This window comes from Mesocricetus auratus, unplaced genomic scaffold (genome assembly GCF_017639785.1).
Source record: "Mesocricetus auratus isolate SY011 unplaced genomic scaffold, BCM_Maur_2.0 Super-Scaffold_2245, whole genome shotgun sequence".
NCBI lineage: Eukaryota > Metazoa > Chordata > Mammalia > Rodentia > Cricetidae > Mesocricetus > Mesocricetus auratus.
Genome location: NW_024429180.1, coordinates 20,072,569 through 20,143,530, shown reverse-complemented (window position 1 = coordinate 20,143,530; position 70,962 = coordinate 20,072,569). Strand labels below are relative to the sequence as shown.

Below are 70,962 nucleotides of genomic sequence, written 5' to 3'. Positions count from 1 at the left end.
AAAAAATATTCTTTATAGCCCTGAATTCATTTGGTGGTTCCTATTCTTCACTTCATAACCCAGGAACTCAGTTCTTTTCTTCAGGATTATAAAATCCCACCCAAGTTTTAATAAGTTGGTAAAGAATGCAGAAATAGTGTATGTACGTGCAAAGTAAACAAAGACTCATGAGTTAGCAATGGAAATTATAATTTAAAGTAAATTCATCTTAATATTCTTTTCTGAACATTTTCCTCCACACGAGCACACACACCTGGGCATGTGCAACCCATGAACATGTGTGCACACATAGGACTCATTTCTACTGGAAATGAAGGACACTAGATTCTATTCATGCTACCGTGATTGACTTCGAGAAAGCATCAGACCTGCAGGGATTCATTCATCTTCATTTGTTACCTTCTTTGTTAAAGTCTGGCTCTCTTTTCTTCCCTAAAGGCTGTGGAGAACAGGGCCAGAAAAGTGGCACAGAGAGAGACCCATGACCACCGATGTTTGAGGACACCCAAACATGAATCTCCCTACTTTCATCATCTTCAAAAATATTTTCAAAGCGACTATGCACCAAGTGAACAACAAGTAAATAATCTGGGAGATGAAGGGTGATTGGGCTTCTCTTAAAATGTCAACTTACTATAAAGTGAAACAGTCGTCAGCACCCTGGTGTTGACTCATGGGATTTGCTCAAGAGCATCCCAGGAAAGAAGGGAGAGTCAGAGAAGGGAAACCAAATGCAAACGCTCTGCCCCAAGTCAGCTCTTCTGATCGTCTACAAAATTAAACAAATGTCTTTTTCAGTGATGGCCTGAGTACAACATATCTCCCTCCCTGTTATGAGTAGCTCTTCTCAAGTCAGTAATAGGTGTTCCTAGAACATCTGGGACAGTCTTCCTCCACATAGCCCTCGGCCGGCAAGAGAGATCATTTCTTTAAACAGCTGCCCTTCCCGAGTCTCAGTCTTGCTGGTGTTTGAGAGGGAACTTAGCACTGACTCCATATTCTCTAGTCTTCAGATTCTCATCCTGACAGTGCCCAAGAGCTCCTCTGGGTCTGCAGTTTATCCTGCTTATCCCAGGATCTGTTAGCCTCCAAGGAGTTGTGAAAAATCCATGGTAATGAATAGATAATGAATAGATTCTCTCTCTCTCTCTCTCTCTCTCTCTCTCTCTCTCTCTCTCTCTCTGTGTGTGTGTGTGTGTGTGTCTGTCTGTCTGTCTGTCTGTCTCCCCCCACCTTCCTCCTTGCCCTCCTACACACACACACACACACACACACACACACACACACACACACACATCCAATTCTGTCCCTATGAAGAACTCTATCTAACACACTCCACACTCTGAAATAGTTTCCAAGGACCAGACAACTTGGAGCCCCTGAGCCACATGGCTCTGCATGGAGGCCATTCATGGGGATCACAGTGGCTCTGGAGATGTGCCAGCACTAGCTATAGGCAGGCAGTTTCCATTCCACTCTGTGGGTCCCCACACAGCTGTACCCAACACTGTTTGGTCTAGGGGGATGACCAACATGATTTTCCTGGAAAACAGGAGCTCTGAGCTCTAAAAGAACAAAGTCACGACATTTATCAAACCTTTAAAATGTTGTGACAGTATTCATGATTGGTGTATAAAGACACAAAATGGTACACACGGTGGGATAGTGATGTTTTGACATGTGCGTTCACGTGCAATGTTGAAATTAGTTAAATAGATCCATCTCTGCAAACACAGACCACTTCTTTTTTGTAGACGTGTGTCCCTGTGTGGGTATGTATGTGTGGGGGTGCATGCATAGGTGTCCTCATACACATAAAGGCAAGAGACTGACTTTGAATATCTTTCTTCAGTTGTCCTTAACCTTATGGTTTGAGACAAGCTTTCTCTGAACCTGCTATAGCTCTCTGATTGGCTACATAAGCTGTCCAGCAAGCCCTGGGGATCCTCCCCTCTCCATCCCTCCAGAGGTGGGGTTACAGGCCAGCACCACCATACTCTGACTTTTATATAGGTGTTGGGAATCCAAACTCAGGTCCTTCTGCTTTACTAGTTAAGTGGTTTCCAATAACATCATTTATCATTATGGTGAAAACATTTTAAATCCTTTCTCTGGGCTTTTGAAATGTATAATCTACTGCTATTACCTATAGTCACCCTACTGTTCAACAGCAGACCAAAACTTCTGTTTGTGGGAATAGTTTATTTCGTCGCTCGCTTGCTTGCTTGGGCTTCCTGTTGTGGATTTTGTTGGTGTAGTTAGTTTTCTTTTACACCAGAACTCTTTTGTACCTTTTAACTAATTGCATGCCCACTGATCACCTCTCCCCATCCCGCCTGTCTCTTAATCTCCCCAGCTTCTGGCAACCACCATTTCACTCTCAGACCCAATGAGATCGGCTCTCACTATTCCCCAGATAATTGAGGTCATGCAGTATTTGTCCTGCTGGGTCTTTCTCATTTCACAAAACACAACCTGTGAGAGGAGTGCATTCTTTGTGTCTGGACAGCACTGCTCTTTGTGTATGACCCGTCCCTTCTGCGCATTTATCGCTTGATGGACATAGGTTGTTTCCACCTCTTGGCTACTGTGAATAGTGATACAATGAACATGGGAGTTCAGACAGCTCTTTTAATGGGCCAGTGTTATTTCTTTGGTTATCAACCCTCTCGTGAGTTTGGTGAATGAAACAGTAATTCAACTTTCATGCCCCCATCCTGTTTCTCATGATTGGTATATGAATTTACCTTTCTATCAACCACGTGCAAGTTCTCCTTTGCCCCACACCCTCAACCAGCACTTCCTATCCGTATTATTCTTAACAATGGCTGCCCTGGGGTGAAGTGGGTATCACATTGTGTTCTCAATGTGTATTTGCTGGGGTCGGGCATCCTTTCATAAACCAGTAGGCCATTGTTCAGTCTCCCTTGGCAATAGCCACATCTCCATGGATCTAATTTGTGGGAGCTGTTTCATGAAAAGACTCCCCTTCCTCTAGTGTATGCCTCTCGCTTCATGCATTTATAAAGCGTGTCTGTGGTGAGAGAACTAAGACCATCTTAGTAACTTCCTCATTTTCATGGAAAGTCAGTTGCAAATACCTTCTCCAAACCTCACTGCTTTTGTTTCATCATCTCTGTTGCAATAAAACACCCTGATCAAAAGCATCTTGGGGGGGAGGGCTTATTCGATTTGTAAACCCACTTTACAGTCAATCATTTCTTGTAAGTTAAGTCAGGAACACAAGCAACTGTGTTGTATTCATATCCACAAGTCAAAAGCAAAGCAAGAATAAACTCGTGCTTGGGTGCTTGCTGACTAGCTTGCTTAGAAACCAGCTTGCCCCCCTTCCTCTTACCCAGTCCAGGGTAGTCCGTGAAATGGTGCAACCCACAATTGGGAGGATCATCCCATCTCAATAACAGTCAATTTGACCACTGCTGACATGTCCACAGGCTAACATGATCTAAATGACTCTCTCTCTCTCTCTCTCTCTCTCTCTCTCTCTCTCTCTCTCTCTCTCTCTCTCTCTCTCTCTCTCTCTCTCTCTCCCTCTCTCTCTCTAGGTCGTGTCAAGTTGAGAGTTAAAACTAACCACCACAAAAAAAACTCTAATTTCTTTATCACTCAGAGTTTTGGCTTTCTCCTATTCAATGTGAGAGCCCAACATGGTGGCACTCATTTTTAACTCCAGGACTGAGAAAGCTAAGACAGAGAGACTGTGAGTTTGAGGATAGTCTAGGTTATAAAGCAAGACCCTATCTCAAAAATCAACAAAAAATATTGATAGTAATAATGGTGACAACACTCACAGAGTTTCTTTAGTGTATGCAAATACGTTGAGCAAATATGGATATTCGAGCTAGAAAACAATAGAATTTCAAAATGAAAGAATTTTTCCTTAATGATTCTTATTCTAATTAAAGTTTAACTACAGCTTTCCCCTTTTCCTTTTGTCCCTCCTGCCCCACCTGTTTTTAATCTGCTGTGAAAGCTGAAAGTGGAGAGACGACTTCTAGGTAACGGCACTTGCTGCTGCGCCTGACAACTTGAGTTTGATATCAGGTACCCACATGGTGGAGGGAAGGAAAGAATCAGCTCCCAAAAGTTGTTCTCTAACCTCCACACAAGACCATGGGTCTGTATGTGCCCACACACATACACACACAGACACATGCACACAAACAAAAGCAATGTGAAAGACAGATGCCTATTTATTTTCAATGCACTAAGCTCATTCAAAACACCAGTTACATAGACTATCCAACAGTAAGCTGTAAAATCATAGAGTATATGATCTACACAATGATGCCAAAATACACCCACTGCTCACAGCCACCCAAATACTTATTTCTTTTTGAAAATAAGGACCTACCTTTCCCCTGGAAGTTGTCTATGGAGTCCATCTATATTACACAAATCCCACCTGAGATGATTCCTTGGTATACACAGCCATTGGTGCAAAAATTGAACCTCTATCTGGGCTTCCTCAATCTGGACCATGGTTTGGAATGCCAGTTCAGGCTTACAAACAATATCTAAACATGACTGGGTCCTCAACATGAGTTCCTGTTCTCCATAGCAAACAAGTAGGACTGACTATGACCACACCTCTTTTTCTTTGAATCTTCATTAACTACTTAGGATAACCAGAATAACTACTCTTCCCTCATTGTCCCCTAATAGGCTGCTTTCTCTTGCACATTTTATTTATGTATGTGGAGGCATTAGGATGAAAACCAAGAATGTGCTTGGCACAGTGCTGTGATTTTCACAGCCTTTGAGAAGTGACCAAGAAGGGGGGTGTGAATGTTACAGTCCCTGGTCTTCTGCAGCTTCAGGATGCCTAGCCCAGAGGTTTCAAATGTTACAGCCCTGTCTTCTCAGAAGGTGTCAGGGTGACAGCAACGTGATTATTGAAAATTATTATAGCTTGAAAGCTCTCAGAAGTCTTCAGGATGCCATCTAAGAACAGTTCTTGTCAGAGAAATTCTGAGAAAAAAAGTATTGCCAATGATGGTAGCAAGAATGTGAGTCTCCCATCTCTGAAATGTCTTGGAGGTTGGAGTTGTAGGGCTCTGGAGAAACGTGTATCAAGGTCTGGAGCTACATATTTCTAAAGTGGTGAGTCTTAGAAGCTGGAAGCAGCACTGGGGATGTACTCTCCCCTCGGGTTTACTCCTGAGGGCTGGTTGAGCAAGTTCTCTGCCTGAGGCAGAAACTTATTAACAATGAGTCTTGAAGGCAGCCTTCCTTCTCCAAAGACCATCTGAGAGACAAGCCCTTGGCAAGGAGCTAGTTATGATGCAGACTCCATCCTCAGACTTCTTCACTCAAGGAATGATCTGGAAGGGTGATTCTCCCCCCTCCTCTCTCCACTGTGTAGACCCTAAGTGGAACTGATCAGGAAAAACCTGTCAAACCCGGGAATGGGAGGAAGAGGCCTGAGTCCACCAAGATACTGCTTTCTGGGAAGGCAATGGGTACTCAGCTGCCCAAAGGACTTTCTGTAGCTTCTGGTGCTACAGAGACTCCCCCATCACATCTGCACCCAGATTGTTCCTAGGATCTCTATAGAAGTCACCCCGTGCTTCAGTCCTTTGTGCATTGTAGTCTATTTCCCTGACGTCAGTGTGCTTGGGCAATCGCTGTCCGTTCATGACCAGTGGGAATTTCTGGTTCCCAGAAGCCACTTCACTGACAGCTAGGACAACAAGGTATCCTGGCAAATGATAGTCTACTGCCAATATCAGCTTGTCCTCAGGGTTCCGGGACCCTTTAAACCCCTCCAATTCCCTTCTACAGAAGTTATCTTAGCCGGGCGTTGGTGGCGCATGCCTTTAATACCAGCACTTGGGAGGCAGAGGCAGGCGGATCTCTGTGAGTTTGAGGCCAGCCTGGTCTACAAGAGCTGGTTCCAGGACAGCCTCCAAAGCCACAGAGAAACCCTGTCTCGAAAAACCAAAAAAAAAAAAAAAAAAAAAAAAAAAGAAGTTATCCTATCTGCTGTTAGGACAAGAATGATGATGGCTCTGGCTACTTCTGCTAAAAAGAGGCAGGGGCAAGGGGCATGAGTCAGGGCTCTTCCAAACATTCCCCGGTACCGCTTCAATCTTGGGCTATCTAGGCAATAAGAGATGAATTTTTAAGAAGCTCAGTAAACAGAGTTCAAATAATAGGGTCAAGAAGATTATTACTAAGGACTATTTACAAGAGGCCTGTGGGGGAAGGAACACAGAATGTGCGTTGCCATATCTTGAACCATGAACCCTATGGTTCTTCTAGTTGTTGGTAGATCTAGGAAGCATGCTCTGTCAATCTTCATACTACATCCTTAACTATTCTTGATTGATTTACACAGACAGTTCTGGGGGAAGGGTTTTCCTGAGAAATCCTACGTGAAGCTTGCCTTTACAAATCAAACACTCACCCAACCTGTAGTCAAGCAAGTGTGCCTTGAAATTATGTACTCATCCTTCTTATGTACCATAAATTCTGCCCATTCAGAATTAACTAACCTATAAGACAGTCTGACTATACTTTCTATTTCCAGTGTAAGTAATTCCTTCATGCTCAGCTGAATGTTCACCTTCTATTGCGCCTGTCCCCCCTTTCTCCTTTGTGAGTCATTCATGCCTCTGATTCAGAACAATGTATGTATGTGAGAGGTATGGTGACCACATCTAAGACCATTTGTTGAAAGCAACAAAGCTCTGAAGCTGCGCCCCCCACCCCGCCCTGCCACACACAGAATATGATGGAAGCAACATACAGAATGGTACCTGATTGGGGCTCTGTGTGCTTTGCTCAGTCAACAGGGCCAGAGAAACAATTCCTGTAAAAGATTAGTTAAGACAAAAGTTCCTCATTCCTTTATGTTACCATATTTGCTATGCAGTTCAATAAAGAGGAAGGACTTCGTTCAGGATAATGCAAGCTATTTCAGATTACAACTAGATTAGAACACCAGAGACCAAAACTCCTCAGTAATCAGGCCCACTGTTGGGTAAATGACACCAATCATTAATCTTCCTTTATGTATCTCACCACACTCTTCTAGAAGGAAGCATAGTCCCCTTCTCAGCTGCGAGAGGGTCTAGTTTCCTTCCTTTCCTTCCATTTCAAAGGGCTACCACTGACAAAGAATCTATCTGGCCTTGTGGTTCAACCATATTTTTACAATCTGGTCCAGGCTGCCAGGGAAACTCCTAGACAAGTTCTGATATTGGGAAGTGGGTGACGAGTTCTCCCACATCAAGCTCAATCCCAGTGCCACAAGAAGAGTGATATCCAGCTTGGCCCTGATGTCTGCTCTAAAGGAGTAGTCAAGCTGGGTGGTGGTGGTACATGCCTTCAATCCCAGCAGAGGCAGGTAGACTTCTGTGAGTTCCAGACCAACTTGGTCTACAGAGCAAGTTCCAGGATGGGATCCAAAGTCATAAAGAAACCCTGTTTCGAAAAACCAAAAAAAAAAAAGTAGTCAAATGTGTGTTGATGACTTCTGAGAAAGGAAGAATTAGTCTTCCCCAGACATGATCCTTCTAGATGTTTATCCAAGAAGAACTACCAAGTGGTTGATCCTAAAAACATACTTACAAGCAACCATAAACACACTCAGCAGGTTGTATTGATGCATTTATTCTTCTGTGTGTATGTGTAACAATAATAATTGAAGAAAGAGGCCATAAATCTGAGAGGGAGTGGAGAATGCATGGGAGGGGCTAAAGGAAAAAGATGCAATTAAATTTTTAATTTAAGACTCGTTAATAAAAGTGGGTTATTAAGAACTATGTCAATTTTAGGGAAGAGATGAAAAGATCACACCCAACATCCCCAAATGGGAGTCTTTCTGAAGTGAATAAAGTCATCACTCTCCTTGTCACATAAGTCAATTTTCTGATTTCTAGGGTCAAAATAACAGTGACTGAAGCTATCTATCATAGGCAATCTGTTGATCTTTTGTTCACCAAGTTCTTGCTTTACCCTGTTGGCAGCTAGACAAGCGCTCCTGGCCCAAGTTAGACACCTAAAGCACCAGTGAACACATGGACAGCCCTAGAAAAGTCAGAGACCCAGGTTGGGGCTGCAGCCTGTTCCTTACATTCATTTAACATCTTTAAGACCAGTTGTCCCTCCTCTACATCAAGAGAAAAGGAAACTTTTTTAAGTTAGAGCCCCCTTCAGTCATCTGATAAAGTCAAAGAACTTCTCCTCAAGGCTCTGTTCTATCTTGTGTTGTCTGTAAGAAACCACCCAGTTAAGATTTCCATACATTAGTACACAGTTTGTGGTTTCAGAGTTAGAAGAATCCTCCTTGGTAAACATGCTCATACAAACCAGAGGCTCAAATTCCTTTCCAATCATTTTGTTATTTACCTATACTTTCATGGTGGGTGTTTAAGACAATAGAGATGGTCAAGAATTAATATGTTTGATACTAAAACAAATAAAAAATCAAATAAGAGTGCCTTACCCAAGTACACCATCTGCTGGGATGGGTCAGGGTCTTCTATGTGACTTCCTTTAGAAGCACGGGGAACATTCTTTTCCCTTGACTTTCCTCTCTGCAGGATGCACACTGGTTAGAGTCTAGTCTTGGGTTTCTTCATGACCTCTCTGATCAAAAGGACAGTTGGTTTATCAGAATAGGGGTCTTTCAAAAGGTTCCCATCAGTCCCTGACTCCCAGTCTTGAAGGGCGAGGACCAAGTAACGGCTGTCATTTTAGCCCCTCTGTCCCTTCAGTCTTCCAAACTTTGGTAGTTAAATACCCAAAAAGACAGTTTCACCAGTCTTTTAGTCTTAACTTTTGCGCAACATTTAAAGAAAGCCTGGATAAAAACAAATTCTGGTTTACTTAAGGTTCAGTTTCACAAGTAGTTAAGAGACTGGGTTTTGTTGTGGAACAGCTTATTGTGTGTGAGGGGACCATATCTCTTAGTTAGAAGGGAAGGTTGAGAGGAACATATTAATCTCCTGGAGGAGTTGACAGTGAAGACACCAGAGGGATGTGTTGCTCACTGTTCTACCAGGAGAAAATGCCTTCCTGTAGAATCCCTCCTAGGATCACTGGAAACGTCATTGACCAGTTGATGACACCCTGAGGAAACACCACTAAGACCCGACTCCAATGCGCACGTAGGCTCGACCATTTGTTCACCGCTGTACAACAATCCCCCAGGAGAACCTACAACACTCACCTGAAGCACATTTTCAGAGAAAATATCACAAAGAATCCTGAGAGTCACCAAATTCAAGTCACCAAATTCCACCCAAGTTAATTATGAAAAACAATCAACAAACACTTTAGATATTTGAGAAATGAAACCAAAGAAGAGCAATGAAAAAATGTTACAGTCCCTTGGGAGTTTGAAGTTTGTCAATTCTTGTTAGGGCTCCCGACCAACCCATCCCCACAATGGGACAATCAATGATTCTGGTCCCTAAAGAAGGCACTTAAGACCATGTACCCACCCAACTCCTTTCCTTCATTGTCTTCATGGTCTCAAATTGCATAGAACAACACTGTGAATCCAGCCCTGATACCCCTGAAGGGAATGCCTCCTACCTCTCTCAAGAAAACAGGATGGTTTTACACCACCACTCTGTCCCACAGCAATCCTGCTGTGAAATCCTGTCCCAAACTTACAACGGGCTTCTGTCTTCCAGCAGACCCTCCAGCTTGCAAAAGGAAGCCCCTTCCAGGTGTGCAGCTTATAACTTCCCCATTCCCTAGTGCCTTCTGCATCGAAGTGACCACGGCACACCTGTTGGGTATTGATCACAACTTAGCAACTTATAGGGCTCTTGGCATGATGACTGCTTATCGTGAGACATCCAGCAATCAAGAGGCCCACATGACAAAGTCTTTGGTCAAGTGCCATCTGAAGAAAGATGGAAGAAAACAAAGTGTACATCTCTACCCTGAGCACCTTGGCGGGTCAGGCCGGGTTTGGTCAGGGTACCTTCTAATAACGTCCTGGTGTCACTCCTGCCAGAAACCTGCAATTTCTTCAGAACCTCACCTCAGCCCTTCATGATGGGCAGCAGATTTCCATGAAAAGAAACTAAAGGGAAACAAGACCAACACTCCTAGCAGGTGAATGATTGAGTTCACTTCAGCAAGCCTGACCTCTGACACTGAAGACGGACGGCTATGCTAGTCACTTTGAAGTGGTTCTCAGCATTCTGGGTTTTTGCTCTAAAGAACTACCCTGACGTATAGATGCGCCAAACAACAGAGGCGTGGTAAAGCCCACCTCTCTCAGCTGTCCAGAAATGATCTGTTGATTGCACCGATTCCTGTTGACTTCCCACAGGTTCCCACATTGGGTTTTTGTTGAATTCCCAGACCAGCTGAGAGGTGAATTCTCCAGCCACGGGTTTTTGACTTGTGCGTCCTCCAAGAATGCAATAGATAGATTGCAAAGAGGACAGTAGGAGACTTTATTTGCCATGTTGGAACAACTCAAAGAGGAAAATAAAAACTCAAGTAGAAAAGAAGAAGCTCTAAGATTCTTGGTAGCAGCGGAATGCCAAACAAGATTCGATGTGATCACTACAGCTCTATGCTCTTGGCGAGCTTCAGGAGCCTAGCCCAGAAGTTACAAATATTACAGCCTTTGGCTCCCAACGTTCCTCAGAGCGACAGCCAAGACTGTTGGGGAGTATTACAGTTCGAAAGCTCTTGGAGGGCTTCTGGCTGGTAGCCAACATCAATCCCTGGCAGAACAACTCTGCACGGTGGTCATTTGCAGGGGTAACAGAAGTAGCACATCTTCTGTCCCTGGCGGGTCTTGAAGGCTGGAGTCGCACATTTCCACAGGTCTGAAGCTGCGTGTCTTAGAGGTTGGAAATAGCTGCAGGGATGGATTCCCTTCTGTGGCCAAAACATGGAGCCTTGGAGGCTGAGGGAGGAATGAGTCCCCCAACCCAACCTGCAGCTGGTTTTTGCAAGCAAGCTTCCTGCCTGGGGCAGAAGCCTCCAGTTTGGCCAGTCTGGCTCCTCTCCAGCAGTCCTTAAAGGCAGTCTGGGAGCCAAGCTTCTGGCCAGCTGGGGAGCCAGCTGGGAGCAGGATTCCATCTTCAGGGTTCTTTTTCTCCTACAAAGAGGAGGAACATCTGAGGGCCAGGCCACAGGTCAGATCAAGGAGACTGCAGAGAGCCCAGAATCCAGCCTGGCTGAGAACCTGGTGCCAAAGTCTTCCTCCTCCTCCTCCTCCTCCCCCTCCTCCGAGGAACATCTGTGGAGACTGGGTTTCCAGAGTTCTCCTCCACTACGGTGACCAGGTGGCCCCTGAGTGACCAAATGTGTATGCAAAATAAATAAATAAATAAATAAATAAATAAATAAATAAATAAATAAATAAGACACAAAACGGGGTCAGTCTGGAAAGAGCTGTCAAACCTAGGAGTTAGGAGAAGGCTGAGCCCACAGAAAGTTCCTGGTCAGGACTCTCGCTCCATTTCCTGCTGTTGCTCTTCCTGTAAGACTTTGCACCATTGGGATTGGTTGGTTTGCTTATTTGGTGTATGTTGGAGAGGGGTAGTTTTGTGTTTTGAGAATTTCTGTATTTACATCGTTTCCACCCCTTCTCTCTCCCTTTCCTACTCTGGCCACAATTCCTCACTGATGGGGGAAGTCCTATGTACATGTCAATAAAGCACTGTTGGGCCAATAGGGAACCAAGATAGGTGGGACTAGGAGTCCAGGAGAACTCTGGGTAGGAGAACCACAGAGAGTCAAGATGTAACGCCATGGGGGTAGGAAGCCCGGAAACCTCTCCGGTAAGAGAAATACTTAGATTAGCAATTATGGGATAAATACTTATGTAAGAGCTAGCCAGTAAGAAACAAGCAAGGCTAACAGCTTCATAATTAATATAGCCTCCTGTGTGTTTATTTGGGACTGATACGGCTCTAGAACCAGGCTGGCGGGAAGGCTTCTCTCAAGGAAAAGGTTTCTCTTTACACCTCACAAATTCCTCACCTCTTCTTTAGTTATTATTGATACACATGGTGGTGGTTTAGGAGAAAATGGCCCCCATAGACACTATTAAGAGATGTGGTATTCCGAGGTCTCAGAAGCTCAAGCCTGGCTAGTCTGTAGCAGTCACTTGATTCTGCCTGCATATGTAGATCTAGAACTCTCAGCTACCTTTCCAGTACCAGATCTGCCTACATGCCACCATGCTTCCAGCCATGATGATAATGGACTGAACTGCTGCCATCCCCAAATAAATGTTTTCTTTTATAAGAGTTGCTGTGGTCATGGTGTCTCTACACAGCAATAAAACACTAAGTCTCTCTCTCTCTCTCTCTCTCTCTCTCACACACACACACACACACACACATACACACAGTATATATATTTATATATCACATATATTTACATAAATCCTAACAAATCCATTTAGTGTTGCTTATACGTTCGTGTCTTCAGGGTTGGCTGCTTCTGGTTGGGTAACATCAGGAAGCTCATTCCTGGAGAAAACCAATACTCCTTCTCTCAGAAGCCGTTGATTGCCTATAACTCTTCATTTGGGGAGAATCTTGGGAAACTTCCCCATCTGTGACAGCATGTCAACTGGTGTTATTAGTATGCAGGTCTTGTTTGGGCAAACACACAGTTGATATCTCATGGATGCAGCTGCATCCCATCCCGGTCCTCTGACTTTTATATTATTTCCACCTCCTTTTTCACAATTGTCCCTGAGCCTCAGGGGTTCTGTCGTACGAACACCAATTAAGGCTGGGCATCCCACGTTCATTTATCCTTTGCATCTTGACTGACTGTGAATCTCTTCAATAGTTTCCATGTGCTGCAAAAAGAGGCGTCTCTGATGTGGGCTGAGAGCTACACTGATCTGTGGGCATAAGGACAAGTATTTAGAATGTTGCTAGAAGTTACGTCAGTTTAGAAAAATGGCAGTAGTGGGTTCTCTTCTGGGTTTATGACCTCACCAGCCACTGGTTAGTGACTACATTTACAGTACCAGGCAAAAGTTCCTTTCTGTCAATCAGGTTCTAAGTCCAATAAGACAAAGCCAGGATTCTTTTTTTTGCATTGTTCCCAGAAGCTGGCTCACTGACTGCTGGATGGTAACAGTGGGCTGTCAATGAGCAGGACATTGTAAGGGACTCCTTGCCCTTGGGGTATTGGAGCCATTTCTACCTTTGTCATATTTGTGCTTATTTCCTTATGATACACTTCAGGAGTGGGGTACCTAGTAAAGAGAGTGTGTGCTCTTCTGATATGATATATGACCTCTAGTATATGCGGAGAGTCCATCCCTTTGCAGCCACAAATATATACGCACCTATATTTATATCTGTGGGGAAATCATAAGATCCTGACTGCTATGCAGCTACAGCATCGTTACAAAAGAACTTTAAGTGAAGTCATTTGGGAAGTGTTGAAATGATGGAAATTCCAAGGTTGAAACAAAAGTGAAAGGGAAGAACGTGGAGGGAAGGGCTGGGTATAAAGGCACACAGTGAGTACAGGCGCACAGCCAGCTGTGCTTGCCCAGCTCACTCCTGAGCCAGACTTCCCCTCCAGAGCAGCGCGATGCTCAAGGTATTGTCACTTTTGCTCCGGCTTGCCTAGATTGCTTGCCTTGCTTGACTCTTCCTTTCTCCATCGGTTGGCCTTTTCAAAGCTACCTGCTCTGCTGCAGAAGTGATGGCATTTTAACTTTCCTCAGCCTCTGGGCTGCCTAATGAGCTGGCTGCATGTCAGCTCTCCTCGGCGTCTGACAAATGAGAGATGATCCCATTGCTTACTCCTAGCTAGAAAGTGTGTCGTTGTAAGTTCGCTGAATCTCGACCTCTTGGTGTTACATGTGCCCTCTGTGTGATGCATACAGGTTGACTCTCTAATTATCTGTTTGCTGTCATGCTCCCTGTCATCATCTCCTGGTAGACTTGTTGAGTCAAAAAGCCTCACTTGCTGGTTTGGCAGTTTAGAGAGTTGTGCATCATGAGTGCACAAGGGTTCCTGACATTTGCTGCTAAATGACTCCATGCTCTGCTTAAATCTATACGTTAGTCACGGTGTTCACCAGAAAGATAGGCAAATGCCGCTAGAAAGCCAAGGGCACCAGAAAGGCATTTGACACACAGGTGAAGTGTGACTCAGAGATCAGAGCAGTAGTGATAATTCTCCTTCCGGTCTCTCCCCTCAAGGTCGGGGAGTGTGGTTTGATCTTTGGCTCACTACATATTCAGCACCACTGGGGAAGCCCACTGGTCTCAGCAACGTAAGTTACATGAGCATGGCCTTCTAACGCTATCCCACATCTTGGGTCCTGTGCTGGTGCCCCTCACCTGCTATTCAGCCATCCAGTGTTCAACTGGTACTTGGGAATTACGTCAGCAGATTATTAAGTCCATTCTCTCCCCCTCCTTCCCTCTCTCTTCTGCATGTGAAATGTTTATCGAAATATTGGCCAGGATGAAAGGCAGTGTTGTGGTTTTCCTCTAACCAGAAACATCCACTGCAGGATCGTTTGCTCTCCCGCTGTCTCCTGGCTTTCTCCTACCCCAGGCTCCCTTCACTTCCTATCAAAGCTTTAAAGATGCAACAAATGCTCTATTCTTTTGAAAATGACAGTTTTCATCTGAACAATAAATCTGAAGACTCTAAGAATGGGGTTAGGGTTGAAGCAGGAGGATTGTCACAAGTTCAAGGCCAACCTGAGCTAGACAGTGAGTGCAGACTGGCCAGGGCCACCTTGAAAGACCTTGCATCAGAAGAAAAGAAAAAAGAAAGGAAAAAACTCGTGGGTAGCAAAGGTAAAATATCTCCATGTAGGCACTGGCTCTATTTCTGTGACTCTACTGTGACAGTGGGCCCCGTGTGAGGGACCTTAGGCACTAGGATTTCTTAACCTGCTGAGTCCTCCATCTACCATTTGTAAACAAAGAATTTCACAGTCAGGGATGGGAAGGAAGTTAGGCAATAAGGTGATCATCAGACAAGGAAAGGAAAACTGCTGAGTAGTTTATTACAAGAACTCAGTGCTGAGATACCCTCCTAGTGGATGTGGTGAGATACCCTCCTAGTGGATGTTTTTAAGTTATAGTCTCCTGTGAAGGCATATAGAAGCAAAAGTGTTCCTTGGGCATTGAAGGGCTTGACAGTTAAAGGAATTGCAAAGTCCTCTACTACCACTTCAGAGACACAGAGCATCCTGCTCCAGGGCCTCGAGTGGGGTCTATGAGCAGAGGCAGAGCTCCTTCCACATAGAATGATCACAGGGCACAATGTCCTTCATCCTCCCCTGTCTGGGCTTCCCTTCACTGTCCTCCATCATGCTCTGTTGTCATCATCTGCTAAGCAGCCTGCATTATCAGCATGACTGGTCAACGAACTTAATTATTGCATATTTCCACATCCTCGCTCCCGTTGTAGTAGGTGCCTAGCGCACATCACATTTTGGAAAGCAAACTCAATCACATTAACCAGGCTTCTTCTCATGGGGCAAAACTCTTCACCTCGTGGTCTCTTGGTGAAAGAAGCACTTGGATTCAGGGCGGCGCTGTTCTGACCTTCTTGCCTTTGAAGTCTGTCACAGAAAGCTTCTCCAGCTTGATTCACGGCCTGAGAGTGGACCACCTGACAGATGGCGTCATTCAAAGGAGCAAGAGGATGATCCTGGATTCCCTGGGCGTTGGTTTCCTGGGAACAGGCACAGAAGTGTTTCACAAAGTCACCCAGTATAGTAAAGTAAGAACCCCAAAGTTCACTTTCAAGCTCAAAAGCCAGCATGTGCACAAGCGTACCCCACAAGTCTGTGCCTGGGCTCTGCTTACTCCGGCTTGGTTGCATTTGATGCGTGTCGCGTTGTTCCGTACCTTTTTATGAGTCCCTCTGGTTCATATGATTTTTTAAAGTTCATGCCTATTCATTACTAAGTCAGGCCTTATTTCCATTCATTGGTAGTATCTCAAGGCTTCTTACTTGTATAACTAAAAGTACATTTCAACCCAAAAATCTTAGAAGTTAAAACCCTTTACCCCAAGATCAAATATGAGTGGATTCAGTCTCCTTGAATGGAGCTTCTAGATGATGACTTGGGGTAAGCAGTTCTGTCTTCTCTCCCTCACAATGTGAATGTGTCTTCCTCGGCAAGGTGGAGAGACTGCCCACCAGCTAGGCTGCCCTCTCGGGTTTGGTGAGGTCTGATGTGAAGACGCCTAGAGGATGGCGGATAACTCTTGAGATGTCAACTCAGTGTATCCTTGCATTCACTGGTTCTCTTCTGTTCCAGATCTACAGTTCCAATACCTCCAGCACTGTTTGGGGTCGACCAGACTTCAGGCTCCCACCCACATATGCTGCTTTTGTTAACGGCGTCGCTGTAAGGAAGTTTACCAGCTTTTTCTATAACTCAGTCATTATAACTTCAGAGGCAGGAAATTTATTTACAAGTGAGATCACTGAGTTCCAGAGATTTGACGTGCCCTGTCCTTTGTCTTCGTGCTCATGGTTCTACAATAAAATGGAACTTTTCCAACAAATTATGAAGTAGAAGGATCTAGATTAAAAATGCCTTTAAGGTATTATAATTCTGGACCTTGAATGGATATAACAAAAATGTATGATGTATATGCAATCCAAGATCCAGACATAATTGATTGCTCCTGTTGTAGGCCCCAATATCTATCTCCATTTAGTCATTTGGGTATTTATTCAGAAAGAAACAATGATGGCCACGCAGTGTCTCTATTTTCTCAACGAAAAATTAGAACTTCTCATCTGACAGATAATTTTCATGTTATTTCCTGTACCTCAGGAAAAGTCTACAAGGCATGATATAGACGTGAACATGTTGAGATTCAAGAGATACATTAAGCCGTTCGTAGGGATGGCAGCTCAGAATAACAGAACTAAACCCCACTGGAATGGCGATAGGAAACACATGGGCCCCATCAGACAGACGTAAAATCTATGTTTAAGTGAACTTCTGGGTATTACTAACGGTTCCATATGTGGGAAAAGTAAATGGCTGGGAGACAAGCGGGGAAAGCAACCGCTTGAAGAGGAAACTTATTAGCTACTGTAGGTTTGAGAGCTCTTCGCTTTCCTTGCAACTTGAATAAAACTACTTCGTGACAGAGACACAAAATGATATGGCCCAACGTATAACAAACGATGCTAAATTCTTAGTGTGACTTGTTTCAAGGGCGAAGGGACAAGGGCGTTGTAGCCTTGTGAGAGACCATGTAGATCTCCCCAGGAGCTGTGGTCTCCAGGGCAGAATTCAGCATCCTCCAGGGCATCACTGGCTCCTCTCCAAGGTCCTGCCTCCTTCTGTCATCCACCACGAGGTTCAGAATCACAGCCAGTTACGGTTGAGCATGGGCATACCCTTAAGTGAGGTTAATATACCGGTGAGACTCCACTGGAGAAAACTAGTTTTTCCCTTGCAAATGATGTCAATTTGTAGTTTTGCTTTACTTTTCTTTTTTTAAATTCTACTCTGGTAGGTTTCAGTGTTTGTTTGTTTAAGAGAGAAAAAGGGGATGGAGTTGGGTGGGTTGGGAGATGCGGAGGACCAGGAGGGCTTGGGGGAGGGGAAACCATGATCAAAATATATTGTGTGAGTTTTTCAATAAAATTTAATTAATTTAAAAAATGATCACAGTAAATTTTTAGTGTATAATTTCCGATAATGGGGTCCCCAAGCCTCTCAAGGTCATTGCTAAATTAAATCTTTAGCCAGTCCAAAAGCCACTGCACTTGTGGGCATTTCTTTTTTGTTTTGTTTTGTTTTGTTTTGTTTTTGTTTTGTTTTGTTTTGTTTTTACGAGACAGGGTTTCTCTGTATTGTTTTGGAGGCTGTCGATCCAGCCCGGCCTCAAACTCACAGAGATCCGCCTGCCTCTGCCTCCCGAGTGCTGGGATTAAAGGCGTGCGCCACCACCGCCTGGCACTTACGGGCATTTCTAAGGGGGTTGTTTGTATCTGTTCTCACAGGTCCACTCCATGGATTTTGACGACACATGGCACCCTGCGACCCACCCTTCTGGGGCTGTCCTGCCAGTCCTCACAGCTTTATCGGAAGCCCTGCCTCAGACTCCGAAGTCCTCTGGCCTTGACCTGCTGCTGGCATTCAATGTTGGCATTGAAGTACAAGGGCGACTAATGCACTTCTCCAAGGAAGCCAAGGACATACCGAAGAGGTATGGAGAGACTACACCCACCCATTCAGGAGAGCCACACCGCCCTCTGCCGGTCAGTGGCTGTCTGTGCACAGCTGTCTGACTTACGGGCTGGCTCTGCAACTGTTATTACTGCGGCAAGATAGACCTTTTTCAGCCACGTAACAAGCCCTACATCCATATAAAAAGATGTGATTTGTGTAGAGAGAAGCCTTTTTCTTGCCAGCTGCTTTGGTTTTTTCCCCACCAGTTCGCCTGGGCTCTGCCACAGTTGCAATCCCCAAACAACACACAAGATGCTGTATTAATTATGAAGCTGCTGTTTCTTACTGGCTAGCTCTGACTTAAGTATTTATCCCATAATTGTTAATCTAAGTATTTCTCTTACCAGAGAAAAGTTCCAGACATCTTACTTCTCTGGCGGGCTACATGGTGACTCCCTGTGTTTCTCCTCCCAGAGTCCTCCTGGACTCCTAGTCCCACCTATCTTGCTTCCCTATTGGCCAACAGTGCTTTATTGACATATACACAGGACTTCCCCATCATATTTGGAAGTGATTGTGAAAATGTCCCTTGGGCTTGTAAATCCAAATCTAGCTACTAAGACAGCAAGATAACTTGGAGGTCTGTCACTCCAACCTGGTTCCTGTCACCTGCATCCAGGAGTATTCTGGGTATCACTGGATTCCCTTCAAGCTGGAGCTGCAGGAGTTGTGAACCACGAGTTGTGAGGCTAGAACCAGAGCTGCAGCCTCTGCAAGAGTAGTACAGGCTCTTACATGCTGGACCATCTCTCCAACCTCTATAATTTTTAGAATTGTGTTGTTATTCTCTGAAAATTCATAGTTCATTCATTGTATATTGATCATATCCTCTGTTCAATTATCCCTTGTGTCCCCCACTTCATCTTCCTGTCAGCTGAACGTCGTCGTCTTCTTTATTTTTCTTAATTAGTAACCCCAGTCCAATTAGTGCCACCCATATACACATGGGTGGATCCCCACCCACTAGGGCCACATCCTCAAAGGAGAGTGCCCCTCCCTCCCTCCCTCAGTAGCCATTAGCTGCAGCATTTATCCCACGGGGTGGGGCCTATTGCCCCCTACCCCATCCGTGTGGAACTTTGACTGGCTTGATCTTGTGCAGGTCTTGGAGAGTAACCACAGCTGCCGTGAGCTGCTGTGTACCATGGACATGTCATGTCTATACGGCCATGCTTCACAGCTCTCTTCCCACCTGCCAGCTCTTCTGTTATCTCTCCCCCCTCCTCCGACGTCCCTGAGCCTCGGACAGTGGGAAGCTGGTATAGATGGGCAACCCGCCAACCCTGAGTCCTCAGAGCTGTTTATCATCAGCACTTTGACCAGTTGTGAGATTGCATTAATCACTGCCCACTGCAAAGAAGAAGAAGAAGGAGAAGGAGAAGGAGAAGGAGAAGGAGGAGAAGAAGCAGCTCTGGTAGCAGCACAAATCTATAGCTGTAAACACAAAGATTTAGAATGCAGTTTAACAGTGTGACCATTTGGCAAAACAATAGTAGGTTCCAACCCACAGCCCTTCCTCAGGGCTGTGATCTCTCCCGTCATGGGCTTTGACCAGGTCTGCAGTGCCAGGCATAAACTCTATCCATCTCAAACCCACTCAGAAAGCAGTTGGTTGCTCCCATGATCTCCATGCCACTATCGCACCAGAGGGTGCATTTGTCAGCAGATCGCTTGCCGTCGGAGCATGTGATGTGCAGTTCTGGGTCTGGATGCCCCCCCCCCAGCAGCCTAAATAGCACCTTCTGGGACCAGCTACCTGGCAGAGAGAGTTTCCTGGTCAGTTTGAGGCTGATTTCTCTGTGTCCTGCATCCAATCTGAATGATGTCTTCAGCTATGGGGTCTTAAGGTATCCATATCCAGCTATGTGGTTACCATTGGTAGCCAAGAGCAATAGCAATAGCTTGCATTGTTTTGGGTCCCTCTGGGGACTCTCTGACAAACAGCTCATACGGAGGCATCCCTTGACTGACTGACACTGAGATTTTCATCTAATAACCCATGTCTTCTGGGAGAGGCACTGCCTACAAACAGAGTACTAGTGTTAAACCCTCCTTTATTTCCAAAACGTTGTATAGTTTTAATTAGCTTACAAAGTAGTGGATTCTCATGAGGCTTCTTCATGTATCCTTAGCTTTGGCTAAAGTGGCCCCGACTTCTTCCACTGGCCAAGCCCTGTGTCCCCACTTAGACTTTTAACCAGAGTGTCCCTCCACTCCTTTCTTGTCTCTTGTTTTCTGCTGTCCTCTCTGACTGACTGTTTTCCTGGGGTTGGAAGACTGTAGGTTTCCATACAGCTTTTTCACGCTCCCTTCTTTCTGATTAACTCTTCTGCTGGCATCTCATTTTTCTGTTCTCCATGACCACCATGTTTTAAGCTTTCCAACCCCTGAATCTCTCTCTCTCTCTCTCTCTCTCTCTCTCTCTCTCTCTCTCTCTCTCTCTCTCTCTCCTTTCATTTTATCTGTATTTTCCTATCCCCTCTCCCTTAAGGTATCCATGCCCTGTTTCTAGTACCCTGGCTTCCACATACACCCCAGGTTAAACACATTAACCAAGAGATTCAAAGTTACAGTCTACATATAACAGATAATATGTGGAGTTTGTCTTTCTGGGCCTGGGTGACCTCACTCCATATAATTTTCTCTACTTCTATCCGTTTGCCTGCAAATTTCATGACTTTTTTTCTATACAGCTGAGTAATATTCCACTGTCTATAAGTTCCACATTTTCCTTACCCACCCTCTCACTGGTTGAATTTCTTGCTTTTGCCTTTCAGGTTCCATCCTCCCTCTGTGGTGGGGACTTTGGGAAGTGCTGCTGCTGCATCCAAGTTTTTAGGGCTCAGCTTGACAAAGTGCCGAGAGGCCCTGGCTATTGCCGTTTCTCATGCTGGGGCACCCATGGCAAATGCTGCCACTCAGACCAAGCCCCTTCACATCGGCAATGCAGCCAAGCACGGCATGGAAGCCACCTTCCTGGCCATGCTGGGTCTCCAAGGAAACAAGCGGATCTTGGACCTGGGGTCGGGGTTTGGGGCCTTCTATGCCAACTACTCCCCCAACGATCTTCCGAGCCTGGATTCTCACATCTGGCTGCTGGATCAGCAGGACGTGGCGTTCAAGAGCTTCCCAGCGCATCTGGCTACCCACTGGGTGGCCGATGCAGCAGCAGCCGTGAGAAAACACCTTGTGGATTCAGAAAGAGCAGGGCTCCCTACCGACCACATCGAGAGGGTTGTGCTCAGGATCCCCGAGGTCCCGTATGTAAACAGACCCTTCCCAGACTCCGAGCACGAGGCGCGTCACTCCTTCCAGTACGTGGCCTGCGCCATGCTGCTCGATGGCAGCGTCGCTGTTCCATCCTTCCACAGCCAGCAGATCAATAGACCACAGGTGAGGGAGTTGCTCAGGAAAGTGCAGCTGCAGCACCCTCCTGACAACCTGCCGAGTTTTAACACGCTGTACTGTGAGATCAGCGTCACCCTTAAGGATGGGACCACCTTCACTGAGCGTTCTGACACCTTCTATGGCCACTGGAGGAAGCCACTGAGCCAGGAGGACCTGCAGAAGAAGTTCCGAGCCAACGCCTCAAAGGTACTGTGCAGGGACTCAGTGGAGAGCCTTGTGAAGGTCATAGAAAGCCTAGAAGACCTAGAAGACTGTTCCACATTAACCACACTTCTGAAAGGGCCCTCTGTCCAAGACGAGGCCTCCAAACGATCCCACATGTTCTCTTCCCATCACACAACCTCGCCCAGGCTCACCAGTGTCTAGACAACTTTGCATTGGAGGAGATCCAATCGTTTGCTTTACTGCTCCATCCTAGCAATGAACATAGCAAAGCAGAGAGCCCATAAGCAGAGATACATGTATTTGGAAGGAACCTTGTCTTATAAGCTTGATAGGACGATTCCCACTGCCTTTAAGAAAATATCAAGAAACAAGCAACACAAGATCTTATGTGTGCTCGAAGTCCCCTGTGTTCTGCTTATAATCTTCTCTGAGTAATTATTTATTAGCCCTGGGAACTTGACAGATGTGGAGGAAGTTGAATTCGCAGGCTGCTGGCTGCAGGGGGAACAAACTCTGGTCTAAACCACCACATATCCAGAGGGGATGGGACTACCCAGGCCTCCTCTCTGTGGTGACTGGTTTGAGGGATTAGCAGGTTTTTCCCCTTTTCCTTTCCACACACAGCCCTGAGTATGTAGCCAAGAACTCTTCTCCCTCAGCTCGTCTACTGAAGAGATAAAAGACAGTCTGGGATGGAGTAGGGAGGCAGCTTGGCTCCCCAGGTCCACGCTTTACAATAATCTGTTAGCTCAAAAAATATTTTGAGAAAATTTGACAGATGACAGGTCAGAAATACAGTAAAATGAAAAGGGAAACGATGCAAATGTGTGAGTAATGAAAATATTAACTATAAAACATAGAGATACCACACTGGCAACCATGGTGAATGTGTCCTAAATTCCTGATGTTCTCCAGAAAAGAAAGAACGGGCTCTTAGCTCCTGATGTTCTCCAGAAAAGAATGGGCTCTTAGCTCCTGATGTTCTCCAGAAAAGAACAGGCTCTTAGCCCCAGATGCTGACTTGCAAGCTTCCATGTGGAAACGTGTTGGGTAGCTGAGAACTTCAGCAGACTATATCATTTCCCAGTTTGTAGGAAGAGAAAAAATATAATTAGAAACATTATAATCAGTGGGAAGAAAATAAAGAAGGGGAAAAGAAAATAGGAAGTTTTGAAATCACCACATAAAATTATAGAATCTTGAGTATGACTACAATTTTTAAAAAATCAATAAATGTTCCAGCTAGATAAAACCAAGATTTTTAGAACATGTTTTCTTTTAAAAAAAATGCTTAACAGCTTTATTAATCACCCACTTGAAGTATACAGTTCAAGGGCATTGAGTAAATTTGTGCTATCATTACCATAATTGAGTTTTGGAATACTACCATTAACACTAAAAAATTCCTTCATGTCTATTTGACTTAAAGCCCCATGCCCACTTCTAATATTTATCCCATTATGAGCTTTTAAAATATAGTTTTGTCTTTTCAACACATCCCATACAAATGGAGCCCTAGGGTGTTAGTCACATGTGCTTGGCTTCTGTGACCTAACTAAATGGATTGGGGCATCTTCCACTTGGGGTCAGTACTTTATTCCCTTCATTGCTGGGTGTCATTATAAGGTCCGTGACAGCTTGTGTGGGGAAACCTCTTCAGGAAAGATGAATAAATGCAAGCCTATCATTTAATTAACACATGGTAGTGAGGACTTAGTATAAACCAGGAATGTTCCTAGTACAGGAGATAAGACAATAAACGAAACAGGTCTAAACTTCTGTTCTCATGTGCTTGCAATTTGTATGGTTGGACAAGGAATCACCTTTGCGCCCATTCTGGTCAAGCACCGCCTTTGCGACCGTTCTGGTCAGACATCACATCTCCTTTTCCTGTCCCGGCATGCTTGCCAGCTTCCGAGGGTTGACTTGTGCTCAGGGTCCAGCCTAGGACATCCTTCCCTAATGCAATTAAAAACAATAATCCCTGGGCAGCGATCCAACCTGGGAGACCTTGAAAATGTGGCTTCCCTGTCAATTAAAGCAGGATCCAGCATAGAGTAAGGCTAAGAGTGACTCAAAGTAAAATAGCCAACATTCCTTCCAGTGGATGCTACAAGTGTATGCAGCTGTGTGCATGTGTGGAGTCCTTGCCCAGAGACTGAGATCCACCCACAACTGCTTGTGGCAGGAACCTTTTTTAATTATTTAGAAATGTATTTGTTCATTCTGTCTTCAACCCTTTGTGAAAATGAGAGACTAGAGGGTAGTCGGTGACTCACTGGGTAAAGTCCTCACCATATAGGCTGAGGATCTTCTTCGTTCATAACTCCAGTGTCCACAGGAAAAGCCTGGTGTGCTGGCCTGCACCTGTAACCCCAGAACTGCCAAGGCAAACACAAAAAGGTCATGGGAGCTCACAGGCCAGCCAGTTTAACCAAACCTGTGGGCTCCAGGTTCAGTGAATTATCCTGTCTCAAAAACAAGGTGGAGAACCAACATCAACCTCTGACCTCCATACATGTACACATGCATACACAATGAATACACAGACAGAAGAAAGAAAGAACACATGAATCATTGACAGAAAGTAAGAATACAGTATATTTCCAAACCAGTTGAGTGTTTTACTAGTCCAGTGGCTGTTATACCCTGAGCACCAATTGTTTCTAGCTGTGTAGCATGTCAAAACAATGTATGATACATAACCTCTAAAACTGCTTTCTGTAAACCATAAAGAACACAAGATAACTGAAATTGAGCCTTCTAGTTCATGCATAAATGCAAAGATTTACATCCCCACCTCGTGGAAACTCTCCCTGCTTTTGATTGGAATCATATCACAGAGCAAGCACCAGTTACTACTGGTGCTAAGGAAGGAGCCAACCTGGTGGCTCCAGGGGACATCCAGAGCAGCTGGGAGCCCATCTGTTTCAAATGTGACACGGCAGTGCTGCTTTTGCTTTAAAAAGTGAAAACTCAAAATGAATCATGGCCATGCAGAAAGTGCATGCACTGAATAACTTAATGATGGCTACCCAGATATGACTAAGATCGTATTTGTAGTACCTATCAACTCTCAGAGGGTGCGGTCTATTTGGTCAAAGATACATGTAAGTGTCCTCAGGTGTGGGCCAGGTGTCACACATTTTTTTAGTGCTCTAGTTGATTATCAAGTACAGCAAAGTCTGAGCAACAGACCTGGGGCTGGACACGGGAGGGTTCAGAACAGCCAGCCAGCGCGCAGCACTTCCCAAATGGCGGTTGCAAAATTAGTGAGCATCGGTTAAAATGAATATTTCCCTGCACAGCTTTAGGCTAACTCACCAGGTGTAATGACAGCAGCGAGCACAGAGAAACCACAGTCTGCCCAAAGTGTCCATGCCCCCACGGGCTCTCCTGGCATTTTCCTCCCACGTATTTCTCTCCTCTTTCAAGTGATTAGGGACGTGCATCTGCCTGGCTTTGGGTGTAAAAGGCTTTGCCCTCAAGAGGAGAAAGAAAAGCAAATGATGACTCTGCTTGTATTAAAATGCCCAAGTAAATCAAGCAGAAATGAAAGTCATAAAAAACACTAAATAATTCTTATGTGTCACAGCCATACCAGTTATAACCACCACAACTAGACCACAAAGGGAGAAAGTGGAGGTGCCCCCAGAGGAAGAAAACTAGACCTATGTGTGAGCTTCCAGAAAGAAAGGAGACTAGATGATCATAAAGGGGTGGATTTCACATAGAGAGATCTGCTTTGTAGATAATTGTTTATTTTTTAATTAAATACAACTGCATTCAACTCCTTCCTTATACCCCTTTTGCTCTCTCCTCTCAAATCCATGGCCTCTTTTTCTTTAGATGTTATTACATGCTCTCTCTCTCTCTCTCTCTCTCTCTCTCTCTCTCTCTGTCTGTCTCTCTCTCTCTGTGACTCTCTCTCTCTCTAATACATAATCTGCTCAGGTTGTATAATATTATTTATATGTGTATGTAACATGATAAATAAAAAGACCCAGAGACTGATATTGGGGTTCAAACTTCAAGCTGAAGATCAGAGAAGCAAAGCAGCTGTCCACTAGCTTCTTACCTCTACCTCAGACTGAATGGGCTGATCCTGTCTCCACGAACTGTCACCAAGCCTGACTGTAACCTTTTCTCAGGGTGGCTGGAGAATGAATGCCTCCTACTGAATCTTGATACTGACTTATACACCTCTCATGAGTCCTAGGATTAAAGGCGTGAGCTATAACTCTCTTTTAGACCGCTTCAATCTTATGTAGATATGGGTAGACTTGGACTCACAGAGATCTGTCTTAATCCTGAGTCCTAGGATTAAAGGTGTGTACCACCACCTCCTAGCTTCTGGCTGCTGGGAATAAAGGCATGTGCCCTGGCTTCTATAGCTTGTGGCTGACTTTGCTTTCTGAATCCTCAGGCAAGCATTAATAAATCATAAATAATATGTCACTACATGTATATAAATTTGAGGGATGGCTGCTCCACATTGAATAACCAATTGGTAGACTTTGCCCTGAAGAAGACTGTTTCTTCTGCACTTGGCATCCATTAGTTACCTGTTGTAGTTCCTTGTTTGAGATTGGGGCCCCGTGACATTTTCCCCCCTCACATCAGTGCACCTGTCAGTGGTGCTCTCGCTCAGGTCTTGTCTTGGAAGTCATGTTATTAAGACCTCATGGGTGTAGCATCCCTGTCATTTCTAAGAAACGCAGTTTCTCTGCAGCTTTCAGGGTCCTCTGGCTCTAATCATCCTTCCACCCCCTCTTCCAGGATGTTCTTTAAGCCTTGGATGCAGTTGCGTTGTAGATGTATCCACTGGGGCTGGGTACCACACAGTCACTTAAATGTATCCACTGGGCTGGGTATCACACAGTCACTTGGATGTATCCACTGGAGCTGGGTATCACAGAGTCACTTAGATGTATCCACTGGGCTGGGTATCACACAGACACTTGGATGTATCCACTGGGCTGGGTATCACACAGTCACTTAGATGTATCCACTGGGGTTGGGTACCACACAGGCACTTAGATGTATCCATTGGGGCTGGGTATCACACAGTCACTTAGATGTATCCACTGGGTCTGGGTACCACACAGTCAATTAAATGTATCCACTGGGCTGGGTATCACACAGTCACTTGGATGTGTCCACTGGAGCTGGGTATCACACAGTCACTTGGATGTATCCACTGGGCTGGGTATCACACAGACACTTGGATGTATCCACTGGGGCTGGGTATCACACAGACACTTGGATGTATCCACTGGGGCTGGGTACCACACAGACACTTGGATGTATCCACTGGGGCTGGGTACCACACAGTCACTTGTTCTTTATGTTTTGATCTGCAATGATCCCCATCTGTTGAAAAGAGAAGTTTCTTTGATGAGGAGAGAGGACTCTACTCATCTGTGGGTATAAGAATAAATATTTACAATGTAGTTAGGAATTATGCTTGTTTTGGTAAAGTGGCAGTTGTAGGTTCTTCTCCAATATCCATGACTTCACTAGCCTGGAGTAGTTGGTTAGTACCAGGCATGATTTCCCTCTTGTTGAGTGGGCCTTGAGAGAGTTGTTGGTTAACACCAAGACGTGGGCACCACTGATGCCATGGGTTTTCACACCATGCTGGTTGTAGTAGTTCCTAGGTATCACAGCTGGGTAGGATTATTTGTTCCTTCCCTCCCATGGAAGTTTTCCTGGCACCTTTTATACCATGGAAGTCAGTCCTCAAGGAGGAAGCCTTCAGGTCAGGTGCAACTTGAATCTTGCAGGTCCTGTGTGCAAAGTATGTGGTGTCTTCGGTAATAAAGATTTATCCACTTGTTGAAGATGTGTATGTTTTGCCATGTTTGTCTCATATTAGATGGCTGTATCTATGTATATTGATTTTGGGATCTTTTAGCCTTCTATCTAGGTCCAATGAGCTGTATTAGGCACACTTTTTAAAGGCATGCACCGCACCCAGTTTTGATTGGTAAGAACAGGGCTCAAAGACATGGGAAAGTCAGTGAAACTAGATATCAAAACTAAATCCTTAATGGATTAGCATCTAAGAACTTACTGCAAGTATGAAGACCAATTTCAGACACCAAGAAACTCACATAAATGTCAAGTGAGTGATTGTGGCAGCCTATCTGTAATCCCTGTTTCAGAATGGGGTCCTCACAGCAAGGCAGCGCACAGTAATAGCCATATGGGCAAGCTCTGGGTTTGGCTGAGAGACTTTACCTTAGTAAATAAGATGGCAGAGCCTCTGAAGATGATTGCCAACATTAGCCTTGGGCCTTGACATGCATAGACATGTATGTGTATACAAAGACACGGTGGACTTTATTCCAAATCAAAAACTCAGCAAACAGATAAGAACTGAAACATGTTAACATGTGCAGACCTCCTGGCTCCCTTAGCAGGTTCTGAGGCAACAGCTGCATTGTAAGGGCAAGCAAATAACCCTCTGCTTCCTCTTTGCTCTGGACTTCACCTTGGGGACCAGGGCTGCTGGGACAATGCCCTTCAGCCAGCGGGGTGTTACTGGCTGTGTATTGAACAGGCGTGTGGATACCCGCCACGCTAATTCTGATGCTCCTTAAAAGACATTTCCTGTCCTATGCCTTAGAGAAAGAGAGCTGACATCTGTGGCCAACTTTGTCACTAACGGGTAACAACTGTAGCCTGTGGAAACTTGGCCAGGAAATGGAATAGAGAGGTCCTCTGGCTTCAGATTTCAAGTGCTGCAAATGTAAACTTAATGAGAAGCATTTTAAGTTAATATTTAACAGGACAGTTCAGCCACTACAGCAGTTGCTCTAAAGGTTTAATACACAATTAAGTGAATGTGTCCCAGTAGAGTTATGCATGTACATGGAGCAATTAAAAAACAGACTCATAGAGGTATTTGTTGTTTTTTTTTACATAAATTTATTTATTTTACATCCTGGCCACAGTTTCTCCTCCCTCCTCTCCTCTCAGGCCCTCCCCTTCCTCCCATCTGCCCTCCCCTCCTCCATTTCTATTCAGACAAGGGCGGGCCTCCCATAGATATCAACAAAACATGGCATATCAAGACTAAACACCTTGCCTTGTATTCAAGCTGGGTAAGGCAACCTAGTGTCAGAAATAGGGTCTTAAAAACTGGCAAAAGAGTCAGAGACAGCCCCTGCTCCCACCGTTAGGAGTCCCACAAGAGGACCAAGCTATACAGCAGTAACATATATGCAGAGTGCCTAGGTCAGTCCCATGCAGACTCCCTGGTTGCTGGTTCAGTCTCTGTGAGTCTCTGTGAGCCCCTATGAGCCTAGGTTAGTTGATTCTGTAGGTTTCCTTGTGATGTCCTTGACCCCGCTGGCTCCTACAATCCTTCTCCCCATCCTCTGTAGGATTCCACAAACTCCATCTAACGTTTGGCTGTGGGTCTGCATCTATTTCCATCAGTTGGTAGTTGAAGCCTCTTTGATGACAATTGGGCTAGGCCCCAATCTGGTCACATGAGATGGTCAGTTCATGTAGGAGAAACTGCCAGCAAGCCTACCCAAGCCGCAGTTGCCCTGTCCAGGTGCCCAGGCCAGTCCGCATGAGCATGCGCGGCAGACACTTCCTCCCTAAGTCAAGCCTGCCTGTACACCCAGAGACACCAATGAGGAAAGGACAGTGCAGCAGAGTCAGCTGCCTGAGCCAATGGGACCTTGGGAGGGGGTGTAAAGATGGATCTAACGTCCTTTTTTTTTTTTTTTTTTTTTTGGTTTTTCGAGACAGGGTTTCTCTGTGGCTTTGGAGGCTGTCCTGGAACCAGCTCTTGTAGATCAGGCTGGCCTCGAACTCACAGAGATCCGCCTGCCTCTACCTCCCGAGTGCTGGGATTAAAGGCGTGCGCCACCAACGCCCGGCCAGGTCTAACGTCCTTCATAAGCGAGTCTGCAGGAGCTCTGCTCCTCACTGACTCCCAGTGCCTGAGTGACTGGTGCTGTGGCTTCTCACCCCGAGGGGTGTCCAAGCAGGGTCACCCCCAACAAGTTTAGTCTATGTATCCCCTATTGCTAGGAGTCTTAGCTGGGGTCATCCTTGTAGATTCCTGGGAAATTCCCTTGTGCCAGGTTTTTGCCTGACCCCAAAATGCCCCACTTTCTAATAGCTTCTTTCAGTACTTTCCCTCTCCCTCTCCTTCATATCAATGCTCCATTCCCCACCCACCCTCTGTCCACTAAAGAAATCTCTTCTATTTCCCCTCCCAGGGAGATCTGGGCATTCCTTCCAGAACCCTCTGTGTTAGCTAGTCTTTCTGGTTCTGTGGATTACAGCATAGTTGTCCTTTATTTTACAGTTAATATCTACTTATGAGTCAGTACATAAGATGTTTGTCTTTCTGGGTCTGGGTTACCTCACTCGGGATAATTTTTTTTCTAGTTCCATCCATGTACCTGCAAATGTCCTGGTATCCTTATTTTTAACAACTGGGTAATACTCCATGGTGTAAATGTACCACATTTTCTTTATCCATTCCTCGGTGAGGGACATCTATGTTGTCTCCAGCTTCTATTACAAATAAAGCTGCTATGAACATAGTTGAGCAAGTGTTTCTGTGGTACAATTGAGCATCCTTTGGGTATGTGCCCAAGAGTGATATAGCTAGGTCTTGAGGTAGATCAATTCCCAGTTTTCTGAGAAACCACCACACTGACTTCCAAAGTGGCTGTACAAGTTTGCACCCCCACCAGCAACGAAGGAGTGTCCCCTTGCTCGACATCTTCTCCAGTATGAGCTGTCACTTGTGTTTTTGGTCTTTGCCATTCTGATAGGTGTTAGATGGAATCTCAGAGTTGTTTTGATTTGCATTTCTCTGATGGCTAAGCATGATGGACATTCTTTAAATGTTTCTCAGCTACTTGAGATTCCTCTGTTGAGAATTCTCTGTTTAGGTCAGTACCCCATTTTAAATTGGATTCTTTGGTTTGTTGATATCTAGCTTCTTGAGTTCTTTATGTAGTTTGGAAATCAGCCCTCTGATGTGGATTTGGTTGTTCTGGAACATTTTGATCAAACTCCAACACTCAGAGACTGACACTAAAGTTTACTTTAAATCAGAGGGCAGAGCCAGCTGCTAGCTAATCAAAAGTAGTCATAGAAGTTTTAGAGGACCGAGGACATATAGAGAGACACAAGAAGTAGTAGGCAGAGGTTTAGAAGGATTCTCTACCTTTTGGATCCAGGAAGGAGAGAGAAAGGAGGTCACTGGTCACTTCTCCACTGCTTCTCTGATCATCCAGCTTCTTACCTCAATATCTGACTCCTGAGTTCTTGTTGATATAGAATAATTAGATAAACACTTCAGTTAGCAAAAATCTCTTCCATTCTGTAGGCTTCCATTTTGTTCTATTGATGGTGTCCTTTCCCTTACAGAAACTTCAATTTCATGAGGGCCCATTTATTAGTTTTGATCTTAGTGTCTGTACTCTTGGTATTATGTTCAGGAAGCGGTCTCCTGTACCAATTTGTTCAAGGGTACCTCCCACTTTCTCTTCTATCAGGTTCAGGGTTATCTGGATCTATGTTGAGGTTTTTGACTTAAGTGGATCTCTTTGCAGTCTTCTACATGCTAACATCCAGTTACACCAGCACCATTTGTTGAGGATGCTTTCTTTTTTTCCCATTGTATATTTTTGACTTCTTTGTCAGAAAAAAAGGTATCCATAGGTTCATACAGGTATTTGTACACTCATTTGTGGTAGCATTAATCCCAAGGAAATTTATAGACGGAACCTTGAAGACACATGCTTGGTAAAAGAAGCCAGACACCAAAGAAAATACAGCGCATGTATCTGTTTATGGATTACCCAGAAGAGGCAAATGCATGGAGACAGAAAGTAGAGCAGATGTCACCAGAGGCTGCCACAAAGGAGAAGACAAAGTCATTGCTTAATGAATGCATTTGGGGGCAATGGAAACATTCTGAAGCTGGATGATGGAGATAGTGGACCAGCATTGTATTCCACAGGATTTTACACACCTAAAACAGTTACAGTGGCAAACTCTATGCTGTGTGTATTTCACTGCAAAAGAAAAAAAGAAAGAAATAGAAGAAGGAAGAGATAAAAGTTTTGGCAGAGAGTAGACAGAAGGGTCTTGTAGGCTGCTGCAGGTGTAGTGTGGCAGGGACTTGTTTCTCTCCTGTTTGGGCCACTTTTTCTCTAAAGCTCAGTTATCACGGGAAGTAGGGAGTGGGTCAGGTGTTGGCTACAGCCAACAAGACAAAACAGAAAGAGAAAAATGAAAGATGTGGGAGGGGCTGCAGCAGGTACACTTTGCTCTCCACCTTCAGAAACCAGCAGCAACGTCACAGTCCAGCCTGACTAGATGCATCAACACCATCCTATCTACTCCCTCCTTAATGCCACGCTCGCAAGCCATGCAAGCCACCAGGGAGCAGCTGGGCTGCAGCATCCCAACATCCCAACCCACTTTTGAGAGCCGGTCTCTGCAGCTGGGCCCGTGCTCGCCCTCTCCAGAGGCTGGGGCTGCAGCGCAGAGTCCCACAGAGCTACTGGCAGCAAAACTCTCTGAGGCCACCAGTTCTGCATAAGAAATGTTACATGAACCCTGCTGAATCTATGGAGCATGTCATTTTCCCTTCTGCTGGTAGAGGGCGCCAGAGAACTATAAACTACTTTTTAATAATTTGGCATGGGTTGTGGAGGATAATCTTTAAAACAAATAGCAAAGGAAATAAATGGATTCTCTTCTTTGTAGGACTAGTAGATGGTAACTCCCACGAAACTTATTTCAAAAGAGAATGTCAATATTGATACACCATCATTTTTCAGGGTTTTTTCCCCCACAATAAGCTGGAACTTGAAATATTTTTAATAAAGAATACTGAGTACGGGGCTCTGCTTCATCCACACCAGAACTAGAGGGCAAAGGATGCCTTAGGTGTCTTGTAACAGTTTCATGTCTTGATATAGCCCAGACTGCAGCTAAGGGTGGCAAGAAAGTCGTCTTGGCTAGGATGCAATTGCACACCATGTTTGCATGTTGTGTCTCACAGGGAAGAAATTCCAGAGCTCCTCATACATGGCCTCGTTTCCTCATATGACCACAGGAAACAAATAGTAACCTCACATGACCACAGGAAACAAATAGTAACCAACGGATTTACTTTGGGGTGTTTTTGTTTTGTTTGGATACAACAAGCTGCTTTTCTTCTATGCACAAGATCTTTGAAAGAAACGTGCTCTTTTGTTATTAAAGAATAAAATCTTCAATCTCCAGGAATGCTGCTTCTATTATTGGACCATTAAGTTATTAGCCCCGTGTCTTCCACAAGAAAATCACTGTGGCCTTATGTTTCCAGAGTCTAGTAACACCCTGAATCTGCGTTCAACCAGAGCCTAACTTGAGCTGCTCACAGTCTTGGGTGGAACGCTGCACACCTGGAAGGCTGTTCTAGCCTTTGACCCGGCAGGATATTTACAGGCCATGTCGGAGGCTCAGATTGGGAAAGAAAGGGACACTACACGTGACAACTGTAGGAAGCAGAGGTAAGAGCAGTGGTCTGTGAAAACACGTCATGTCGATGGATATCTTAGTAGTAGGGGCATAAAAACAATGGGTTTAGGAAACTACTCTGGTCCGGCTCTGGGTGTTGGAGGTAAGGTCTGCCTCTGTCACTACCGGATGTAACACTGAGAATGGTGTCAGAGTCTCTGAGCCAACATTCCCTAGGTCTGAATTCCGAAAGCAACCCCTAGGTTTGTTGTAGGATACTACCATATAGCAAATGTCATCTCTGTCAAAACTTTGACATTAACATATTTTTGCTCACTGAATGGTTTCGCGCGCGTCATTTTCTTTGACATGGGTAGTTAAAATGGGGTGTTGCTTGATGGTAAAGTTCTTACTTCAGTAAGGCACTGGCTTTCAGAGCCGGTTTGTGTATTGAAATTCAACGTTAAGCTAAATCTATTGGATCATATCAACAAATTTTGTCTGAAGATATATCTACAAATAGACTTGAAATCTATTTGGCTTTCATTAGTGAATCATAAGCAGGGCAGCATCCCATCTAAAATAGATTTGCTGGCATGGCACAGAGACCGGCTTTTGTAAGGTAACTTGGGTAAAAGACAACAGAAATTCCAAAAGTGGGTTGGATAACATCAGGTTACTTTGAAAGAGTTCAAGTAGAGGGTGCATTGATTACAATGTTGCTATGACAAAATACCTAACAAAGCCAGCTAAGGAAGGAAGTTTGTTTTGGCTCAGGTGTGTATAGTCCATCATGGCAGGGAGCATGGTGGTGGCGCATATGACAGCTGGGCATATTACATTTGTAGTCAGGAAGCAGAGAGAGGTGATTGCCGGGGCTCAGGTAGCTTTTTCGTTTTTTATCCAGTCCAGGGGCAAACCCATGGGGCACTTCTGCCCACATTCAGGGTGCTGTTAAATATTGAATAAGGACCGGCGCGATGGACGGAACACAAGCCATGGAGAGCACATTACCCGTAGTTTATTATAGCGAGACCAAAAGGGGGGGAGACAGACGTGACAGAGAGAGGATGAGAGTAAGAGAGGATGAGATGACGAGAGTAAGAGAGAGTGAGAGAAGATAAGAGAGAAGAGAGAGAAAGATGGGAGTAAGACAAGAGTGAAAAAGGAGCGGAAGCGGGCAGGGTCAGTCCTTTAAAGGGGTCCTTTGTACCTGCGTGAGTGCATCCTGCCAGGTAACAGGGCAGGCCAGCGTAATGCCTGAACCTTTCACAGGGCGAGTCTTCTGTCTTCAGTCCAGCTGTCTGGCTACACTGTCAAGATACACTCAGAAACATGTTCTCCGCCTTAATTCTAAGTCTAGTCAAGTTGACCATAAAGGGCCTGTTTATTATACCAACTCACTTTGACTGGGCTCTTTTCGATTGGTTGCTAAAAGTCACCAATTCAGGGTGTTTCCCTGTGTCTTCACTTTGTTTAGGCTGGAGACTTGGCTCAGTGGCTACAAGCGCTGGGTGTTCTTCCACAGGACTTAGGTTCGGTTTCCAGCGCTCCCCAGGTGGTAAAGAACCATCTGTAACTTCAGTTCCAGGGGAGATCTGCTACACGAACATGATGTGCAGACATACATGCAGGTAAAACACCCATGTGGCGTGGACTCCAAGGCAAAGGTCTCGCCTTCTGACTCCGTGGATCCTGCTTCTCCAGCACCCTCTTTTTAATGACTCTTACTATGTGTTACAGAGTTCCCTTATGCCTTTTCCTTTGGGAAATTCTGTGTGGGCTTCGAAGGATGGAAATGCATAAAATTGCAGGCTCTTAAAAAATAATAATTCTTTGGAGGAAAAAAATCCCCACACCTCGGAACCATATAGCTTGATAACTCTGCCTACTCCCACACAAGTTAGCCCCAAGCTGTTATATGCTTAATAAATAAGGTATATTTGATAAACAAGATTTATAAATTCCTAAGGTCTATTCAAGTTCACAGTAATATTTGTCATCTTTACCCATTTTAAGCTCTAGCTATTTGGATAAACTAAGCTATACAAAAAAACTACAGTATTCTATAATGGCATGTCTGTTCCCTCAAGTAAGGCCTTTTCCCAAGGTCAGGAATTTAGACAAAAGTCCCATTCCCTCTGGGGTTTGAAGAAAGTTCCTGCTTGCTAAAAAGGGCGTCAGTCATTCTTATCTCTGTCATGAGGAACTTGTGACCCTTTCATTGACATATGACCGGTGCCTATTACCTTGTCAAGGTCAGTGCTAGCTAGCTTCCTCAGTCCCTGATCTCCAGCCACACCCCAGCTCACATGCCCGCCCCCTCCCTCCCATTTAATCCTATGTGCAAGGATAGAGTATAAAATTGTGTAGTCTTGCGGAGCGCTGGTGGCGCACGCCTTTAATCCCAGCACTCGGGAGGCAGAGGCAGGCGGATCTCTGTGAGTTTGAGACCAGCCTGGTCTACAAAGCGAGTTCCAGGACAGCCTCCAAAACAATACAGAGAAACCCTGTCTCGAAAAATAAAAAAATAAAAAAATTGTGTAGCCTTTCTTTCAAAAAGTGGCAGCGAACCCAATTCACTCTCAGACCTTGTCAGTCTCCTCCTTGACCTTTTGGAATCCACACCTCCGGTTGGGACCTGAACTCCCGCTGGAACTGGATTCCGGCACCCATACACATAAGTAAAATTTAATTCACTCTGTTCGCACAACTCATAGCACAAGCAATTCCATTTTGGTTTGGTCTGTTGCACCCTAGTGCCTAGTGCAGGAGTTCTGTCCAGATTTTGTTTGTTGTAGCCTTAAGTTTTGTTTGGAGACGAGGTATTGCTCTATAGCCTAGGCTGTCTTCAAACTTTAGATCCTCCTGCCTCTGCCTCCTGAGTTCTGGAATTTCAGATGTACCACCATGACCAGACAAAATGTTTTATCAGATCACACAAAGAAGAGAGAAATACTTGTTCTGAAGCTGGTTGCTAGGATTCAGGCATTTTTCTGGCCTGCCCCCTGTCACCTGGAAGAATGCACTCAGGCAGTACCCTGGCCAGCCCAGGGTCCTGTGGCTGCTACATCACTGCATAGTCTGCACACACCGGTGCAAAGGTCCCTTTAAGAGGCAAACCCCGCCCACTTCTCTCTTTCTTTCCCCTGCTGTTCCTCTGAGGGGTAGACAGGACCTTCCCCCCTCCCCTTTCTCCACTCCTTCCCTTTCCCCCAATAAAACTCCCCCTTAAAATCTCTGTTTTCCTGGAATGTCTGTCCCTCATCCGCATGGTCCTCACCATGGCCCCACCTCGAGACATATTATAACACTGATTTCTGGAGAAATACTGATGAACTTTTTAAGATAAAAGTAAAGATCATATTCAGTAAATTAGTACAAGCTTAAAGAACTGCTAAAAGACTCAGTGTAAGTAGTCAAAGATTGTAAATCCTAAATTTCTTGCTTTGGAGTTGGGGTTTTAGGTGTACCCCATCCATTCCCTTCTGCGTGGCACTGTAATTTCTAACTTGACTAAATTCAACCCTAGATTAGATTGTGCTTTTAAGATCATCCTTGACATAGCACCCAATTAATTACGCTGTGACAGATAGTGAAACTGTCACTAAGTATCTAAAATCAGAGGCTGTAATACAGCTGATGTACTTGTTTAGGGTTGCTAAGCTCCTGGAAAACCGGTAAGTACTGAGGAACCTGTCTGACTCCATTTTGAAGGCAGGGGCCATTATGCTGTATTGTTAAAAATAAGTTTCAATTTACTGTGAGAGCCGAGTTGCTCTCTGTTTCCTGGAATCCGACCTTCCCCACTCATGACCTTGACTTATCTTCTCTGACCCTCCTGGAGGCTTCCCTAATTACATGGTGACCACATGATGTATTGTCCCATTCTCTTTCCTCTGTAAACCTGCTTTGCAACGACTTGTGATTTTACTCCTTGAAGAGGGCCCAAGAAATGGACTGCTCTCTTTAACTTGGGAGGTAGTTGCTGGTCAGCTCTTAGAAACACCTCAATAAAATGAAGCTCGCTTCAAATTTGGCTCAAATTGTGCTGGTGGCCTTATTCTTGCCATTGGGATTAATAAAATATCCAAGTCCTACAAACCTCTGATGAGATCGTTCATTTCTAGTTAACATCAGCAAATATCCTTGGCTCCTGCGTTAAATATGTGGTGGGGAAATTGCCGTCAAGGATTCGTGCTCTGCCCAACCCTTTGGCACCTGGAGACCCTTTTCAGGAATCACGACTCTCTGTGTTCATGTAATTATAAATGCGAGAGTGAAGCTTAGCTTGAAGTTTAAAAACGTGCCTGGCTAGTCACCACCCTGAAGTAAAAGTCAGATCAAAATCAGCCCGAGAACGACTAGGAAATAGTATCTCTCTCCTACCCTGCTAGAAGTTGAGCTGTCATGATGACAATCCCACTCTTTTAGTCACTTGGAAACTTTGTCTCCTGAGATTTACAGACCCGGATTTTTGTTTGGGAAAATTTATCAGCAAGGGTGAAACATCTTGAACCTTTGACAGGAGACTCTTCGAGAATCAGCCTCACACTATATAACCCAGGTCGCAGCGAGGTTTGCATCGCCAGCCCCAATCTTCTTCCGGGAGGCCAGCAATTTGTTGTTGTTGTTGGTTTTTTTTTTTTCCTTCCGGCGCACGCGCGATGGAGCAGAGGTGCCGGGGCCAGGCCAGGACTGGTAGAGGCGTCACGCGCTTGGAGGTCACGCGCCCGCGGCGGCGCGCGCGCCCGTCTGTCCCGTCGCGGAGGCGCGCACGCTGGGCCGACGCGGGCCCGGGAGCCCCCGGGAATCTCAGGGAACCGTGCATGGCGCGCGCCGGGCGACGCGGAGCCGAGTGGCGCTGGCCGCTGGCGCTGGCGCTGCTGGGGCTGGCGGCGACCCTGAGCGCGTCCCCGACGTCGGGGCGCCACTGGCCAGTGCCCTACAAGTGAGTGAGGCGGAGCGGGGAGCGTCGGGGACTTGGGGGGACGCAGAGCCCGTGACTCCGTGTGCTTGGGGACGCGGGGCGCAGGCGGACACCGGGAGCGCAGTTCCTAGCTAGTTGCAAACTGAGGTCCCCACTGATTCAGGGCCAGTCCCGAGTCCTGGGAGGGACGGACGGTGACTTCCCTGCACCGAGTGACTTTTAGGTACAACTAACTGACTCGGGTAGCAGGCTAAAACGCATTTGAAATACTACGTTGATTTCTCGCTTTATCGTTGGCTGTTCTGCATGACATCTGCTGAGTTTACAGGGAGGTAGCCGGCCCACGTGTGCCTTGGGTGTCCCAATCTTACTGCTCCATTCCAAACCTGGGAATTCTCCTCCCTGGGACGCACAGTCAGGATCACCTCGTTAGTCCACTTCTACCTGGAGGTGCTGGCTCTGGACCTCAGAAGCTCATTGGGGTCTTTGATCTAGCAAAGTTTTGACAGCCCGTGGGAGATTGCGAAGCACCAGGGGGGCTTGGAGATGGGTGGAGCCCCCACCCCCGGTGTGGACATCACTAAGTGGAAGGAAACGGCTTTTGAAAGATGATGGCACGATGAAGGGTGGCATGTTCTTCCAGGGAGTTCTTGGTGCTAAAGTCTGCAGATCAGTTTGTTGGACCAGGTCATCCTCGGCGTGCTCTTAGGAAAATTACTCAGTATCTTCATGCTCACATTCCTCTGACCAGAAAACAGGAAATGGTAGTAACACTGTCAGTGGCAGAATCACGTCTCCAGTGAAAACCAGCTGTTGCCAAACTTAAATATTCGTGTTATGTTCGTGAACTGGTTCTGCTTAATGTATATGAAAAGAAGGTTTAGGGTCGAAGCTGGTTTTCATGAAAATATTTACAAGAAATAAAAACTAAAATATTCAATAAAGCAAGGAAGAGATTGCAAATCTGAAATTAAATTAAATTAAATTTTATTTAATGCCAGGACAAGGAGGCTGACTGATTTTTGCTTCCAAAGCAGCTCCGGCTTGACACTCGCTCCTGACAACTGGTATATTTACCTTTCTGAAATTTTCACTTGGGTTCTACTCATAAACTCACCTTTGACCTAAAGCAGATTTTTCTGAGGGTTATGAGGCGCCACATACCTGTATGCTCGTTAAGCCAGTTGAAGGTTTTGTTTCTGTGTTAAGACTGTAATATCACGCTCTGGCTGGAGCCTTTGGGATGTTAGTGCTCTTCCTCTGGCCTGTACACAAGTGCAGCCAGGCCTGGGAGGTGGCCAGGGGACAAGTGTGCTGAGCCTTGGTCCCAGTCTGCCCCAGTTGGTGTCCTTCTGAGGGTTTAGCATCCTTGCAGCCTCCTGACTGGTCTCAGCCTGTTTTTAACCCCTCGGATTCTTCTAATTAGTACAATAATGATGGCTTTCGGGTTTATTCGGCCTGATCAGATTTACTTTTTTAAATGCCCTGACTCATTCAGGGCTCAAGGTCCCCATGCCAGGGGCTGTAGGAAATCATTTCATAGTTCCTGTGACAGACTTGCTAGCCCCTGTCTGCTCTTGAGACCTGAACGCTTTTTTTTTTTTTTTTTTTTTTTTTGGTTTTTCGAGACAGGGTTTCTCTGTATTGTTTTGGAGCCTGTCCTGGAACTCACTCGGTAGACCAGGCTTGGTCTCGAACTCACAGAGATCCACCTGCCTCTGCCTCCCGAGTGCTGGGATTAAAGGCGTGCGCCACCACCGCCGGGCGAGACCTGAACTCTTGCTTGCAGTTGTTGGAGACGTCATATATTTCAGTGGTTCTCAACCTCTGGGTCGTGACCCCTTTAGGGGTCAAATAATCCTTTCACAGGAACCTCCTATTAGATATCCTACATATCGGATACTTACATTACAATTCATAGCAGTAGTGAAATTATGAAATAGCAACGGAATAATTTTATGGTTGGGGTCGCCACAACACGAGGAACTATGTTGCAGCATTAGGAAGGTTGAGAACCACTAAGATATTTCCTGTGTGTCTTATGGTAATTCTCTTTCCTCCTGGTCTAGCTTTCTTTTCCAGTGCCTTCTAATAGTACTACCCACCCTCAACGGTTGAAGCTGATTTCTTCCTCCTTTGTGACTTAGGTCACTATTTCCTTAGTTTAGCTCTTACCACAGCTGCTGTCTGACTTAACATCTGCTAAGTCCCAACCCCAAACTTGGAGAGGAAGGGAAGAGGCTTTTAATTTTTTTTCCTTTCATCTCGGTGTGGTCCTGTACACGGTAGATCCTCAGTAAAAATGAGTTGAATGTTTATTTTCGGATACCAAGTCTACTTTATGATTTGATATTTAACACATCATTGGAAGCATGCATATATGAAAACAAGTAAAATGCACATTTATGTTTTGTCACCATGATCTAAGCTTCAAATATTTTTCTTAAGTATTGCTGAGGATTGAGGAGAGCACACTCAGATAGAGACCAACATGGAAGTGCTCTGTAACCCTAACCTTATGGAGGGAGGGGCAGAGGAAGGCAGACCCTTGAAGCTCATTGGCTAGTCTGTTTAGTGAGAGATTGTTTCACAAAGTAAACTTGTAAAGCCATCAAGGAAAGGCACCTGTACATGTGCACATACTACATTTAAACACACACACACACACACAAAGAAAGCAGAGAGCAGAGCCTGAAATGAAAATTGGGATTCTAAAGTGTGCTAGAGTAGCAGTTTCTTTCATGATCTGATTCGATGGTTTGTTTCTTACTAGACGCTTCTCTTTCCGTCCGAAGCCAGATCCCTACTGTCAAGCTAAGTATACCTTCTGTCCTACTGGCTCTCCCATCCCGGTGATGAAGGACAATGACATCATCGAAGTCTTAAGACTACAAACCCCTGTCTGGGAATTTAAATATGGAGACCTCCTGGGACACTTTGTAAGTAACTTAGTTATTACTTTGACTTAAATGAGTAATCAGATGATTACTAGGTCGTATTTATTGACACACCTTGTATGTGTGCTGTGTGTGTGTGTGTGTGTGTGTGTGGCTGAAGGAGCATGTTGGATGTCACTCTCCAAATTCCTCCCTTGGGACAGAGTCTCTCACTGGTCCCTAAGCTTATATGTTCATCTAAACTGCCTGGCCAGCGAGCTTGTCTCCTCCCCTCAATACTGGGGCCACAGATACAAGTGCCAATGCCTGGCTTTCAGGTGGGTGCTAAGGATTTGAACTCAGTTCTTCATACTTGCATACAAGCACTCTTACCCATTTAGCCATCTCCCCAGCCTATGATAAGACTTCTTAGCACCTGTAAGTTGGTAGTCAGAAAGAGTTACCATTGTCTGAATGGTACTGCATACTTTTAATTCTGGCACTTGGAAGGACCAAGCAAGAGAATTACTATTTCAGCCAATCTGGGCTACATGATAAGACTGTCTCAAAAACAAAGCAAAACCTACAGCAAGTAACAAGTGTACTGGCCTTAATACTATGAAGGATCTTGTAAAGGGCCCCCAGACCTTAGCACAACTGACACCATGTTAGAGGCACCAAGACACCATTCTGACCTAAGAGCCGGGCATGTAGATCCCAACACATGCCAAAATGAGAACAAAAACCCACAATCTATTATAGTCCATAGTTCTGGAAAGTCCCTGAATGTGCAACTATTGCTGTTTTGTTTCTGTAGCTCCATTTATTGCTGTTCTTGCTAATTAACCAGGATGTTTTTGTGCATAAGAGGCCAAGAGTGGTAGCCTTGTGACTCCACGACTTGGGCAAGTTCCGTATGTAGCCTCTGGCCTGTGAATAAAGAGTTTGTATCTATTGGCTTTAAGAGTCCAAGTGTTGTCAGGAGGAGCTACATGGCAACAATGTAAACTCTCCTGTACGGAGCTCCTGGGAATGAGAAGGGCATGGCGGGCAGGAATCACTTTTTGATCTCTAAGCTCTGCTCTAAGCCCTTTCCCAGCTCAGTGAATCACCCTGGGACACAGGTGCACTCCTTTCTGAACATTCATGATGGCTTTTCATGCTTACTGTGAGCTGTGAGGAAATTTCCAAGTGTCTTCACATAGCTCACATCCCTGCCAAAATGAGCCCTAGCTGCCCAAACCGTAGTGTTGGGTGCCTACAGTTTGAGGGACCTCCGTGTCAACCACAAGGCTGATGACATAGAAGCTTAGCTAGCCCCTCAAGCAGTTGTTCTGCTTGGTGTGTGTTTGTGGTGGACAAAAAACGTTCCCAAGAGGCAACCTGGTTCCATGGTTACTTCACAGATGCTTTTACACTGTTGTATCTCTCCGCAGAAGATTATGCACGATGCTCTCGGATTCAGGAATACCCTGACTGGCGAGAAGTACACAATGGAATGGTATGAGCTGTTTCAGCTTGGCAACTGTACATTCCCTCACCTTCGACCTGAGATGGAGGCTCCCTTCTGGTGTAACCAAGGAGCGGCCTGCTTTTTTGAAGGAATTGATGATAAGCACTGGAAGGAAAATGGGTCATTAACTCTAGTCGCGACCATGTCAGGTAAGTTTCAGAAGTACAGTAGTTTGATGACTGCATCGATACACAATGGAAGATACATCCGTTCACTGAGATTTCTGTCATAGTCTGCCTCAGGGTGATCACGCGTAGTCCGCGTTTCTGGTACCGTTACCCTTGAACCAAATGGATCCCGATGCAGAGCCTTGGCAGGAGATGCCTGGCTCATCTTCTGCTCTGCCCATGACTAACATGAATGAAACAAATGCTGTGTATAGCCAAATGAAATCCAATAGATAACAGATAGGGGAAACCATTAGGAAGGCCTCTTACTGTATCTGAAAAAAATAGTGGCTGTAGATTATTCTTAGGTGAAGAAATATTAAGGGTTTGCTTCCCCTGGGTCTGGCCCTGTTCTGAATGCTATTCTTACAGCATGTCACTCAACCGGTATCCCAGACTCCTGAGAGACTCTTCAGCATTTTCTCCATTGTGCAGATGGGAAAGCCATGGACTCCAGCCTTGATAGGAAAGCCCTACAAGACCATTCTCTTAACAGTTTTGGTGCACGGCCTCCCCAGATATTTATGTTCCAGTACATTTCAAGTCCTCTTGAGCGATGCCTAAGTGTTCATCTGGGAAGTTAATGACACACTGTAATTTTGCATTCGCTGCTTTATGCATTGTTGATTCTCTTATCATCAGAACTTTTTTGTCAATAGCTAATAATGTGAACTTGGGTCACATTTACCTTACTGGTACATTGCTTCTTGTGGAGAATTCAGGGCCTGCTCGTATTATACCCCCCCCACACACACACTTTATGTACCTTGGTGGTTGTCTGCAGAAGCAGAGTGGTGAATGAAAGCTCTGTTTGTTGATGCTAATTATTCCACAAGCCCCAGGACTTGAGGAACCTTTCAGAGTTTCTGTTTGTTCGGTGGGAAGGGTAAGACCTCCCTTGGATTTTACAGGTAAGGAAGCGAACTCAGCAGTGACGTGACTGACCCTTTCTGTCAGTGGATAAGACAGGCCATGTCTACAGTCAAGGTCTTTTAAATGCATCCTGCAGTCTTTTAATACCGGTACTGCTTTTCTAGTCTTTCCTTCTACTTTCTAATTCATGTGACCCAAACATCCCAGCCAGGAAAGCCCGTCTCTCAGCAACACTGAGTGGTCTGTCTGACATTCCAAGCTAGTTCAACCTTCCTCTCTCCTCACGTAAGCTGATAATCATATGAAGCAGCCACACTTCTGTAAAACACTCTCATTTGGTCAGTCTCAAGCTTGCACATCCATTTTTCATCTTGCCTATGACTAATCCTGCCTGTGACCTTTTCTGGATGTTACGACACAGTGTCTTGCAAGTCCAGCTTTTCCAAGTGACTAAGAACTGTGCCTCCAGTTCTGAAGCAGACCCTGCAGTTTTATTTCCCTAAAGTAGTTGACACCCAGTGGACTCCCTTGACAGACTTGCTGTTGAAATCATAAACCTGGACTGGAGTTACGCAGGAAAGGCTTGCTGCTGCTGAGATTTGGGGGCCTACATCTGCTGTGTCTGCAGGTGCCCAGATGCGGGTTGTACCACGCAGAATAGCAGCAGCACTCAAAGTATTCGGAGACAGTCTTGTGATCTGGTGCAAGACGGTGGTAGAAGACTTAGCCACCCAGGAGTCTGTGTAGTCTGTGAATCCAGCACCAACCGTGTCCAGTTTGGTTGACTGGTTAGAGGAATCTGTGTGGTGGGTAGTCAGCGGTATCCCAGCAACCGTAATACAGGGAGAAAAGGGAATAGCGGTGTTCGCACAGATGAGAGGCTGCATGTGGCTTAGGCAGGAGCGGCTGCATCTCAGCGGCCATGCCTACTAAGCATCCCATCATGCTAAGCATCCCATGATGCCTTTTTGCCAGCTCATCAGCTTGCTCTTCCTGCTCGTTCTTACACTGTCTTGTCTTTCACTTTCTGTCTTCCGGGTCTTGCTTCCCTTTTCTCGTTTGCTTCTGAATCCAAGACTTGCTGAAGAGAGAAAACTTAGGTATTGCATACATATCGTCATACTCTTGACTATCACTTTGACCACAGCTTAAGTAACTGTAGAATTTTAAGAGTTCTCTTTAGATCCCCATTATATCTTGTATTTGCAATTCAAAGGCCTTGAAGAATGGAAGAAAATGTAGCTAAGCTTGCATTGCTGCTGTGGGATACAGGTTTTGAAGTTTTAAAGTATTTCTTAGTCATTCATTCTGGTCTTACCTGGGTCTCAGAACGTTTTATAAGCAGTTTGTTTTTGTTGCTTTTTCTAAACCAGGGAACACATTTAACAAAATGGCAGAGTGGGTGAAACAGGACAATGAAACAGGTATTTACTATGAGACATGGACCGTCCAGGCCAGCCCAGGAAAAGGGGTGGAGACATGGTTTGAATCCTACGACTGTTCAAAATTTGTGTTAAGAACATATGAGAAATTGGCTGAATTTGGAGCAAAATTCAAGAAGATAGAAACAAACTATACAAGAATATTTCTTTACAGTGGAGAACCTACTTACTTGGGAAATGAAACATCTATTTTTGGGCCAAAAGGAAACAAGACTCTGGCTTCAGCCATAAGAAAATTTTATGCCCTCTTCAAACCACATCTGTCAACTAAAGAATTTCTGTTGAGTCTCTTGAAAATTTTTGATTCAGTGATTATGCACAGAGAGTTCTACCTGTTTTATAACTTTGAATATTGGTTTCTACCTATGAAATTCCCCTTTGTCAAAATAACATATGAGGAAATTCCTTTGCCTACCAGACACACACTTCCCAGCTTGTAACCCTTCCCTTCCGCTGCGTCCACCCGCCCCACCCACCCATTCTCTTCCAGGGGTGTTTTACATTGTGTCTTCTTCACTTTCCCTCCTTGGGGCAGCAATATGAAGTGCAGTATACTGACATTTCACGACTCTTAGAAAGCACCAGAAACCATAATTGTATTGGCCAGAGTAAATGTGTTGTTTTTTTTTTTTTTGGGGGGGGGGTTGAGACAGGTTTTCTCTGTATTGCTTTGGAAGTTATCCTGGAACTCACTCTGTAGACCAGGCTGGCCTCGAACTCACAGAGATCCGCCCGCCTCTGCCTTCTGAGTACTGGGATTAAAGTTGTGTGGAAATCTTGATTTTATTTAGAATCAGTTGATCTCAGCCATGGAGTTCTTTGATCCCAATGCTGACATTTTTCTAGGGCTATCTTTTCTGTTATGGTAGTGCTGTTTCTTAGTTTAAGGGCTTTTTGGTCATCTAAAAGGTTTTTTTTGTTATAGCTGTTGTTACTTTGGGGTCCAGGTCTGACTGCTTTCTGTTCATATAACCTTAAAAACTTGACCGGACTTCATTACTGGAGTAGTGCCTCTGGACATGGTAAATACAGTATTAAAGAGCAGAATGTCTGTAGTCACTGAGACTCTGAGCTGACAGACGGTACATATTGCTTCAGCAGTTCTTCAGTATGGGCCATGACGTACTTGGCTGCAGACATGGCTGGGTGAAGTATACTTCTGACTTCTCGTATGTGCCCCCTGGTTCTTCACCCACTAACAAGGCTAGCACAGTGGAAGAGGGTACATTTTCCTGGAAAAGATGGAATTTTGTCAAGGATCTTCAAAGCACTATGCCTGTATTAGGAGCATTAGACAGGTTCTCAAAGATGTATTTATCAGTTAAACCATTTCTTTTCTTTTGTTCTTTTTCCCTATTCATAAACACACTAGCACGATAATGGGAAAAAAGTCTATTTAATATGCAAATGTGCCATTACTCAGTTTCACCTAATATTTGAGTGCTCTTGAGAGGTTAGTACACTACTGTTGAGCTATCATAGAAAGCCTCATTATTATCTGCTGGCCCAGCGCATTAAGTCAGGGCTTAGCAAGATTAAGTGACCTGGAACTGTGTTTTCACTCAAGCTATGCTGAATGCATGGATACACTGGATGATTCTCAGTAGTATTCAGTCTGTGGCCTTTAGACCAGTATCTGTGCACCAAATGTTACCAGTCAGACCAGTATCTGTGCACCAAATGTTACCCGTCTGTGTTGTTTCTGTTCACTCTAATAAAAACAAAACACAAAAACTAGAGCTTGGACTTTGTATCCTTGATCTTCATTTGTCCAGTTTACTTACTGTTTAAAAGTATAAGCCCTACAAAGCCAGAGTGCCACCCCCCCCACTAGAATCATGCATTGCCCTGTTCTGCCTACCACGAAGAGGTAGACTTGTCCTCATACACATTGAGAATCTTCCACTGCCACCAGTTTATCTGCGCTTGCATGTCTTCAGAATGTGGTGTAAGACTCTTCACATTACCACTGTCTAGTGGCTAAACTCAGGTAACGCTAATTTACACCACTCTGGAAGTTAGGATTTCCCAGCTGCACTGAGGTGACAGACAACCCTTCACCAAGCATGCCATTTTAAATCACAGACTTTGGTTTGTAGCACAAGAGGCAGAGAAACATGCACATGGAATTTGACCTCTAAAACAAGATTCTCCTGGGCCAAGCAGCATTCTGGGTCTTTGATGTTGTAGACATTAGTAAATGAAGTCTGTGAAAGAGGATGAGTTTAGAAAGTTTTATCAGATTCATAGATGGAAACTTAAAAGGAGGCAGAGTTCCTGTGTAGCTGAGTAGATTCTGGGAAATGGGAGGACACGGAATTACTGCTGCGAGTGTGGGGGCTTTTTATTGGATTTGCAGCAGAGACTGGAGCGTGAGGAGGGGATGAACCAGACAGCTGGCTCAACCATGAGCTGGCCCAGGGCTGCTAGGCATAGCTTCCAGACAGGCTTGCTCATTAGGGAGAGAGATGGGCCTCTCCTGTTGGCTCTGGCAAGGACAGAACTGCAAAGGGCCAAAGCCATTTTCAGATTTTAAGCCAAGAACATTTGCTTTTGGGGTCTCCTACCTTAACTGTCTGTCCAGGTTCTTTCTCCTGCTCTCATCAGAAACAGATCTGCAAATTAAATTTTGTGGCTATTTGAGTTATGTTGTGTTTCTATGTCAGTTTAAGTTACAAATGTGGCCGGGCGTTGGTGGCGCACGCCTTTAATCCCAGCACTCGGGAGGCAGAGGCAGGCTGATCTTTTAAGTTCGAGACCAGCCTGGACTACCAAGCGAGTTCTGGACAGCCTCCAAAGCCACAGAGAAACCCTGTCTCGAAAAACAAAACAAAACAAAACAAAAAAAAGTTAACAAATGTGTAGTATTTTATTTAAGAGAATCTTAAAATTTGAATAATAGAGATTCAAAATAAATGTATCTTCGCCCATTAATCATGCTTATAATCAGGTAATATCTATCGACACTCAGAACATCTACTCAGTAATGGTTCCTTAGAAAAGTCAGAAGGAAAAAGAGACAAGTCTCTAATATTTGGGAAAAGTGCTGAGAGTTAACAGTTTCATGCTCAGCTCTCAACAGGACATCTATCGTCATTCCTTCCAAGGCTTGTAAGCATCATGGAAGAGGCAGCATAAATAGTCCAAGAGCTAGAGGACGGCAAAGGGCGCTATGGAATGCTGCCACCTGGGCAGGACATGGCTCCTGTTGCATTCACAAACTCATGGCACCTGTGTTTATCTGCCCTGGATGGGGCTGTAAACATTCCATCCTGGCTGGGGATGTGGCTCAGGCGCCACACCCATCTCTATTAAACTACTGGTAGTTTGTTTGCTGGGGGAAAAGCGTCATTTTTTCCAGAGGTATTGCCACTAATTAGCTGCCCATGCTTCAGTAACCTCCCACCCTGCTCCTGTAAACATCTCCAGTTAAACTCAGTGGGTCTCAGGAAAAGACAGACATGAGAGGAGAAGCAAAACTTGCTGGGGAGAAGGGGGTTCAGCAAGAGTGGAAGAGTACTGAGGAGTGAAAATGACCAAAATACATTATACACATAGAGGACACTAATTAAGAATAACAATACATTCTTTAGGCCGGGCGTTGGTGGGGCACGCCTTTAATCCCAGCACTGGAGAGGCAGAGGCAGAAGCAGGTGGGTCTCTGAATTTAAGTGCCAGGACATGCTCCAAAGCAATACAGAGAGACCCTGTCTCGAAAAACTAAAATAGAATACATTCTTTAGTTTCTCTAAGGTGAAAATGTGTTTGGTGGTACTGAAATTCGAACCGAGGCTTTCACACACAGGAGGGAAGCCTTCTACCACTGAGTTAGTACAGCTAGCCTCCTTTAACTTTGAGATGAGATTTAAGTTTCCAGGCTGGCCTTTCACTGGTAGCTTGAGTAGGCCTTGAACTCCAATCCTCCTGACTTAGCCTTCTAAATTGCTTAAAGGTTTGTTCCATCACACCCGGCCAGCCTTTTTAAACACACTCTTTCTTACTCACCAGGTAGCTTCATGCTCTTCCAAGTGCCTTCAAGAGTTTCTTCCTTGTTGAAACGATTTAGGTATTTACACTTTGGGGATGGGGGGCTGATTATTAGTTCCAGGAATAAGCTTTCAGTTTCTGAGAAATGCTGGCCTTTTTTTTTTCCCCCCCCTCGAGACAGGGTTTCTCAGTATTGTTTTGGAGCCTGTCCTGGAATTTACAGAGATCAACCTGTCTCTGCCTCCTGAGTGTTGGGATTGCTTTTCTTAATTAAAGGAGTTTATGGCCAGCACACAAGTGGGGCTTTTCTTACCTCTTGTTAATATTAAAAGTGGCTTCAAATATAAACAGATTTTGCACAAATAAGGTTGCATTAACTTATTTACTGTTTACCAAGGCCTATTTTTAAGATATTTAAGTAACCTAGATTACTATACTAAACTAGACCTGTTTCCTAAAACCTATTTAATGTAGTAGATTACCATAATTTCTATGGCGTAAAAACTATTCTGACTTACATAGATTTCTAATATGACTGGCTAGCTTAAAAGAAACTCTTTAAAAACTTAAAAAATATTTATTCTTATGTTTTAATTAATGTGGCTGTCTGGGAGTATGTACATGTAAGTGAATGCAGGTGCCCATGGGGCCAGAGGCATCAGATGGTTGTGGCAAGCTGTGGGTGCTAAAACTACCCAGAGTATTCACCAGCTTTTAGTCACCGAGCCATCTCTTGGACCCTGAGAGTCGTATTTCTGAGTATAGCTTTTATTCTGAATACATAAACCTAGTATGAATAAATAAGAACCTAGTCCTTATTTTTAATCATGAATCATTTTCATTGTAAATTTCATAGTTACTAGAGCATAAGAACAAATTCAATGTGCCTAATCTTCAATCTTCAAACAAGCCTGTCTACCAGTGCTTAAACATTTATCAAATAATAGATCTGAAGCTAAAATCATAGTTTTGTAATATATATTTGATTACTTCTTTAAAGTTATAAAAATACAACAGCATTAGTAACTATCTTTATTCTCAAATTGATAAAACCATTTAACATATATTTTACAGTATAAACAAATTAAGTGCTATGCATTTTGTTTATAAAGTGACTTAAAAGTATTCAAGCATGTAATTCAATTTGTACAAAAAGTTTTCAAATAAAGCTTTGGTTAGTAAAACTGATTATACACCATCAAATCCATTTCCCAAAGTTGAAAAAAAAAAAACTAGCAAAAGTATTCTTGGAACTCTTACTGTTTAGTAAGAGGGAAATATTCTAACAGCCGCTTCTAACGCTGAGCTCTATCTAGTCAGTCCTCTTCTCATCTGTGTGTGGTTGAAAGGATACCATCACTTTTGAAAAGTGTAAATTGTATAGAAAGCCACATTTTGTTTTATTCTCAGGAAGCTCATCTGTTTGAAGACTGTTAGCTTCCATAACTATCAGGGTACTTTCTAAAAGTCATACTACTCAAGAGAGCCATTTCAGGCACTCAAGTATTCTGCTGGTAAATTCACTTCTAATTTCTCTCAGGAGAGACATCTACGGCACTACTGCCCGGAATCCAAGATCATACAATATCTGAAAAGAAACTATAAACAAGACTTAGTATTTTTTACATTCTACTAGAATTTACTTTTATTCATATGAAAGTAATATGAAAAGCTACATAACTTAAATAATATAAAATACCAGTTTCAACCAAATTAACAACACAAAACTGCAGATATTTTTCTATCAAAATGTTCCAGTTCACTGAGTAATATTTACTTAAAAATTATTATGAACATATATATATATATATAATTTAGTATTTAGTGTTTCTGAACTGTACAGATACATCTTTTGGTTTTTAAAGTTGTATTGTAGCTATGTAATTCCAAAATTAAAGCATAAGCCATCACTAAAATTCACCAGAGAATAACATTCTTTCATGAAAACTGTTCATCAACAATTTATAAAGTTCTACTTTTAATTATTTCAAATTGGCTTTTAAATAGGATTTTCATTTAAATTGTCTAATAGTTAAAACTAGTTTAAACAAAGATAAAAAAGATTAAACCATTCCTTTATATACAATGCCTCAGGACCACAAACATTAGTGATATAACAGAAAAGAACTCACATGGTTTAGCACATTTCACAGAAAACCTAAGGTTCAGACAAAGCTAAATACTACCTTTCTATTCCACTGGTTCCTTCAGAGTTGACCCTGGCTCTCCATGCCATCCTTAGTAACCACTGCAACATTTATCAGTGTTTTAAAGTACTCTGATAATTTATATCTTAATTTCTAAAACAGTTTCATACCACTTGAAACATTTAACCAATCTCTTGAGCTATGCCACACATTTCTCCCACAAAATGCTCACTTTCCTGAGCTATATTAAACACCTTATAACAGGTGTATTTATAACTGAAGACCCTAAAATGTCAAGTTTACATTTTTAAAAAAATGCATAGAGAACATTTCAGAAAACCTATTACTATACTTCTTAGATATTAGACTATACAGGTTGTTTCCTTCGGACTATGACTATCTCATTTTCATAAGTGGATATTACTTTCAAATATGAAACCACAGTTTTTTAATGTTTAAACATTCGACTGTGATTAGGCTACAAAAAAGGAATAACCTGACTCAAACCGTAGACCTTCCAACAAATATCATTCATTGTAAAATCACTGAAGATACCAAATTTCTGTGCCACAAAGTAGAATTACATCAGAACTAGAGCAAATAAACTTTTATTAAATACAGTTTCTTAAAATTAAGGTGCTATTTATTTATTCACCATGCCCTATGTCATGCAGTCCTTACCAAGTAGGCATCATGTCTGGAAACCATACCCTGCCAAGATGCTTAGACACTTCCCAGTGAATCTGCTCCAAACTGTACTTTTGGTCAGGAATTAACACTTCTTCCATAATGGATAACTGAGACAGGCGGCCCCCACACATCTTTACAAACTCAACAAAGGCACTACAGGAGACTTCACATTCCCCTAGCCCAATAGCTGACAAATTCTTGCACCGTTCTGCAATACGAATTAACTCTTCATCAAGGGGCCGTAACCCATTGGCACATACTACCAGTTCTACTAGTCTCGGGCAGGTCATGCCCACACGGCCAAGCACATCTTTGCTTACTGATCTCCCAAAGTAAAGATGAGTGGCAGGTATTTCATAACGAAAGAATGGGTCAAATTCTTCTTCATATAAAAAAAAATACATCACTAAGTTCACTTTGGGCGAGTGTTTGATGAAGGCATCCCAGCTGCTCTTCTGAATGGTATGAAAATGTGTCTGTCCGGGGTTCTCACTGACAACATCAATGCGCAAATGTTCTAAGCGAACGTGCTTTTCAGAAGACAGTGCGAGCAACAATTCATCACTTAGCAAATGGTAGTTCAGGGCCAATTCTCGTAAGCCATGACACTGATCAGCCACACAAAGAATACCTTGGAAGAAAAAACAGCCCAATTATTTATATGTTTTTGTACACTTTATCTGTTCAAATGTTTAATCAAGTGCATGTCCTATAAAACAGTCATTTCCCTTTTCATTAATTAATCCAATTTTTAAAATGTAGTTGTGATAATGAATTAGAAAAGTTGACACTCATATTGTTTATAGTATGAAACCAATTCTATATCCTTGTTGCTCATTTATAACTTAGGAAAACTGTAATTGTGATTTTAAAAATATGCCATAACTAAGATTTATCCTAGAAATGTACAGTGTCATTTTTTTGTTTGTTCCTTATCCAGAACTCACTATGTAGCCCAGGGTTGGCTTCAAACTCAGTCTTTTGGAGTGTCAGCTGCCATATTATTAAAAAAAAACACACTAAACTTACAGCTTAAGAAAAATTCCACACTCAATTGAAAGAGACTGGAGGACAGTTTCCAAAATTAAAAATGTAATCCTAATATAAACACAATATTTGCAAAGTAAGAAAAAATTCCATCAAATGGTTATAGTTTAATGACTAACAGTACTAATAAGCTTGTCAAATTTCTAGGAAATATGAAACTACCACTCTTAAAAATGAGTCAAAGATAACCACATTAACAAAAATGTTATGAGCTTTAAGCCCTAAGGAAAACAAGTTCCTGAACAGTTCCCATACTCAAGACATAACTACTCCAAAGTATTATCCTCATAACAGATGACTTTACCAAAGGTCAATATTTGATGTCCAAAGAAGCTTTATGGAATTGTGTCCCAAAATGTAATTCTAAATGATCCAAAGTTTCAATTAGGCTACAAATCTTCAATCCAGTTCTTACATTTAGAAACAGGCAAGACTTACAAAACATACACACTGTCATTACTAGTTATTTCGTAAGTCATGGGAGGCACTAAATATGTTTACCTACAAATACTCAAGATCTAAGGAACTAAATAATATTTCTAGTTCAAAGTAGAGACAACAGCTAAAGTTAGGATACAAAAACAGACTGTAAGTTCATGCACTTAATTACTGCTTAAGAAATCTCAACAAGTGCATCAATAAAGTACAATTTTACAGCAGTGGATGAAAATGGGCAATATAATCAGAAAAGGGACAAAGTAACCCACCAAAATAAAGACTTGGCACAGGCAGTAAGAACCTCTCTGTACTACTTCTTAGTCACTGCAAACTTCTGTTCTTCTAGGACACACACACTTTTGACACATACCCTAGCCATCCCAAACAACCTAACCACACCTGCAACATCTAAAAGCCTAATACAAGGAGAAAACATTCAGAAAACTGCAAAGATGCAAACAAGAAAAACGACAGCAGCTGCCACAGTCATAACTCTCAAAATGCCCTTTCCTCTTCAAGATCCACTCCCTCATCTCTGGCAAGTGACACCCTGGCTATCACTGTGCTATATGACACAACTGGCATTATGAGATAAATTTATAGAGATAATCCTAATCTAATCATGAGCTCTTTTAGAAGTAGAAAAGGAAGAGTCAGAGCACAAATGGGACTCAAAATGTTAACTGCTAGCTTTACGACAAGCGAGTTTTAGAAAAATTCATGCTAATAGTATCAAATGATTTTTTTCATACATAAAAAAGTAAAAGTAAACAAATAAGCAAGCAGACATGAATAGGGACCATCCCCCACCACACAAAACAGTGAGTGAGACAAAGATGTCAGTGCAACAACCTCAAAAACATAACCTCACCTACATGAGAGTGAATGCAAGTGAATGTTTTCCTGGAGGTTTCAGATCAAGACCCCATGCACAAAAGCCATCTGAGACCTGCCTACAATTCTGCCTTACAAAACTGTGGAACTGATAACTGGGTATTGTTGCATATGCTATTAGCTATGCAGCTAGAAAGACAACTAATGCACTAGTTATGGACATTTAAATACATAACAACATAATGACAGACACAAGTCAATAATAAAAAGAAATAATTTTTAAAATAAGCAAAGGAAAAATACAGGCTAAAACCCAAATAGACATTTCTTCCAGAAGATACAGGAATAGCCACTAAGCATGTGGAAAAAAAAAGTCATCAAACAGCAGCACAAAGTACTCAGAGTTCAAGGCCTACATATTGAGTTCTAGGCCACCCAGGGCTACATACTGAGAACCTGTACAAAACAACAACAAAATTACCAAGAAAATGCATCTAGGCATTATGCTTCATGCATGTAATCCCAGGAATTGAGAAGCTGAGGTAGGAGGATCACCCTGAGTTGAAAGCTAACCTGGATTATATAGTGAGTCCCAAGAGTGAGAAAGGCCCCGGAAGGGTAGCAGCAGGGATGAGATGGGTGTGTGTGCCTGTGTGTGTGTGTGCACGTGCAAATCCACAATGATACTAGCACACACCAACTAGGATGGGTATAATAAAAAAGATAAAAGCATTGGTAAAGGTGTACAAAAGGAATGGACAATGGCAATTCTCTATTCATCCTGTATTTTGGATTTAATCATTTTTGTTCTGGAAGAAAACGTTGTCTAATGATCTGCCACCTCTTGTTGCTCTAGTAACTATGCTAGAGCCAGTGTTTGACATGTAGGATACTCCCTCAAGTGGGTAGTAGCTACTATATGACCTGGTAACCCTATAATTAGCTACACACCAAGAGAACCAATATGACCAACAAAAAGATGTGAATTTTCACATAAGCATTATCTGTTTTACTCATAAGGTTGAAAAAAAAAAAACCAAATATCCACCAACTGATCAACAATAAACGTGCTATAAACGTGTAATGGATACTACACAGCAACAATAAGGAATGAAATTCTACTTGATTATAAAGTACAAACACAGCCTGAAAAACATGTTAGCAGAAACCAGATAGACAGACACAATACAATTCCATGTACAGGAACTACCCAGTTTAGACAAATTGCAGAAAAGGAGCGTGCAATAGTGGTTGCTGAGGACTGGGTGGGATGGGTAGTTGAGTTTTTCGGGTGTGATAACCATGCTTCTTTTGTACACTACTTGGTCAGCACACTAAAGGCCAATAAAGCGTCCATTGGACATGCACTGTAAACTGTGTGGTTCATAATCCTTTTCCAGTATCAGTTTTATGAGGATGACATATTGATGAGTAGGTTTAACAGTGTGTAAAGAGTATGTCACAAGGCACAGTGTACTGGCTACATGAAGGTCCAAACCAAAGACCTCCAGCTCCTTCGTGCTCACAGCTCATAGGATATGGGAGTGAAGAAAAAACAAGATAGGCGGAGGTCAGGATGCAAAGGACCTTGAACACTATAAAGCTATAGAAGATGGATCTCAGCTTCACAGCAAACAATAAAATGTGGTCAAGGTTACATAGAAGTCAGCTGCCACAACCTATTAGTCTCTCCTGAGTTTCTATTTTGTAATGCTTTCAGTGCTTATCTAGAAGACACTAAGACAACCAGGTAAATACAATAGTAGGCCTAGCTATTCCTATCACCAAGACCCTCCTTGTGGGTGATCTTGGAAAACAAAGTATTTTCCATTCAACAGTGAGCCATTTCTTTGAGGGAATTCCAACCTAACCCTTTGTTATGGCAAGAAAGTAAAACAAACATAAACAAACACAATAACTGATGAACAGCATAGCTAAGGACAGGGAGGGGTTCCAAAAGTGGGAGGAGTCAGCTATGAAGCATCGGCACGTATGAAAATCATGTTTACACTTACTTTTCAGTACAAATCACTTGTAATTTAAGTAATCTCAAACTGGACAATCTCAAACTTAGAAACTTCTATGTAAAGTAGTTGGAAAGACCTTTTATAATGTTATTTCTAAAATTTAAGTTTTAAAGAACATTCTCTCCAAAAGGCAGTCAGACTTACATTACCTCTTCTCCTGTAACAGGGAAAATTATGGGACTGTTCCGACCCAAACACCGGGAGCTCAGTTACAGTTAGCAACTCAGATCCAGAGTGTTGCCTTGTCTTCTGAAGGTGAAATGTCTCTTGTAAACTCATGTTTGAACATTTGGTTCCCAGCTGTTAGTGCTGGTTTGGAAGGGCTGTGGAATTTTCAGGACTGAAGCCTGGTTGGAGGAAATGAGTCACTGGGGTAAGGCCTGAGCTTTTACAGATGGGCCATTTCACCTATGCTTCCAAACTGCAGATGATGCATTAGACCAGATACCTCATGCTCCTGCACTGCACCGTCCTCACCATACTGACCAGCACCCTCAAACTGTGAGCCACATTAGATTCTTCCTTCATCCTTCTTAAGCTGCTTTTATCGGACATTCTGCCCCAGCAATGAGTAGCTAATAAACTCCTTTTTTTATTTTATCTATCCATTTTCTAGCACACATTATATTGAATTAGTCACATAAAATGATTAGAAAATAGGATGAAAGTCAGTCTAAGCTGGATTACCGCAGATACTAACCCTACTGTTATTAGGATGCTGAACATTTGTATGCAGAGGAAGATACCGTTTCCTCATTTACAAGTTCATTGACAGAATAATTAAACGAACATTTTCTTAACTTAAAAACAACATAGTTTACTAAAATATGTCTGGCAAAAACATGACATACCTGCTGGAGAGACATGAGGACAGCTGCTCATTTTTAGCAGCTTGAGTGTGTCACTGTTGTTGGCCACTAGCACTTTAAGGGATGGATCATCTACTGGGGTGTCATCTATCTTAAGTGAGGACAGGGATTTGGAGTTTACAAACACAACTGTCAGTGCAGAGATAAAGTGAGACTGAAAGACAAAAGATTAAAATACACTGTTTCAGTTCTTTAGAAACGACATCTTACAAGGCTTCTTTACAATGTTAGGTATGGCTCTCTGGAGCCTAATGAGGAATTTCAAAACTATTAAAAAGCAGCACCCCCTCACAAGATTACCAAAGTATAGTCTAAGAGAGGACTAATTTTCATCTCTGAAGAAGCTTTTTGTACCTGTGGAAGAAAATGTCACTTCAAGCCTCAGATGTTTCTAAATCACAGCAACCTCAGTAAGCTCAAAGAGGAACCCTGGAACCCAGGCTAAGAGCCTCTCAGTCACTGTATTTGGAAGCTAATATCCTGTACATTGCACTACATAGCAAAGAACATAAAGACAGAAACCAGTAGCCCAATCATCAAGATTGAAGTCATCAACTCAAGGTTACAGCTCAACTGGACCATGGAAGCACTTAACAAAAATGTTTAAACAATCAGAATCATTTAAAAATCCCAAATTTATAACCCCCTCAAAACATTGTATCTAAAAGATTCTCAAGACTTGGATTTTAATGTATTTTACTTATAAATATTACGGGATTATCTTTGAACTTCTTATATACATCAATCTGTTGAAGAGATTTCTCTCATTACAGCACATTTAAAGCACACGACTTTTGAATCAGAGCTAAGCTATAATCAATGGGCAAATATTTGGGGAAAGAAAGATCAATACACGATTCACCATGTGTCTACAGAACCAGCCTCACTCACCCTGAGCCTCCCTTTGTAAACTCTCCACAGCAGGGTCAGAGGACGAAGCCATGCTAATTGACTATGAAGTACAAGCAAACCCTGCCTCCTTGGTCACAATCCTTAACTTGCTTTTCCTTACTGTGTCTGAACAAGTGATTTCTGAAATTTTGACTAAAGGACTTAAGCATTAATGTCACAGTATCTTCCTATCAAACTCAACTACACCCTCCACAATCAGCCCTTTATTATTAAGCTCATGACTGCATGCTAACTTCTTTCCTCACTGTCCTGATTTAGCTATGTCACATGTATTTCTAGTTTCCTCTTCTGTTCAGGGTAGCCAAAATATAGAAACACCTTACTTCAATCTTTTCTAACAAAAAAAAAAAAAAGAGAGAGAGAGAGAAAAGAAAAAGGGAAAATGACAATAAGCATCTAAGGCAGTTCCAGCTACATTAACATTTCTTAAATTAGCACCACAAACATGCAAACTGAAAGTCCCAGATAATAAAAAATAAAATTATGTTCAACGTGCTTTATAATATGGTTTATCTTATATATTCCACATTTTAAAAATACATTTTTTATGGCAGGTACATAAAATATCAACTCAGAGCATTTCCTTTCCCATGAGGCTTGAAGACAAAACTACACTGTAACTCATTTGGCGCAAGGCCCCGGGCCAGCCTCTGAACTGTCTGTAGAAGACATGGCTTCAACTACACTTAGGAGTAAGAGTCCAAACTCTCTCTGCGCACAGCTAGATCCAAGTCACTGGCACTATCAGGTACCTGAGAGTCTTAAAATGTTAAACAGATTCTCTGCTCCACACGAGAAAGCATTCTATCTCAAAACATACAAAATGAATGAAACTTACACTCAGAGGTTTTGAAATCAGTATTTTATCTGGTTCTGGTATTCCACTGGAACAATCACCTAACCAGTTAAACTCACGTTTAATACTCCTTCCTGAATCACTCTAGTAAAATGAACTGTGAGTTGAGTCTATGTATTCGGTGCTGGGAAAATGGCTCATCAGTTAAGAATACTAACTAGCTGCTCTTCCAGAGGACCCAGGGTTCAGTTCCCAGCACCCACATGGCAGCTCACACCTGTCTGCAACTACAGTGCTTGGGATCCAATGTGCTCTTCTGGCCTCCATGGGCACCAGACACATAATTGGTACTCATACATCCATAAAATAAAAAATAGTAAGTCATATTTTATTTTGTGGTATACTTACAAAACAAATTATTGCTGCTAGCTGGTCTGGGGATGCAGCTCAGCAGGACCTGGTCAGGCTATAGTGTGATTCTCAGCCACATGCACATGTGCACGCACACACAATTATTGGATACTAGCCTACTAAGTGTCAGCAAAGCAGAGTGCAGCTTTTATCATTGGCCTTCCTCAGAAGGTATTTCAGTTATTTCTCTGTTTCACAGAGACTTATGGGCTGACAAGATGGCTCAAGGGGTAAGAACACTTGGCCCCCAAGCCTTACAACCCACTTTCAAACCCTGAACCCGCATGGCAGGAGAACTGACACCTGGAGCTGTCCCCTGACCTCCACACGTGAATGTGCACACGCCAACAAAATGTAAAAAAAAAAAAAAAAAAGAACGAACAGTTGTATGGTAGAGACTATTAATTATGTATAGGACTATGGCAGTTAAGACTAAATGGCTTGAAATAAGATCTATAAGATAATTCAAGGTATACTGGCATTAACTTTTCTCAAAAATACCCTTTCCACATATTTACCAGAAGCATTTACGTAATAATCAGGCTCTACCTGCTCAATACTGGCATCCCTACTTTTGACTTTTAATTTCAACAACCTGTCCTAAGGCTCAGAAATAAGTGTCTATGGGTCTCTTCTTTTTTCCTGATATGGTAGTCTCAAATTTACATTTCTTTTAGCACCTCCACTACCAAGATAAACTCACTTATGAAGTCAGGAGAGAGAGATGGCTCAACAATTCAAAGTGCTTGTTGCTCCTGCAAAGTACCCAGGTTTGGTTCCTGCCTGCAACTCCAGTTCTTCTGGCCTGCCCAGGCATCAGACACACATGAGGTATACACGCAAACAGAACACTCATATGCATGAAAAAATTATTCTTGTGTGGCAGTACTGGGTGCCATGGAACTAGCTCTGTGTACCAGGCTGTCCTCCAACTCACACACATCCGCCTGCCTCTGCCTCCCATTAAAAACTCTTTAAAAGTGTTTTCTAAATACTATTTTTTAGCACTGTAAACAGATCTCTATTACACAAACTGCTTCCCTATCCTCTCTCACTGTCAATACTAACAACACTGGGCTTTCACTGGAATCCTCCGCAAAAGGGAATAAAAGAAAGCAGCTGATACCTTTGGTAGATCCATAAAGCTTGGCCGAGCCGTTGAAATAAGTCCAAGTGTTTTTAAAGAGCAATTCACAAGCTGCGATAATATGTCACAAGCTGCTTCAGCTGATTCTTTGCTGCTGTCCACCTTAGAAAGAAAATATGTCTTACTCATGGAACAGCCACATTTCTCTTTGAATATCTTAATTTTATAAAAGCAAGAAATGTAGTTATTAATCAGTACATTATCATTTAATGGACATTCATCTTTAATCATCTCTCCACATAATCTGAATCTAACTTTTAGAAGAGTTCATTACAATTCCTATGTATATTTACTTACTCAGTGCTGAAAGACTAGGTTGATTTATTTCAAAGTAACTCTATAAAATGAATCAATTTCGTCTTTAGGTGGTAATTTATACTTGAATAAATCAAACAACACATGTAAGTAGTGTCTTATTTCAGGAAACCTGAAGAAACTAATGTCATTTAAAATTTTCAGATGAACTACATAATCTGAAATTGCTCAGTGTTTCGAATTGAAAGATGCATTAAAGTAAGAGTGTCCAATTAAACAAGCACAAAATAGAGGTTATTGCATAGTTCCTGAAGTAAAGGATACTATGACCAACCACCCACACCTGAAGGGTAAAAGTTAGTTCTTTAGACTACAAATGTTAAATACCGTAACTTTTATTTCCAAATAAATTTGTGTGTTTTACTGCATCCCAAAGGAGCGCTAAAGTGCTATTATGTTGGAAAATGATGCACTAGTTATAGTTCTCAAATGAGCTTCCCAGACCACATGAAAACCATCTGGGTACTGAAGACATGCAAATTCTTATCCTGAACCAAGCCATCTGAATTATAAAGTTTGTGAGTGGGACATGCAAGCTCTGCCTTTACACCCCCCTTGGTGAAGCTACTGAGCACAGACTGCGGAGCACTGTTCTGGACTAATAACTCTGGCTGAAAGTTTTCTTCAGCCTACAGTGACCACTTAACTATTATCAGGAGAGGCCAGAATAACCCCTGCAGTGTGCCTACTTTCTAAATCAGAAATGACAAAATACATCCCTAACAAAAAAGTAACCTTAAGCACAAATGCTTTTATGAGTTCCCTAAGTTGGATGTACCTGAGCTCTATCACAGGACAGTAAGAGATAAGGACTAAACACCAAGGACACAGCCAACCTACTACACAGAAGGACCTTTACAATCTTGAGCTCACGGATGACTAAAACCCAAGGGAAAGCACTTCAGTTTATTTCTCTGGAGGGGTGGTGAGGAGTTCCTCACTGTTTTTTGAGTCCTATCCCATGTCAAACACACAACACACCCAATTGGAATTCATGTAAACAACAACAAGAACAAAAAACTGTCAGTAAGTTGTGTCCCATTGTCTGGAATGCATCTACACTAAAAATTATCAGTGAAGTCTAGTAAACTTGAAATTAAGCATCTTTTTCCCTCTGGAAATAGGGTCTTGCTAAATGTCTCTGGTTAGTCTTTAACTCACTACCTAGCCCAGGCTGGTCTTAACAGGTATCCTTTACCACTTTTTTTTTTCTTTTTGGCTATAAGTGCCAATTCTATTCCCAATGACATAGTACTTTTATGACCACAATCTATTCTATCACTCCTATTACAACTTCTCCTACCTTACAAGAAAGATAGATAGCATTTAGTGACAGCATGAAGGTCTAGGTTAAGACCACTGCTTACTACAGATTTAACGTGATTCCTTTAGCAAACAGGAAAAAAAGGTAAATCAGGCAATTTCAGGCAATTCTATGCCTTTACTATATAGCTTTTTGGGTTTTGTTTTTAACTTTTTATTTTGTTTTGTTTTTCAAGACAGGGTTTCTCTGTGTAACAGTCCTGGCTGCCCTAGAATTAACTTTGTAAACTAGGCTGGCCTCAAACTCACAGAGATCCACCTGTCTCTGCCTCCCGAGTGCTGGGATTAAAAGTGTGCGCCACCAATGCCCGACTGTTTCTAACTTTTTTAAGAGAGAAGGCCTTACTATACATAGCCCAGGGGAGGCCTCAAATAGTTGATTCTCTTGCCTCAGCCTCCTGGGTCCTAAAGTTACATGTGTGAGTCACCAATCCTGGCACATTTCATCTTTTAACAGTAATTATTAATTGTTAAAGAAAAAACTAATGTCAAGGATTCAGTGGATATCCCAAAATAAAAGGTGATAAACGCTTGCTTTACACAAGCTCCTATGATTTCATATAATGCTCTTCAAATCTCCAATACCACCTTCCTTCACTCATCCCACCGTGACACACGCTATTGCTTCTTACTCACCATGACACATGTTCTTACATGCCCCAATCTTCCTCTTCCATTTCCCTTAAGATACACTCAAATTAGTTTCCTTCTATGCCATCTTTAGATTTAGGTGTTTTTTTTTTAATAAAAACATATCAAAATAAGAAACAGTTGTTGGGTAGTGGTGGCACATGACTTTACTCCCAGCACTCCAAAGGCAGAAGCAGGTAGATCTCAGAGTTCGAGTCCAGTCTGTTGTACAGAGTGAGTTCTAGGACAGCCAGGGCTACACTGAGAGACCCTGTCTTGAAAAACAAAATGAAACAAAAGCAGATAAAATAGCCAAATAAGTTCTGCTCAGTAATCATCCCCTAATGTAGTGGTTCCTAATCTTCGCAATACTGCCTCATATTGTGGTGACCTCAAGCCATAAAATTATTTCATTGCTACTTCATAACTGTAATTTTGATACTGTTACAAATTGTAATGTATGTATAAGATAAGCAAGATATCCGATATGTGACCCCCAAAGAGGTTGAAACCTAGAGATTGAGAACCACTGCCTTAATGTTAGTTGTACATTTCTCTTTCCTCAAATTTGTTGCCAACCATTCACTGTTAACTTAAAACTTCAGTCAATTCATGCTCACTTAGTGACTGCTTTTGTTCTTTTAAGTAATTAATCATAAAGGAGTGTTTTAGTTCTGGCTAATTAAAATTATTTACAATGGCTTCTAAGCTGAGCAATAATTTTAAAACTTTAAGCACTTTCCCTATAAAATCCAATATTTTAAAGACATAAGAAGCATTGGTTAGAACATCACAGCCACTAAAAATGCTTTTATTTTCTAACAAAAGGAGTTAAAGCATTACCTTGAAGCTGACATACTGTAGATGGTTTGAATGCCTCTTAATGATTTGTTTGATCAGCTCTGGATGTGTGGCTTTCAAGTAAGATGTAGCTGGCTGATTCAGCTCAAATTCAAAACATCTCCACAAGTCAGGCATGTGAAACACCTGATTCCAATTCCGGCACACTTGGGAAGCATGAGCCCGATCAAGAAGAGGCAAGTACTTAAAAACCTGGAGAATAATGTCCTGCAGCAGATTACCCCAGTCACAAGGTTGAGAACATTCATGTGCAGTCCTCAATTTCTTAGGTTTCTCTGCAGTGCCTTCTTCAGGTGAGTCAAGGTCACTATCTCTTCCTCCTCGTTTCATCCTATTTAGAAAAATCCGTCATTTTTCCCGTCCTATTTAACTTTTAATCACAAATTCATTTTCTGCCACTGAGACGTATTTGCATTTGGACATTTAAACAGAACTATGCACAGAACTGATCCAACAACGATTCAAGGAGAATATAAAGATACAGTGACAGGTGCTAGAGGAGATAAACACTCCGGAGGTGATTTCAAACACGACTTATGACCTAAGGAAACCACAGACATGCAATTCAAGACTTGTATTCAAAACTTAAGGCGACTAGAAAAGAACCTACAGTGATACTTCCCATTTCTTCAGTCACCCAAAGATAACTAGATTTGAGCTCTTAAGTCTGAAGTGGACCAAGGTCCCCATGAGCCTCTAGGGAGGATGAAAGTCAGCAGCTCTGCACTGAATAAATAGCCCGTGACTAGTGCTAGCACTGCCACATACATCCAAACTCTGCTAAAAGCCAGCAAGCTTGAGCTAGCGCATAACCACAGTGAAAGCCCTCGCCTGAAGTACTCAACCTGTAACAACACAAAATGGATGAAGTAATTAAGGCAATCCATGTTAACTATACATTGTTTCAGCTGGAATGTGGTTTCTTCCCTCAACACATTGTCACTCTGCTTCCCTGTCTTTTTTTCCTGAGTGATACATGTTTTCTATGTATTCTTACACACTTCATTCCATTTGCTTCTTGAAAAGATGATCTGCTCTTGTGGCCAACAGTAGTGGAAGCTCTAAGAGCAAGCTCCCTGGGTTTGAGTCTCAGCTCCCCTTCTCACGAGTTGTATGGCTTTGGGTAAATGACAAGACTGTCAGATGTTCCTGTTTGGAAACAGTGACCTTAACATACAGAGTTTTTGAGAGGAATGAAATATTAGGGCTTTTGAAAAGACAGCCAATTGCTCTCCTGTCTAGAAAAACAGCCCAGAATGAAAGCCATCACACAACTCCAAAGAAAAGGGTGACTGCCACCCCCATGCGAAGAACAGTTTAATTTTTACTTTCAAATCAGGGATCGATCGATCGGGAAGTGGGGATGTTGAAAAACACTGCAAAGAGCTCCACTCATTTACTGTAATAGCTAACAATGGCCAGTGGAATTACGGAAGCTTTCCCCCCCTTTCTACACTGTACACAATTATTTCTATTCATTATAATGTAATCAACATTCTAAAGGACACATATTAATGTGTTAGTTGACTGAGAATGTTACACTCTATGCTAACATGAACTACTTGCTGGTACTACTATTTAATCTAGGGCCTACAATGTTTGTTTCTAGAGAGCAATTCTGACAAGGCACTGGTCCAAACAAGACTCAAAAGGATACCTTGTGACAAATTAGCACACAAGAATTTCTTAATCCTCTGTGCAATGAAGTATGTGCACACGTACAGACTTTCTCATCTAGTAGCTGGCAGAATCTGTGGAGGGCTGAGGTCTGGAGAATAGACACAGGATGTCGAAGGGCATAATCTTATGCCAGTCGAGGAGGCATGTAGTGGCAGTGACAACTGTCTGCTCATTGTTCTGACACCTTACTATATATGCACACACACAAAAACGGCTTATTCTTGAGTAGAAAGAGAATTCAGAAAACAACATGACGGAGGTGACAAGATGGCTTTATGGAAGACTCAAACTTATTTATGAATCTAAAAATAGATTTTATAAGTGTGTTCTGAGAAAGGGTAGAATAATCTATAAGGCCATCTTAAAAAGAAACTAATAAAAATGTCCCACTAGAGGTTAACCTGTCATTATGACCCATTTTCCCACTTATCCTGAAGGTTTAACTTTAATTTTAGCATTTCAATTTGGGTCAAAGAACAAAGCGTTTGCTACCAAGGACTTAAGACTTTCTATTACCAAAACCTACTGAGAATTTCGCACTACCAAGATTCAGAACAGAATGAAACGGTCTTCCTACTTCCACACAGGATGCTCTCTCTGCAGCTTCTGGAGAAATCTTCCCAAGCCAGAGCTTAAAGGTGCAATCATTCACTTTACTGTCAAGATTCAAACCAAAGCTAACAAAAACAGCAGCCTTACAGTCATTTAACAATACCCTGCTAATTCTAAGCTTATACAATTCTTATTTGAGTCAGGGTCTTGATATCAGAGATCCACCGATTCTGCCTCCAACACAGTCCTATTCTAAATGATGTGCATTTCAATACAGCTCCAAATCTGGGAGGGAGTCAGAAGACAATATAAAATTACCCAACACTAAGGAACAGAGTTCTAAATACTGTTCTGGTCTAAATATAAACTGAATATATGGCTCAAACTATATATTAAGTACTTAGTAGTTTGTGATAGCTAAAGTCTATGGGCTGTCAAAGGCATTATGAAATTAATGTCAAAATCTTATGAGGCACTAGAAAAACAAAAGGCCAAATGCTAAAATTCCTGTGTACTACTCTCACTTAGGCCGACAAAATAACATCAGTGAATGAACACCTTGCCAAGTCTGAAACATCATTTTCATAGTTGGGTCTTTTTAGTTCAAATCTTGCAGTACTTCTGATTTTAACTATCTACACGTGAAGCTCTGCTGTGCCGAACAATTCAAAGCATTCACTAGGAAACAGCTAATTTGCAGCAATGGGTTTTATACTGCTTGCTTCCAGTGCAAGTGAAAGTGCCTTGTATATCTGAACAGAGGAAAGCAGTGTGCAGCACCAATGAGATTTCCTAGCACTGAAGACCTGGGCTCTGCCGGCTCTGATTTATTGTAGTGTTTCAGGAACCCAAACATACAACCATGGCGGCAGGAACTTTCGCTGGTTTACATCAAGCACCAAAGAAGCAACCTAATTAAGGAAGCCTACCAACTAGTTGAGCAGCTCCAGGAATGAGTGAGCTACTCAAAACATTTCTACAAACTGAAACGAAGTGCCAGAGTTTTCTTACTGTCTTAGACACTTACAGGGCATGACGTAATTAAAAGATCTTATTTGTACCTAAGTTTTAAAAGTCCGTCTCTGGCATTACGTTTCCATTATGTCCCATGTTTTGCTTTGGACAGGAGGAGACCTAACACACATTTCTTTGGCTGAGATCCAAGAACGAACTGACCAGCATGAAAGAGACGAACTCTCAGAATGGTGAGAGGACAGCGGGACATAGATACCCGGGAGGGGGCACACAGATAACCCGGAGTGGGTTAGAGTTTAGAGTTACAGACATCCTCATAAAGAGTTCAGGGAAATTTTAAAAGTTACCTTTTTCCACGTAAGAGAGAGAGAGAGAGAGAGAAAGAGAGAGAGAGAGTTAAAACATCTGGACCACTGGAGCAGACACCACTAGCGACCAAGCCTCCGGCTCTCACCTCCGGCTTGGGGATGCGCGGCCCCGGCCGCCTCCTTCCGGGTGCCGGGCTGCAGCGCACCTTAGGCGGCTGCACCGAAGTTGGCCAAGTTTCCCACTCGGCCGCTCGGCGCGGGTGCTGCCGCCTCCCCGGCCTGGCTCTCTCGGGACACTTTCCTACGCCCTGCCCAGGCCTCCGGTTTTTCCAGCACCCGCACCCGCACCCACGCCGCCGCCGAGGGCGAGCCTGGCAGCAGCGCCAGCCGGGGCGGGCCGCTCGCCCGCCCGCGCGCGCGCGCACCACGCCTTGTTGACATGGCCTGAGGTTCCGGTCGCGCCCCGCGCGCGCCCCCGGCCGCCGCCGACCTCCCCGCCCGACTCCGGGCTCCGGCCCCGAACCTCCGCCGTACCTGCTGCCGGGGGCGGCGTCCCCCACACACCACCCCGGGCTGCGCGGGCGGCGGCGGCGGCTCCCGCGCCTCTCACATGAGGCCTCCCGGGGCCCCCCTCTCCGCGCTCCCGCCGTCGCGGCCCCCCGCGCTCCGCCCGCATCCGAGACGCTGCTCGCGCGGCGGGCGCCGACGCGGCTCCACCTTGGCGGCTCCGGCTGGCCGGGGCGGGGGGAAAGCGTCCCTCCCGTGTCCCTCGCAGTCCGCGTCCTCCGCCTGGGCTCCTCCTCGTCGCCGCCCGAGACGCCCTCGGCGAGCAGCGGCCGGCAGCAGCGAGCACGGACGAGCCTCGGCCCGGTTACGGAATCCAAGATGGCGCCCGGGGCTCGCGGGCGCGCGCCTGCCGGCCCCTGCGCGTCTCCGCCCGAGGGCGGGGGGTGGGGGGAGCGAGGCGGCGGGCGGGCGCGCGCGCGTCCCGGGGGCGGGGCCTGAGCGGGAGCGCGCGCCGGGGGGGCGGATCCAGCCTTCCCGGACGGTCCCCGGAGAAGTTTGGTGTAGGGGCGGAACGGGGGCGGGCTGGAGCGAACGCGGCGCCGCCGGCCTTTCTCAACGCTGAAGCCGGAAAGGACGGGACGGTGGCGCGGACGCGGAACGGGAGGGAGTGTCTGCGGCATCAGGACCCGTCCCTCCCTCCCGGATGTAAACATCAGCTGACGGCGACCCACCTCCGCGGGGAGGGCGTGGCCTAGGGTGGCCGCCCCGAGACTGCCGTCTGCTCGCCCAGGGAAAGAGCGTGGTCAACCCTAGATTACAAACGGGTTCCTCAAAAGAATGCTTGCGTGGTCACCGTTTTCCCGAGACTGTTTTTAATGACTCATAACTTTTTCAAGACCACGTTTACTTCTCAAGTAGAACCTTGAAGTCAGGATGTTTCGTTTGTTTTCTGAAACACATACGGAAAAGTGTCAAGCAGCAGATGGCTAATCACAAGAAAATCCCGGGTGTAGGGTTTTTGTAAATCAAGGAGTCTTTTAAATACTACCTATTTTGACCTTTTTTTGTAAGTTTGGCCTTGGTGATACCGGCTTTTCTTAAAATGAGAAATGTTCACAGTTGCAAAATCTTGAAGTCAAAGCTGTTGTACCGTGCCTTCGGCTCTGTTATTTTTCCAAAGCAAATAGCTGTTCTCTCCTAGCCTCCTCCCCCTCCCTCCTCTCCCTCTCCCTTCCCCCCTTTTTTTTAGACAGGGTCTCATTTTGTAGGCCTGGCTGGCCTGTAACCATGCAGAGATCCCCAAGCTTCTGCTCACCCAGTGCTGAGACTGAAGAAATGTGCCACTGTGCTAAGCAATTTAAAAATGCTTTTATGTGTGGTTTTATCATTTTTAGGTGTATAAACTTTATTTTCATTTAGCTGTAGGTATGTGTGTTTGCGGGTGATGAGGAGGGCGTTGCACATGAATGCAGTGCTTGCCCGTGGAGTCCAGAAGGGAATTTGGATTCCCTAAAGCTGGAGTTACTGGCAGGTGTGAGCCATTAGTCCTGGATGCTGGGAACTGAACTCAGGCCAGCTGGGGGAAATATGAAGCTGTCTCTCCAGCTAAAAGCATATACTTCTCATTGAAAAAATACATATATAGTCATAAGAACAAGTTCTGTCACACACAGTATAAGGCCATAAGCATGGCCAGGCCTTGGTGGTGCATGCCTTTGTCCCAGCGCTCAAGAGGCAGAAGCAAGCGAATCTCTATGAGTTCGAGGGCAGCCTGGTCTGCAGAACAAGTGCAAGGACAGGCTCCAAAGCTACACAGAGAAACACAGTCTCGAAAAAAACCAAAACAACAACAACAAAAAGACCCATAAGCATGGTAGTGTCACTACATAATGATAATTTGTTGTGCATTTAAGCAAACTAGAAGAAATAAGTTTTAATGCTTTTATCAGAAAAAAATGTTTGAGGAGTTAGAATGCTTAACCTGACTTAAACGTTAAACATTGCAGACATGACTTGACAGGGCTGGACCCTTCATAACTTGATGCCTGCATGAAAGTGGTGCAGGCAAGCACTCATACACATAAAATTAAATACCAAGACGTTTGAGTGAATATGTTAATTGAAACATTGCACCACACCATTAGTATGTATATTTTCTGTATTAATGAATTTCTCTTAAAAGTTCACATGAGAAGTGTGAAACTCAAACTACTGAGAGTCTAGGTCAGCACTTTCTTTAGGAATATATGCAAGATACATACGCAATTTAAAAGTTTGTAGAGTCACATGAAAAAGCTAAGGGGAGTTATTGAGTTTTACTTTTTACTCTTCATTCTTTTAGCTCCCAAATAAACACACAGAGGCCTATTATTAGTTATAAATGCCTAACCTTGGCTTGTTTCTTGTCACCTCTTCTTAATTTAAATTATCCCACCTACCTTTTGCCTCTGGGCTTTTCCTTTTCTTACTTTCACTCTGACTTCACAGCTGACTCTTTGTCTTCTCTTGTTCCTTTCGCCATTTCTCATTTCTTCTATTCATCCTCTCTGCCTGCCATCCCCGCCTACCCCTTCTCCTGTCTCCCTATTGGCCTTTAGGTCTTTATTAGGCCTATCAGGTGTTTTAGACAGGCAAAGAATCATAGCTTCACAGAGTTAAACAGCTGCACCATAGAAGAATGCAACACATCTTTGCATCATTAAAGCAAATGCTCCACGGCATGAACACATTTAACACACCTTAAAATAATATTCCACAGCAAGGAGTTGATGAGACAGTTCAGGGGTGAAGGCACTTGCTGCTGAGCCTGTCAACCTGAGTTTTATCCCTGGGAAACAAAGTGGAGGCAGAGAATTGACTCCCCCTGACCTCGTCTGGAGGGCACAGGACACAATAAGGTAAAGGAGGACCGGAGAAATGGCTCATTGGTTAAGAGGACAGTTGCCATCACCCACAAATGGGGCCACGCACAACTGCCTGAAACTCCAGCTCCAGGGGACTTGGTGGCACCTGCTCTCACAAGCACAGACACACATAGATAAAATCACTTTTATTTACTTTACCTAATCCACTATATCCAGGATGTTACTTCTATGTGTAATCAATACCAAAAAAAAATCATTGAGCTATTTTCTGTTTTTCTCTGTAGGACTCAGTTGGCACATCCGTGAAGGGATACTAGTTCACAGATTTTGGCAAGACCAAAACATGACAAGGCTTTTGAAGCCCATTGCAAAATTACCAGGGGCTTGGTGGCTTAAAACAGTAAAAACTTATATTTGTTCAGTTCTGGAAATAAGAATACAAAATGGGCTAAAAATCAAGGTGCTGGCAGGGCAATGATCCTTTGGAGTCTGGAGAGAGGAACCCACTTAGTTATTTTCCAAGTTGTCTAGTTTTCCAGTCTGACTTGTTCCTCCATCTTTAAA

At 43.6% G+C, this 70,962-nt stretch overlaps 3 protein-coding genes and 1 long non-coding RNA gene across 7 annotated transcripts in view; 2 read left to right on the top strand and 2 right to left on the bottom strand.

Annotated features, from left to right (window-relative positions):
• LOC121142013 overlaps positions 1-4,780 on the bottom strand; it is a 17,323-nt gene extending 12,543 nt beyond the window's left edge. Inside the window, exon 1 of the long non-coding RNA XR_005879022.1 lies at positions 4,376-4,780. This is a non-coding gene — a long non-coding RNA (uncharacterized LOC121142013). The remainder of the gene's footprint in view (positions 1-4,375) is intronic.
• An 8,731-nt stretch (positions 4,781-13,511) lies between these two features.
• Positions 13,512-24,538, top strand: Acod1 (aconitate decarboxylase 1). Its single transcript, XM_040751139.1, has 5 exons — positions 13,512-13,578; positions 15,568-15,729; positions 16,274-16,363; positions 17,983-18,188; positions 20,989-24,538. Exons 1-5 carry the CDS (start codon positions 13,570-13,572, stop codon positions 21,983-21,985), a joined length of 1,464 nt encoding a protein of 487 aa, XP_040607073.1. The 5' UTR covers positions 13,512-13,569; the 3' UTR covers positions 21,986-24,538.
• A 13,517-nt stretch (positions 24,539-38,055) lies between these two features.
• Positions 38,056-46,815, top strand: Cln5 (CLN5 intracellular trafficking protein). The gene is made up of 4 exons (XM_005070283.4): positions 38,056-38,228; positions 40,981-41,146; positions 42,520-42,745; positions 45,010-46,815. Exons 1-4 carry the CDS (start codon positions 38,107-38,109, stop codon positions 45,516-45,518), a joined length of 1,023 nt encoding a protein of 340 aa, XP_005070340.1. The 5' UTR covers positions 38,056-38,106; the 3' UTR covers positions 45,519-46,815.
• A 4,989-nt stretch (positions 46,816-51,804) lies between these two features.
• On the bottom strand, positions 51,805-68,378 carry Fbxl3 (F-box and leucine rich repeat protein 3). Of its 4 annotated transcripts, none has more exons than XM_040750977.1 (5): positions 68,266-68,378; positions 63,495-63,843; positions 60,363-60,485; positions 57,100-57,271; positions 51,805-52,533 (listed from the first exon to the last, which is right to left on the bottom strand). In XM_040750977.1, exons 2-5 carry the CDS (start codon positions 63,840-63,842, stop codon positions 51,890-51,892), a joined length of 1,287 nt encoding a protein of 428 aa, XP_040606911.1. In that variant the 5' UTR covers position 63,843; positions 68,266-68,378; the 3' UTR covers positions 51,805-51,889. The 4 variants fall into 4 exon arrangements, with proteins under 4 accessions (XP_040606911.1, XP_040606806.1, XP_040606960.1 ...); XM_040750872.1 differs by lacking the exon at positions 68,266-68,378 and adding an exon at positions 67,745-67,878; XM_040751026.1 differs by lacking the exon at positions 68,266-68,378 and adding an exon at positions 67,562-67,685.
• Between the last annotated feature and the right edge of the window lie 2,584 nt (positions 68,379-70,962).

What these genes read in the sequence shown, in the direction of transcription:
- Cln5 (XM_005070283.4), top strand. Translation starts at nt 38,107, where the DNA reads ATGGCGCGCGCCGGGCGACGCGGAGCCGAGTGGCGCTGGCCGCTGGCG. An exon ending in CACTGGCCAGTGCCCTACAA is followed by an intron (nt 38,229 to 40,980) that starts GTGAGTGAGGCG and finishes GTTTCTTACTAG; the next exon opens with ACGCTTCTCTTTCCGTCCGA. An exon ending in TCTAGTCGCGACCATGTCAG is followed by an intron (nt 42,746 to 45,009) that starts GTAAGTTTCAGA and finishes TTTCTAAACCAG; the next exon opens with GGAACACATTTAACAAAATG.
- Acod1 (XM_040751139.1), top strand. An exon ending in AAGTCACCCAGTATAGTAAA is followed by an intron (nt 15,730 to 16,273) that starts GTAAGAACCCCA and finishes CTTCTGTTCCAG; the next exon opens with ATCTACAGTTCCAATACCTC. An exon ending in CTTTTGTTAACGGCGTCGCT is followed by an intron (nt 16,364 to 17,982) that starts GTAAGGAAGTTT and finishes CTGTTCTCACAG; the next exon opens with GTCCACTCCATGGATTTTGA.
- Fbxl3 (XM_040750977.1), bottom strand. Translation starts at nt 63,842, where the DNA reads ATGAAACGAGGAGGAAGAGATAGTGACCTTGACTCACCTGAAGAAGGC. An exon ending in TACAGTATGTCAGCTTCAAG is followed by an intron (nt 60,486 to 63,494) that starts GTAATGCTTTAA and finishes TTTCTTTCTAAG; the next exon opens with GTGGACAGCAGCAAAGAATC. An exon ending in TCCTCATGTCTCTCCAGCAG is followed by an intron (nt 52,534 to 57,099) that starts GTATGTCATGTT and finishes TTTTCTTCCAAG; the next exon opens with GTATTCTTTGTGTGGCTGAT.